Genomic DNA, 72,089 nt, shown 5'->3' with positions numbered 1-72,089 from the left:
AAAAATGAAACTTCATCTTCTATCTCTGTTTGTCGGGAGAGGACAAATAACAAGGTTGCGCGGACGGATCCGATGAATTATTGGAGAGCCATGCTTAGGAGTACTTAGTAGGAAATTGCAGGGTGGCATGCATGACCAACCAACGATCGATCCTTTTTGTTTTTCTATTATCCTCTCTCTCTCAATCTCTCTCGGCGACCAAAACAAATTAGCTGGTGCAATTATGGCCCTCCAAAAATAAGTCTAGGAATCAAAAATTAGCTGGTTGTTTTAGTGATAGCATGCCAAGCATTAGAACAAAGAGAAACTTACGATTTGCGAATAAGACAGAGATCAGAGAGGCTCGTCGGAGGTATCCGTAGAACCACCTCTTATGCTTAAGTCAATAAAATAAATAAAGAAGAAAATAATAGAGTACGGGTAAGAGTCACCTCTTCTCTTTTTATAGACGTACATTTTCGGTTGCCTCTTCTTGGTAAGAGTATTAGGGGCTCCTGCCACTTATTCGTTACGATCATTGGAGATTTTCCGAAGAATATCGGGTGGTTACATAGGGTTGTCTAAGCGGTTGCCTAACTTGGCCAGGAGAATGTGGGGGCGGTTATGTGTTGTCTTGGTTGGTTACATGATGGGAAGAGAGTGATTAAGTGCACCCCGTCTAATTGCCATGCATAATTTGGGTCAAGCCTGGCTCATAGAGTCATAGGATCCCCAATTAAATAAGGTCCTAAATAGTGATAGTATAATTAAATTTTCTTTTATAAAAAAATTAAAGCCCAAATTACGACAAAAAATTTAGACCTCAATTATGGTAAAAAAAAATTAATATGCTCTTTAGTTAAGGCCTCAAATACTGTAAAAAAAATAAACACAAAGAATTGAATTTCAAGATATTAAGGAAGAAAAGAAAGAAAAATGGAATGTTACATTAATTATACCCCTAAAACAGTTACTAAACTCGTAATTTTACATGAACTTAAAACTAAGACCAAATTGTCCGTTAAAATAATTTTTACAATGAAGTAAACTAAATTCTACATAGAAAGAATTATATATAGCTCAACACAAAATGAGGGATGTTAGAAAAACCCTAGGTGCAGGTGTGCAGTTGGTGTTTTTTTGGCATTTCCCACACAAAATATGTAATGTTGAAGTTAAATGTCGCCTAACAAAAATGAATTTGGTAAGTCATTCGGAAAAAATTAAATATTTCAATATGGAAAAGGCTCCACCTAAATTTGTCGCCTTAGACCTCAAAACTATTGAGTCGGTCTTGATTTGGGTGTTCCTAGCTCCATCTCGAGTCAAGACGAGTTACAGGTTTTGGTCGTGGGCCTTTCGTCAGCTTGTCACAGCCAGGCCGGCTCAAGTTCCCTTAGTGACATTTGAGCATCTCGGTGGACTTTGCTTGGTTGGAAGATGTTCGTGGGACACCATGGCCCATGTCCATCGTGGGCGCTCTTGGGGGACTTTTTTTTTTCTTTTTTTTTTTTTCTTTTTTTGTAGTTTGAAACAATGTTATAATATAATGTATAGGTAAATGTTTCGTGTTTTTTTTTTTTGAGTCTTTTGTTATTGTATTTTTGTGTTTTGTTTTCCCTTAAAGCACCGTCTTAGGCGTCCTAGACTATGGCCAGTCTGTAATGTCTAGAATGAACAAAAAGTTGAGAAGAAACAGAAAGTAGAGGCCATGATAGATTGATAGGTGTAAAAAGGAATTAAGGTGGGAGGTGATACAAAAGTGCCACTAAATAAATAAATAAAAGGCGAAATCCACGTATATATCTTCATATCCTAATTATTATCAAATCTTAGAATTGTTTGGGCTCCATGATAGGAAGAAGACAAGTTCACAAAACAGTAGAAAGCATGTGCTTTTCTATTAAAGGACAAATTAAGATTAGGTGTGCTGTGATTCGATCACCATCTTTTTGTATCCCTTTACCACTGCACAACAAGGAAAATCCGTACTATTTGAGTTAGATATAAGATATTTTGTTTATTAACTATCCATTTACTTGCTTAGAAAAAGAAAAAAAAAATCCATTTAATTTGAAGGTTTAAAAAAAATATCATTTTCAAAACACAGTTAATGCATAATTTTCAAAAATGCAATCGGATTTTTGGAAAAATCATCATTGGGACTCTAAAATTGTGCATTTTAAAAACGCATTTCCTTACCTGTTGTGTTAAAACGCGTATTTTTATGTTTTCAAATTACAATGGATTCACTTATTGTCTGCAATTTTGTTTGAAAACGTGTGTTCAAAATCGCCGATTCAAATACACTCTTAATTAGAGTGAGAAAAGAAATTTTGAAGGAGTGCTAGATAGGTGTTAGTCATGATAGATAGTGGAAATAAGTGTCATTATGGGCTTCTATAAGGGTGGATCAATAATTATGGAAAATGCAATTTTATCTCTTATTTTTTATGCTAGCTAGTATCCATAGTAAGGTGGTGTGGCTCAATTGTTGGGAGACATAATTAGTACCATTATAAGAAAAACATGATGATCAATAGGTCTAAGCCTAAATTTAAAAGGCGGGGTTTGTGGAATTATGTCCCCAACAAATAATTTGCACTCAAGACCACAAGGTTTGAAAATCAAGATAGAAAAAATAGTAGACCCGCGAGGTATTATCACGGACGAAACTAGGGGGTCAGGGGGATTAGGCTTGATTTCTATCAAAATTAGGCTTGACTCTTCATTCATAGTTTGATCATGACGATTAAATTTGAGTTTCATTCATGAATGCGTGCTCTTTCCTCCTCGTGCTGCCGCATATGATTAAGTGTGGAGAAAATTATTTGTTTTGAGAAAAGAAGAATAAATTCCCCCTCACCCCCCCCCCCCCCCCCCCCCCCCCCCCCCCCCCCCCCCCCCAAAAAAAAAAAAAAAGGGATAATGGGAAAGGAGGAAAGAAGTTGATCATGATCCATGGAAACGTAGGTAACTTCCTAATAAAGTTCCAAAGTAGAGATGATGGCAATGTGGGAGGGTACGTCCTATGAAAAGAGCCCACTCATAAGCAAATTTAGTGAGAAATATCTCCACTACTGTCTACTGCTAAGAGCCCACGGGATTTGATCTTCTGCTAGGGATAAAGCTAAAGCTACTTCTTTAATTTCTTTTGCCAATAATTGGGTGCAGATAATTACGACCCAATACCGTCAAAATTCCAACGTTTGAAATGAGAAAGTATGGTTTGGTAACACTTTTATGTCTGGTTAGAACATTTTTTCAAACAAAATAACAAAAAAAATATTATCTAAGGCTAACCACTATTAAATTATGGATATAAACCTGAAAATGGAGAGTAAGAAAGTTTTTTCAAAGCTTATCAATAACAAATAGGTGGACCACGAAGCTTTGATCTAGGCTAGGGGTTCATTATTTGTGACGATATTTTATTTATTTATTTATTTTGAAGGAAAACATGTTTTAGTCCTTGAACTATTGCCTTATTTTTATTTTTGCATTCAAACTTTAATAAGTGACATCAAAGTCTCCCCATACTACCATCGTGTATGAATTTAGATATTTTTACATTTTTCTTTTCAGAATATTATTGAAGTTATGAAAAAAATAAATAAATAAATAAGGGGGCTAATGTGAAAAAGGCCATCCCTTTTTGGTATTTTTAGTTTTTCTTCCTTTTTGTTTAATTTTTTAATTTTTTAGTTATTAATAACTTTAAGGGTATTTTGAAGAGAGAAAAAATGCAAAAAAAAATATTTAATTTGACACACTGTGACACTTGTAATATGGGGGGCTCTGATATAAATTTTTAAAAAATTTAGACTCATAAATAAAAATGTAATAATAGCTCAAGGCCTAAACTATATCTTTCCCAAAAAATTTCCTGCTTAATGTTGTGCAAAATAATACTCATCTTCTAAGATGTTTGTTGACTGGTAATAAGCAGGAAAAAGAAGACCCTCGAAACACATGGAAAATACAAGAATATTTGTGATAAATTTAGTATGTGGAATGATTAATTCATTAAAAAAATTGGATAACTACCTCAAGTGTAGCAGCAGGTACGTGGCCGACTCTCCCTAGGGGTTGGTCAACCACCCATTGAAATTAACATTTTCTAGTTTTTTTTTTTTAATTTTTTTTAATTTTTAAGCTTGAAAGAAAATAAAAACTGAGATAAGTAATTTTTTTTTTTTTTTTTTGAAAAGACTGTATTCCTCTAAGAATAACTATTCCTTTCAATTTTAAGATGGTTAATTGTTCATCTTCGTAAAAGAGTAGTAGTTATTCCCTTGAAATAGCTATTCTTAAGAATAAACCTCTATTAAATAAAAACATTCCTCTTCAAAGGACTATTCCACAAATCAAATGAGCCCTAAGAATATAAAACGGTAGAATAAAATAGCCTTAATACTATAGTATTATATATTCTCAACACTTTGAAAATTTCATTCCACCTTTTTTCATTTCTAATAAAAATTATTTATTTTTTTAATTAATAATAAAATAATTATAATTCCACCTACCAATTAAACATACCTTAGTGGCTTAGTTACCTTAGTTGCCGCCGGCCCTAACCATGTGCTCCCTTGTTAGAAAAAACATGTCTCAATTGGAAGTTTTGAGGTCGATATTGCCGGTGGCCAGAAGTGACAGAAAGAGACACATACAATAACTAATGTATTTTTAGCCAAATTATGAGACATTAGAGACCAGGGTGCATTTTTTTTTTTTGTCAATTTGAATAATTAGTTATATGGATTTTTGACCAAACAACTTCTATTTTATAGTCTCTGGAACTGCATGTTCGATCATTATCTTCTTGTTGAACAGGTGGATTCTTCTGATACAGGCATGGCTTTTATTAATGAGTTGTTTGTCTATTTCTTTACAGCCAGAGAAACCTAACTTCCATGTTGTAATGGTGCCAGATACAAACGTTGAAGCACAGCTATATTGTAGAGAAAAAAAAAAAGCACAACTTGGGTTAGGATCTTGGGTGTCAAATGCTCTCACGTGCGAGTTCAAACTATTTTTCAACAAGTAAAGCTGAACATATAAAATATTTAACTTAAAATGAGAGGTAAATTATGGAGTTATGGTTTGAACTCATTATCATTTCTCTAATACTATGTTAAATTGCAATTTATCCCAATTAATGGCTTAAGTTGATAAAAATAATGAATTTAATAATCCAATATATATATATATATATATAATTTAATGAGATGCAATGAATTAAAAATATTATAAAAATCTTGTTGAAATTTAAACTATTCAACTAAAAAATGTGGTCAAGGTTTTAGAAACTTCATTGTAGAATTATGTAGATAATCTATAGCACTATAAGGACTTTTTTCTCAAAATATTTAAAAGAAGATTTGAGCCAAAAAGGAGACAAAAACTATGTCATAATTCATGGAAAAATTCTCGTATATTTCTTTCTTATCTTTTACATAGAGTATACTAAATATATATACAATAGGAGGATTCTTTCTATACAATGATAGAAGGATTTTATGGCTACTATCGTGGGCATTCCTTAGATAGAAGGATTGATGTCCTTATATCATGGGATTTACAATGGAACCAATCCCATAATATCCTCTTATGACAACTCATGCTAACACTCCCCCTCAAGTTGGTGCGTACAAATCTCGAATGCCCAACTTGTCAAGTGAGTTGTAGAATTCTCTATTGCCAACTGCCTTTGTGAGTACATCTGCTAACTGATCCTCGAACTTAACAAAGGGAAACTGAATTATTTTGTTTTCAAGGTTTTGTTTTATGAAATGTCTGTCTATTTCCACATGTTTGGTTCAATCATGTTGAACAGGGTTGTGTGATATATCAATTGTAGCCATGTTATCGCAAAAAAGGTCCATCTCACAACTTGGAGCAAAGCCAATCTCTGTTAACAAACCTTTAAGCCATAGTAGCTCACACAAGCCTTTGGTTATCCCTATGAATTCAGCTTCTGCACTACATAAGGCCATCACATTCTGCTTCTTACTTCTCCACGTCACAAGATTTCCACAAACGAACATAAAGTACCCCTAGATTTCCTGTTTGAAATATTTCCCACCCAACCAGTGTCGGTATAGCCCTCAACTCTGAGATGATAATTCTTTGAGAAGATAAGTCATTTTCCCAGAGATGACTTCAAGTATCGGACGATTCTAGTTACAATGCCCATGTGTTCCTCACTCGAACAATGCATGAACTGGCTTACAATGCTCACAGCGTAGGCAATGTCAGGGCGAGTATGCAAGAGATAAATAAACTTTCCTACTAACCTTTGATACTTCTCCTTGTTTGCCGGTGTCTAGTTCGAGTATTCCTCGAGCTTGTGGTTTTGAACAATTGGTGTCTCAGCAGGCTTGCATTCCAGTAATCCCACTTCTGATAATAAATCTAGGATATATTTTTGTTGGGATAGAAATATACCTTGCTTTGATCTGGCAACTTCTATACCCAAAAAATATTTGAGTTCTCCGAGGTTCTTCATTTCTAATTCGGTCGCCAATTGCTTTTGGAGTTGTGATATTTCTTCCGTGTCATCGCCTATGATAATCATATCGTCGACATAGATTATTAAGGCAGTGACCTTGCCCAATTGATGTTTCAAGAATAGCATATGGTCTGAGTTGCTTGGTTTGTAGCCATATTTCTTCATTGCCACATTGAACCTTCCAAACCATGCTCTAGGAGACTAATTTAATCCATACAATGCTCGTTGTAATTTGCACACCACTGCCATGTCATCATTTGCTGTGTATCTTGGTGGGACATCCATGTATACTTCCTCCTCGAGCTCACTATGGAGGAAGGTATTCTTTACGTCAAACTAGTGCAACTGCCAGTCAAGGTTTGCTGCAAGAGATAACAAAACTCTTACTATGTTCAGCTTTGCCACTGGTGAGAAGGTTTCTTGATAGTCTACTCCGTACGTCTGTGTGTAGCCTTTAGCTACTAGCCTTGCCTTGTAACGATCGATTGAGCCATCTACTTTGTGCTTGATAGAGAATACCCATCTGCACCCTACTGTCTTCTTTCCTTTGGGTAAGGAAACAAGAGTCAATGTTTCATTTTTAAGCAGTGCCTCCATTTCTTATTTCACAGCCTAAGGTTTGCTACAAGATATAACAAAACTCTTACTATATTCAGCTTTGCCACTGGTGAGAAGGTTTCTTGATAGTCTACTCCGTACGTCTGTGTGTAGCCTTTAGCTACTAGCCTTGCCTTATAGCGATTGATTGAGCCATCTACTTTGTGCTTGATAGAGAATACCCATCTGGACCCTACTGTCTTCTTTCCTTTGGGTAAGGAAACAAGAGTCCATGTTTCATTTTTAAGCAGTGCCTCCATTTCTTCTTTCACAGCCTGAGGTTTGCTGCAAGAGATAACATAACTCTTACTATGTTTATCTTTGCCACTAGTGAGAAGGTTTCTTGATAGTCTACTCCGAACGTCTGTGTGTAGCCTTTAGCTACTAGTATTTAGCTACTAGCCTTGCCTTGTAGTGATCGATTGAGCCATCTACTTTGTGCTTGATAGAGAATACCCATCTGCACCCTACTTTCTTCTTTCCTTTGGGTAAGGAAACAAGAGCCCATGTTTCATTTTTAAGCAGTGCCTCCATTTCTTCTTTCACAGCCTGAGTCCATTTGGGGTCTATCAAGGCGTCATGAATATTGTAGGCACCTGGCATGAGGAGAGTTCATCCGCAAATGTCTGAAGTTGTTTGGACAGCCTTTCTGTGGACACATAATTCATAATTGGATACTTTGAGCTCCGCCCTCCAATCTCTGGGGAATATCTCCTTGGTGGCTTGCCACGGTTATGCTTGATAGGTGTATCCATATCATTAGAATTTAAGGGGATAGTTGGATTTACCTCAAGGATATTCTCAGGAGATGGGTCGTCAGGTATTGAGGAATGAGGGGTGTCCATGTCATCTTCCGGTGGTGTAGGTACTTCTCTGAGACTTGCCTCATCTTCGGAGGACAAATCTCATCCTGCATGTACTTGTTCTTCTTCACTATCCGGAATTTCATTTACTTGGATTTCTATTTCATTAGGTCTTGCCCAGTCAAGACCTACCAAATTTGCCTCTTCATCAGTAGGCTCCCCTTGAAGAGAAGAATTGGATATTGGAGAAGGGAAGAATGACTCAGACTCCAAAAAAGTGACATCTATAGACACGTAGGTGCAACGATGGACCGGATCGTAGCACTGATATCCCTTTTGATTGAAGGCATACCCCAAGAACAAGCAGCGGACTGCATAGGGGTCCAGTTTCGTGCACTGATTCTTATGTAGATGGACAAAAGCAACACACCAAAAAACCCGAGGTGGGAGCATTAACATGGTAGGAAAGGGAACATACTTCGAAAGAGTTTGGAGTGGAGTTTGAAACTCCAAGACCTTGGAAGGCATCCAATTGAAGAGATGGACAGCCATTGCGATTGCATCAGCCCAATGTCTATTACGTACATAAGTGCCGAACAAAATAGCCCGAGCAGTTTCCAAGTCATGACGGTTCTTTCTCTCGGCTAACCCATTTTGTTGAGGGGTTTGTGGGCATAAGGTTTCATGAATAAGGCCGTGGTTCTGGAAGTAGGCCCGAAAGTGCTGATTTACAGATTCCCCTCCATTATCTAATCTGAGAATTTTAACTTTAGCAGAAAATTGATGTTGGACCATAGTGTGAAAGGATTTAAACACACTCAGAACTTCATCTTTATGTTTCAGCAAATTGAGCCAAGTCATACGAGTACAATCATCAATAAATACCACAAACCAACGAACACTAAATATTGTAGAAACTGGGGAAGGGCCCCAGACATCAGAGTGAATTAAAGCAAAAGGATCAGTGCTTTTGTTCAAACTAATTGGAAAAGAAGTTCTGTGACTTTTAGCAAGAATGCAAGTCCCGCATTTGGACTCAATTATTGATCTACTAGAAAACAAATCAGGAAATAGATGCCTCATATAATTGAAGGACGGATGCCCTAACCGACTGTGCCAAAGCCAAAGCTGTCTCTCTTTATTGTCAACCGGATGACGCGTGTGATGTGCTAGGCCCATATTAAAATCATCCGCGTAGTAGAGCCCCCCCTCTTAGTACCACGCCCAATGATCTCCTTGGTAAGAATATCCTAAAGCAAACAGAAATCGGAGTACATTAGCACAACACAATTCAAGGCTGTTGTTACTTGACTCACAGACAGTAGTTTATGAGACAAAGAAGGAACAAGCAGTGTATGGGTTTAAAGATGATGTAGGTGATATGTTTACTGTGCCAGCCCTTGTGACCGAAGACAAAACCCCATTGGCATTGGCGATGCACGTCCGTCGGGCCCGGGATTTTTGGAAAAAATCTGTCGAGTCAAATGTCATATGATCGGATGCTCCAGAATCCACTACCCATGCATTGCTGTCATCATTATCACGTGAGGGGCTAAGTAATGCAGGGCTACATATACCTGGATCGGTGGAGACCTTTTCCTCAGGTGGTTCGGCAGACTCGGCAGGGGTGGACAAAGACAATCGGGTCTCGGCCATGGCTACAGCAGCTTGGCCCATTCCACCGTCAAAGCCGGTAACGTCCCGGCATTTGCGTGCCTAGAGGTCGGTCCACCATTCGAGGTACCCATGCCATTTAAAGCAAGTTTTCCGAGTGTGTTTCTGGTTGCCTCAATGGGAGCACTTCAATTGGTTTCCATCAGAAGGTGCTTGGGTCTTGAAGGTTCCAGCTTTTCCATTGCTCAAAGATAGAGACTTGGTGGGAGGCGGTTGTCCGGGTTTGAAGCTCCTAGAGGCCAGGACAGCTCTGGGAGTTTTGATGGAGTCCTCGGTGATCGTGACAGCTTTCCGGACAGCCTTTTGGCAGACATGAGCGTACGCTTGCTCAATGGTCGGGAATGGATGCATCTGGAGAATATCACCTAAAATCTTATCAAGCCTATCATCAAGCCCATCTAGGAAGACATAAACCTGGTCTTCTTGGATCATATCATTGTAGTGTTGGATGTCAACCACGCATTCCATAGGATTTGGCCTCCGAAAATCTATCTCCCGCCATAGTCCTTAGAGGTCTGTGAAGTGTTTTTCCAAGTGTCCACCGGCTTGCTTCAAACGAGTCACCCGTCGTCAAAGATCATATACCTGAGAGGTGTCGCTGCCATCAAAGAAGGTCATAGCAATGGAGTCTCATACCAGTTTCGTAGTCAGGAATCGAATGAAGTTTTCGATCAAGGCTGGGTCCATGGAATTAATCAGCCATCCCTTGACAATGGCATGTCCATGCGCCACTTGTGGAAGGATGGATCGCTTGGTGGTGGTTGATGAATGTCGCCATTGATATATCCCAACTTGTCTTTGCCAGAGATATACATCTTGACAACTTGGGACCAAAGGGCATAGTTGGTGTCGTCCAACTTGATGCCGATCGGTGCAGCAGTAGAGTCATTGATCTGGGTCTAAGCCGAAGTTTTGGTTAGAACTTCGTTCATCTTGCTGGTTATTTCGGTGAATATAGTGGATGGTTCTAGAGTGTCAGGTAGTAGGGGTGAGGTAGGTGGAGGCCAATCGATCATTGTTGGTTGGGTGAAGAATGTGTGGTGGCTAGGTTAGGGTGAAAGGGTAGGGCACAGGATCTTGCCATGCTTTGATACCATGTCATAATTCATGGAAAAATTATCGTCTATTTCTTTCTTATCTTTTACATCGAGTATACTAAATATATGTAAACATGAGGATCCTTTCTATACAAGGATAGAAGGATTCTATGGCTACTATCGTGGGCATTCCTTAGATAGAAGGATTGATATCCTTATATCATGGGATTTACAATGGAACCAATCACATAATATCCTCTTATGACAACTCATGCTAACAAACTATTCAACCAAGACAGGGACAGTAGATACAACTATACAAAGGTGTATTCAGCAATGTCCAGGAGCTCCTATTGAAGTTCCAAGACATGGAAAATGAGAAAAGGAAGCACAAACAACAAAGTTGATCGCCATGGATCGAGAATACCCTTAAATCTAAACTTATGGCAAAATGGTCATTTTGTTTAACCTTCAAATGTTTGGTTATTATAGGGATCATTCCATAACCCTATCGAACGTTCGAGAATCGGATAGAATCTCAATTTCTCTTAAAGTTCATCACTTTACCTAATCTAACACAACCTAAGGCTCTTTTATCACATTTAACATTGTCATAATCACAATAAAAACTTCGTGCACAACAAAGTACGTCCAACATCATTAACTGACTAATCATCAATAATCTTATCTTAAAAACTTAAGACAACCCTTGAATATTAAACCCAAAACCTAGATCTACAAGCTAGGGTTGTCTAAATCAAAAAAACAAAACTAACATAAGATAATTAGTGATATACTTTAACATACTAGCAACATCAAACAAAATGAGTTTAAGTTAAAGAGATTACATCTTCTTGAAAATAAAACCACAAGAGGGCTCTTTGTCTCTCCAAACCCCCCCTCTCTCTCTCACACACACGCACGCACCCTTATTCCAAATAGAGCATACTTAATCCAAATTAAATTTAGGGGTATTATAGTTTAAGTCGAAGATGTAAGTATAAACTTATCGACCCTTCACTATTTTACATAATCATAATGTAAATATGATTTCGTTGAGCTTTGTTATTTTGCATATGAATATGATTATAGTTTCAAATGTTTTTGCATATTTGTTATATGAAAAAGTATTTTCAACGGAAATGTTTTTTGAAAAAATTGAGGTTTGGAAGAAAAGCTAGTTTTGCGAAAATGCATGATGTTGCATTTGCAAAGTATAATGTGAAAAGTTGTGAAAAAAAAAATGCGAGTGTAAATCCTTAGATAGTTATGTGAGGGTAATTCACATGACAAACCCTTAGATAGTTATATGGGGGTAAATCGTATAACAAAACTTCGTATAGTCATGTCCGGGTAATTCGCCTGACAAACCCTTAGGTAGTTTTGTGGGGGTAATTTACATAACAAAACCTCTGTAATACCCCGATTATTAATTAAGGTTACAAAAGCCTAAATTAATGATAATAAGTTATTAAGGTTGGTTAAGGGAGTAATTTTTTTATTTTTTGTCCTAGTCGAATGTTCGACGTGTAATGCCACACGTTCAATAAAATAGTGAACCATATGTTTGAGGCTTACGTCATGAACGGTTGATCTTATGACACATGTTACTTTTCAGGCATCATGCATTGTGTCAAAAGGTATACCAAACGTTTGACCATAGGAAGTCGAACGTTCAACTAAACCTAAATCCGTTGAATAATACAGTACACCAAACGTTCGACAAACGTAGACCGAACGTTCAACGTTTGGTAGAATTGTGTAAGGACAGCTCATCCTGATCTTCAGATTTCCAAGCCTATAAATAACCCAAGCCCTACGCCTTTTCATCCTATTTCCGCCCTCTCTTACTCAGTGCATTCCTTATGAGTGTATGAGAGAGCTTTGAGAAGGAATGAGTTCTTTTCACACCAAAGAGGTAACTTTCTTAGATTAGTTTGTTTTAATAGAGTTGGTATGTTGTTTACTTACTGTTTTGATAATTTCTCTAGACATATTTGCTTGGTTTTGGCTTTAACACTAGCTTAACAATGGATTAGTGACTTGATGAGATTTAACGTACCAAGTTTTGTATGGAGTTGGTTTAGTGGCTTAGGACTATATTAGGGATCATATTAAGACTTTAGGGCTTAGGTAGATATGGTTTTATGACTTTCAGGTTCGAAAATGGGATTCTACCTAGTACCGAACGTTCGAACCTTCCCTAGATAAACCTTCGATGTCAAGGCAGAACATTCGAATTTTCTATCCGAACGCTCGACAATCGGGCAATGAACCGATTTTGAGCTTATTTAAGGTTTAAGGCTTATTTAGCTTGGGTTTAGAACTAATAATATATATTTTCTCAAATTTCGAGGTTGTGGAGCCTCATGTGGATTTTGTTGACAAGCCTTACAACACAAGTGAGTAAAAACTCACATTGATAGTTGTTATTATTTTTCCGTCATAACATAATTATTTTGTGTACCATATTTTTATATGACAGTTGTATAAAATTATATATATAGAGTAATGACATATGGAAGACTTCTATCCACCTCTTATCCCCCAAATGTGACGTAGTTTTTAAAATTACTATTAAATCAAAATCTAACAGTAATCAATCCCAAATTCAATGGCGATTTTAAAAACTACATCATCTTTGAAGGATAAGAGAGAAATAGAAGTCTTGCATATAAAAGAGAGAAATAGAAGTCTTGCATATAGCATTACTCATAATTAAATAGCATTCCTCATAGTAGAATCGAATATTTGTGATCTATTTTTGTTAACTTTCCTAGTTTAACGAGTGCTTTGTCAAATCGAGGATCACATAACGAGGCTTGGGTTCCCACTTTCAAGGAAAGCAACTGTTAGACAAAGGGCTTGTTTAGTTCGTGGAATAAGTCCTTAGAATGGAATAATTATTCTTTTGGAATAGTTATTCTTTTATTTAGGAGATACCTATTCCTAGGAATAGCTATTTGTGAGAGAATAGACAACATTTTCTAAAAAAATCTATATTTTTCTTTAATTTTTTCAAACTAAACTTTAAATAATTAAAAACAAAAAACAAAAGAACTTGTTGAATCTACGGGTGGTCGGCAACCCACAATAGACCTCAAGGGTGGTGCGGCCCCCCTACCCCCCCCCCCCCCCCCCACCCCAAATTCAACGAGTTATTTAGGGTGGTCGGCCACCCATAAATTCAACGAGTACTTTTGGGTTTTTTTTTTTTTTCTTAAAAAAAAATAAAAAAGAGTTGAGTTTTAGAAAAAGAAAAAATTATGGAGGTTTTTTTAAGTAATTTTGGTTCAATTCAAATTATTCAATTGTGGTATATATGTTTTCACCAAACTAAGGAATTATAATAACTATTTAATTTTATTATTCTTCATTCTCAGTAATAACTATTCATTTTCTTAATGGAATACTCATTTCATGTACTAAACAAGGCCTAAAAATGAGGCACGGGACCGGTAAAATTATTGTGAGAGAGGTCAAGAAGGCTTAGTCGGAGGGACGAAAAAATCTTCGGTACCTCACCAGAAAGTTGGTTGTAGGAGAGATTTAGATACTTAAGAGTCGGTAGAGATCCCAAAGAAGATGGGAGTTCGCTGGAAAGTGAATTGTTAGCCATGTTTATGTCTGTGAGGGAGTCACAAGAGCCTAATGCCTCTGGTATTGAACCAGAGAACTTGTTATTCTGCAAATGAAGATTGCCCAATTGCTTCAGTTCACCAATACTAGAAGGAATGTCTCCCCAAAACTGATTGTTGTTCAGTTCAATGGAGACCAGAGACGTAGCGCCTGAGATCTCGGTCGGTAATTCACCCGATAAACGATTGTTTCCGACAAACAACTGCCCGAGAGACTTGGCGTTCTTGATATCAGAGGTAATCAGGCCTTGGATATTATTCGACGTGATATCAATTATATTCACGTTTGGTAATCCCCAAATTCCAGCGGGAACGGTGCCAGAGAGAAGGTTCTGGGGGACTCTGAAACGAAGCAGAGTCAAACAGATGGCGTAGTTGGTTGGAATTTCGCCAGTGAATCTGTTGTTGAGCAACAAAAGCTTCTTCATAGTACCTTGCATGCACATATCTGGCGGGATTTGACCGGTCAAGAAATTATCGGATACGTCGATGAAATTGAATTTGGCCCAAGACCCAAGCTTCTGGGGCAGAGGACCAGTCAACTTGTTCTCATATAGAGAGAGGTTCACCAACTTCTTGAACTCGCCCAATTCGGCCGGTACTTGCCCTGTAAGGTTGTTTTTGTATAGTTGCAGACTCACTAGGTTGGTTGAGAACCTCAGCTCCGACAAATCTCCTTCGAGATAGTTCATAGAAGCATCAAACATCTCGAGCTTTGTGAGGTTTCTTAAACTCGCTGGAAGTTTTCCTGTGAACGAGTTGTTGTAGAGCTCGAGCTGCCATAGGTTCACTAGGTTCCCTATCTCTGCTGGAATCTCTCCAGTCATGTTATTGTCGGCAAGCTCCAAGTTGATGAGCCCTGTGAGAGTTCCAATCCCAATTGGGATTGTTCCTTGGATGTTGCAATTAGAGAGGTAAAGCCAATCCAGATTGGTGAGCTGAACGACATCGTTTGAAATTGGACTGGGACTCAAAGGGTTGTCTCCGAGGCTCAGTCGGATAAGACCCTTCATGTTTAGAAGCGAATTCCATGGAAAAGTGCCAGAGAATCCACTGTTGTTCAGGTGAAGATACTGCAATTCGCTGAGAGACGATATCTCTGGAACAGGGCCAGTGAAGAAATTGTTTGCCAAGTCCAAGTAGTGCAATTTCACGCATTTGTTCAAGTCCTGCATGATCGAACCATGCAAGAGGTTGAACCCAAAGGAGAGCTTTTCCAGCGATTGGAGCTGGCATATGTAATCCAGAGGAAGAGTCCCCGTCAAGTTTTGGTTCGAAAGCTCGATTTCTCTAACGAAACCGCCTGAGTTGCAGGTGATTCCGGTGAAATGGCAAATGGAATATTTGTTGGGTTCCCATGTGCCGAAGACACCAGTGTTTGATTGTTGGAGCGCGGATTTTAGTTTCGTGAGAATCTGAAGCTCGTTGGATCGGACACTGAAGAGAAGGGACAGGAAGGAAAGGAGACACAGTTGGGCCGACGACATGTCGTCTGATGGATGGGATGGTCTTGCTAAATCTTTTGTGGGTCCCTCTATTTAAATAGTGCTATTTTAATTTGCTAGATTTACAGGAAGCCACATGTTTTTAAATCCATACTATTTAAGAAAGTCAATTCTTACTAGAATGGCGGGAAGCCCTACATTTTATTTTAAGAAATGCTTGGTTGTACACTTTCATTTCACTCCTATTTCACAGTTATCTACGTAGATCAATAATGTTGTTAGAAAAATCAGGGTTCCACTACACTTTCTCTCCATCTCTCACATTATTGGTCCACGTAAATAATGGTGAGATAGGAGTGTGATAAAAATGTACAACCAAGCATTTCTCATTTATTTTAGTTTTTTCTTTTTTCGAGCATTTAGCTCCATGGTTGGAAAAAGACAAATCCACAAAACTGTTAAGGAAAATGCTACACTCACACCCAAAATCCTACACCCATTTTTTACACCCTGGTTTGGCATTTCCACGTTAGATTTTTTTTTTTTAATTTTTTGTTTTTGTTTTCTTCGTTCAAAACAAACGTTCTTCTCTCTCTCTCTGAATAAAAAAAATAAAAAAAGTTCTCTCTCTCTCTCTCTCTCTCTCTCTCTCTCTCTCTCTCTCTCTCTCTCTCTCTCTCTCTCTCTCTCTCTCTCTCTCTCTCTCTCTCTCTCTCTCTCTCGTTCTTCTTCTTCTCTCTCCGGCCGGCGATTGAAGCTCGGGACGATGGAATCTGGACAGCCGGCAACTGCGTCTCGGGATATGGACAATTGGGAGAGATGGAGAGAGTGCTGGACGACAGGATCTGGACGGTCATTCTGGCCGTCCTCGCCTTGGCCAGAAAGGCCGGATCACGGCCGGCTAGCGGGGATCTAGTCGTTCTCAACCAGAAAGGCGGAATCCCGACCAGCCAGCCAGGATCTGGTTCCCCGACCAAAACAATCGGATTCCGACCTATTGGTCGGGGAACGAGTCGTCGAGTGGTTCGGGATGGGCTGTTTCGGGGTGTTTATTTTTTTTTACCTTTATTATTATTATTATTTTTTTTTTTTATTTATTTTTTTTTTTTTTAACTCAGCCATTCAGGGGTGTCTTTCTTTGAAAAGAAGAAAAGGAAATAAAAACTAAAAAGAAAAAAACTGACGTGGAAATGCCAGATTAGGGTGTAAAAAATGGGTGTGGGATTTTGAGTATGAGTGTAGCAACTCCCAACTATTAAACAATGCATCACTTAATTAAAGCATTTGGATGTTGAAATGAACTGCAAAGGAGTTGGTTAATTTAAGTGAAAATGTAAAATTGTCTTAAAAAGATATATATAAAAAAAAAAAAAAAATTAAAAAAAAAAAAAAACATTTTATCTTTATTTTAATATTAAGAGGCTTCTATGGGATCCTTGTCTTTAATTAAAGGACAAAGAATCGCCCTCCTGATTGAGGGTATAAAAAGTATTTTTTAATTTTTGTTTGAAAAAATATTTTGATATAATATGAAGGCCAGAATTTTTTATTTTTTGTTTTTAGAATCTACATTTAAAAGTTTTTGTTGTTTTTAATCATTTTTTAGGTATGATTTTGAGAAAAATATGTGTTTTTAATTTAAAAAATGATTAAGTGTTTTCAAAATCATTACCAAACAAGACTTTTTCTTCTTTTTTTTAAAATTTTTTTTTTTATTATTATTATTGTGTTTGCCCTTATGAATCCTTGAACCATACCCTTGCTTCTTCTTTTTTCTTCTTCTTTATTTTTTATTTTTTTATTTTTTTATTTATTTTTGCCCAAGAAAGTAATGCTACTCATTTATCATACCGATTAACAAATTGTGTTTATAAAGTGGTTTATTTTTTAAGAGATTGACGTCAATCAAAATATAAAATAAATGTGAAAAATAACATTGCTCATGCCCAAAAAGAATATAGGCTAACTACATATTATTGGCCAGGGGTCATAGCCCCTCTTGGTTTCTAAATATTTTTCTTAACATTTCTTTTATTAAGGCTCCGTTTATTTTGGCATAAAAAATTTTCTGTCGTAAAATATTTTAAGGAAAATCATTTTTCAAGAAAAATGTATTCTGCATAAAACATTTTCTGGTGTTTGACGCGTACAGAAAATCAAAGATATTTTTAATATTTTCATTCAATCATATTAACTTATAAAAATAAATTTTTATTCGTAACATAAAAATATTAATATAAAATAATGTTTGGGGGTGGTCCAAGGGTGTCTTGGTGGTGGCTTGGAGGTGGCTCAACGGTAGTTTGGGGGTTTCTCGATGATGGTCTAGCGTGGCTCGTTGGTGGTTTGGGGGTTGCTCGGTGGTGGTCCGAGGTGGCTCAGTGATAGTCCGGGGTGGCTCAATGGTGGTCCAGGGTAGCTTAGTGGTGGTCCAGCGTGGCATAGTGGTGGTCCAGGGGTGACTCGGTTGTGGTCTAAGGGTGGCTCGATGATGGTCTGGAGTGGCTTAAAAGTGGTTCGGAGGTTGCTCAATAGTGGTCCGAGGGTAGCTCGATGATAGTTCAAGGGTAGCTCCACGGTGGCTTGGTGATGGTCTGGGGTGGTTCGAGGTTGCCTGAGTGATGGTCCGGGGGTGACTCAGCAGTGGTCCGAGTGTGGCTTGGTGATGGTTCAAAGTAGCTCGGTGGTGGTCTGGCGGTGGTCCAGCAGTAATTGAGGGGTAGCTTAGTGATGGTTCGAGGTGGTTTGGTGGTGACCCAACGGTGGCTCGAGTCTATCTTGGTGGTGGTCCAGCTGTTTGAGTAAGAGAAACTCAAATTCAAAAAATTATTTACGAAATTTAAAAATGTAAATAATTTTTTGAAACTAAATAAGCTTTTTTAGTCAAACCGAAATATTTTCGGTCGCACCAAACACTGAAAAATACAAAAAACATTTTCCAGAAAATATTTTACGCCAGAACAAACAGAGCATTAGGTGGATTTTTTTTTTTAAAAAAAAAAAACTAATGTTTAATTAAATTATTTAAATTTTATTATTTCATCGCATCATTCAATAAGATACAATAAAATAAAAATATATTAAAATCCTGTAAATATTGAAATAATACAATTTGAATTTTTAATTAAAAATTTAAAAGCTCTACCATAAAAGTGATAAAACTATCGAAAAAACTTGACGACCGAGAGTACTTTGTACTCAAAACATTGCGGAAAGATAAATGTTTTATGAGTAATGCTACACATCATCCCCTTGTCCTCCTTTTGTCACCCCAAAATTGATGTGGCTCTTAAAATCACCATTGAATTTTTGATATATCACTCTTGGATTTTGATCCAATGGTGATTTTAAGAGCCACATCAATTTTGGGGTGACAAAAGGAGGACAAGGGGATGATGTGTAGCATTACTCATATTTTATTCTTCACACTACAATCACACTACGGTAGCGTGTTATGAGCTAATAGCCTTCAAATAAATCCTTAAAAAAAAAAAAAAAAAAAAAAAAAAAGAAAAAAAGAAAAAGAAAAAGGAAATACAATGAGAAAACATCTTATCCAGAATGGAGAAAAATTAGGCAGAGAATTGCCAACAAAGGCATGAACAATTGTCGGGGGTGTACAACTGATTGTGGTTGAAGTTATTTCCTCATAATCATAACTGCAACCAGAGTATCCAATTATTTGTTTTTAAATAACTGCAACCGCAACCAGGATTATTAGCAATCGAAGGTTATCCAGTTATTAAAAATCAGTTATTAACCAGTAACCGGATTTCATAAATTATTGATTTTTTTTTTTTTTTTGAAATTCAACCATTCAATATTCAATGCTCAATACTGCTGAACATGTATAATTTCATTCATCATTCATTCATGATCAATACTTTGAATGTGCACAACCGCCAATTGTAGACAAACAACAATTGTATCTTAAACTTAAAATCAAGACTAAATGTAGACGATGAACAATTGAACATAGCCTTATTTTTCAATTAACTCACAATCAAATTCATAAATAAAATAAAATAATTACAAACAAAATCAAACAAACAATCAACATTTTGTACATTCTCGCCTTTCTCAATGCATACGGTAATTAATTAAGCTCAAAAAATTTTGTACCAAACTATAATTAATTGTAATGACAAGCTTTTTTGTTATTTGTACGGCGTGAAAGAAGAAAATAAAAAGGAAAACAGAGAATTGGGTTTTAATTATTTACATTTAACATTTTTAATATATATATATATATAAAGGGGTACCAGTAACCACAATTCATTTAGGCAATTATCTGATTGCGATTATTTTTGATTATCTGGTTAGCTGTTATTGGCGACTATTAATGATTATTAGTTATTAACAGTTAATAACCGCATCACTTATACAATCCTAAATACAGCTATCTAAGGATACTCTTATTTATTTATTTTTTTACTTGGTGAGCTACACAAAAATGTGCTCCGTAGGATTGCAATTAGGTACAATTAACTGCTACATACAATGTAAGTAAATAATGTGAGAGGATAGACGGGTTTCACATTTGCTCGGACACCTATTCAAGTTGTGCAAGCACCCGGTCATGCAAACCGAGCATGTGTGGGACAATTAATTACACCCAATCAAATTGATATTAGGATCTTCTCTAGTTCAAATGAATCGGAAAATATCAAATTCTTTATAGTATAGAGGTATTTTTGTTTAAAAAAAGGGAAAATAGAAAAATATTCGTATACTATAAGAAACTGAATACAACTAAAGAGGATCCGTATCCATCATATTGCCAACATAAAAACAAAAGAAATTGTGTCCAATTTAAATCCCTTTTTTTTCTAAGAGCTAGCTCAAATACTTTAGAAAATGAGAAAGGCAAGCACAAACAACAAAGATGATGGTCCTGAGATTAAACAAATTAATATAAGTTGTAGTCTTAAAGAACAGTAAGAACACCCGTGATCCACATGCTGACATGCTGCACACTCAAAAGTATCTTCTGGCCATTTTGTTTGTTTTGCTCAAAAAAAAAAAAAAAAAAAAAGAGATAAAAAAGAACAAAAAAAAAAGAAAAAGGAACACACATAAAATTAAATTAAAAAAATTTCAAAATTCACCTTTAAACAAATATCTCTCTAGAATTTAAAAAGTGTCAAACAATCCCTATGATATGCTTATGTAACAAATAAATTGCTCTATACAAATTATGGCCATTTTTCCATTGGAAATTATTTTAAAATTACATATTTATCTTCAAAAATTATATAAAAATAAATAAAGGCATTGGGGGTGGTCAACACTCTCAACTTGGGTAGAGACAAGGGGAGGCCAACCATCCTCACCTCAAGAAGTGATTTCTAAAGACCTATTTATCAATTAAAAAAAGAAAAAGGGTCCTAGTCATTAATTGTCCCTGTGTCATCATCTCTCTCCCTCCCTTCTAGAAAAACAAAACAAAAACACGTGCGCTGGGTTTTTATTAATTGGTACACTGACTTTAGGGCACAATGTTTGTGAAAGATCAAAAGTCTTTGTAGTGCAGGTTGTGTCACAATCCAGTATTGACTAGTCTTCTCCAATCAATTTTGCAATCACAAAGAACAAAAATTAAAAGGTACTTTCAACACCTCTTATCCCTAACCTAATCTTTCCAACACACACTTTCCTTTGGTCTCTCCTCCCCTTTCCCCTTTTTTTTTTCATCTAAAAGGGAGCTTTAGTAAAAGAAATATAAAGCAGTGAAGGCAATTCATTTCTTTTCCTAGCCTTTAAGGGAGAAAAAGGGGTGATGTTCAACAAAAGTTGTATATCAACTCTCTTATTGCCTATGGTACTTGAGCATTACATCATTGTTTGAGACATGTAATGCATCAAAATTGTTGGGGGTCTTTATCCGGATCTTTATCCGTGTAATGGTGATTGAGGTTCTTTGCAACTTCAAGGAATTATATGGGCCTATAATTCATGAGAGCTGCTACAGGTACAAAGAGAAGCTTACAAAAATTTTTACAAACTGACGTGGAATGTGACATAGTGTATTTTTAATTGAAAAACTTAAAAAACATCTTTTATAAACTTGAAGTCAGAGTTTTCTGGCGAGAGAAAGAGAAAACCGGCAGGTTCACCGGGAAAGACTCCAACCAGACCCGACCACCGGCGAGGGAAAGAGAGATCCGGCCGACGGTTCATTCCTGAAGGCCATGGACGGCCGGCGACTGGAGCTCGGGAGAGATCCTCCCGGAAACAGAGATCCGGCCATCCCCGACAACCTCGCCAAATCCAGCCATATCTGAGATCCGCCTAGCGTGGGTGAGATCCAGCCGGATCTCTCAAACCCACGCCGTCTGAGCGTGGGTTTCCGGCCGAGCACAGAGATCCGGCCACCCCCGACGACCTCGCCAAATTCGGCCTACCGTGGGTGAGATCCGGCCGGATCTCTCAAACCCACGCCGGCTGAGCGTGGGTATTCGGCAGGAGATCCGGTCGGATCTCAGATTGGCCGAGACCCACGTCGGCCGAGCGTGGGTTTCCAGTCGGATACGGTCAAAGATTCGGCCGGCCGGTGAGAGAGAGTGCCGGAGAGAGGGGGGAGAGAGAGAGAGTGCCGGAGAGGGGGAAAGGGGGAGAAACTGACGTGGTTTTTAAACAAAAAAAAAAATTTGTGTAAATGAGTTTTTTAATTAATAAAAAGCCACCTCACATGCCAAGTCAGTTTGTAAAGTTGTCTTTGTAAAAGTTTGTAAGTACCTCTAGCATTTTCCATAATTCATTTCTTCCATTTATACCGTTTATTTTAAATGAACGGTCTGAATTGAATTATATAAGCATTAAAAAAAAAATTAAAAAATTAATGGAGGACCAGACTACTCTTTATGGCGGTTAGCTTGACGATCCTATTACCGTTGAAGAAGTGGTTAGCCGTTTTAAAGAGATGCTTGGAGTTAAGAGGGTAGTTGGCCACCCTATAGTTAGATTGGCTTAGGGGTGATGGACCACCCTCTAAAACCTTATTTTTTGGATGACCAACCACTTCTTACCTATTGAGGGGGTGGTCGGCTACCCGTATAAGTAGCTTGGAGATGATAAACCACCCCTTAAAACCTTTTTCTTTGATTGACTAGCCACCCCAAGCCAAATATGAGGGTGATGGTCAACTAGGGTTGGCAATTTTGACACGACCCGACACGAACACAACACGAAATTAGCGGGTTTGAGTCTACCTTAAACGGGTTTGGGTCATAAACAAGTCTACCCATTTATCTTGGTTTGGCGGGTCAGGTCGCGAGTGACCCGCCAGACACGATTAACTTCTTTTCTTTTCTTTTTTCTTATTTCTTTTTTGGGTTAAAAAAAAAAAAGGGAGAATGGCCTAATGGGAAATTGTCCAATTGGGGGGAATGATTTGAAAAGTGAAAAGTTGAAAACAAAAGATTCAAAACTCAAAAGAATCAAAACAGTGAAAACACAAACAAATATTTATATATATATTCTTAGATTCTTAAATTCTTAAATAATATCACAAGTTTTTTAAACTCTTAACTTGTTAGTAAGTAGTAACTTAATATATATATATATATATATTCATAATCACTTACTAATTTTATGTTTATTTTATCTCTTTTTATGTAGAATTTTTTAGCATTTGATGGAGTCAATTGTGATGCACAAAAGACTCAATTGAAACTTTATTTGGATGAACCCAAGTATTTGGAGAAGAACACGACATTTGACATCCTTTTATTTTGGAAAGGAAATGAATTTCGTTATCCTGAAGTAGCTACCATGGCTCGTGATGTTTTGAGTATTCTTATTTCTACTATTGCTTCAGAATCCACTTTTAGTATTGGTGGACGTGTGATTGATCAGTATAGGAGTTCACTCAAGCCTGATATTGTTGAGGCATTGGTTTGCACTAGAAATTAGTTATATGGAGAGCAAGGTAATATAAGTTATTTGCATATTTAATTTTTTCATTTACTTGTATTTTTTCATCTTATTTTAATGAAATTAATTTCTTTTATCTTTTGATATAGAACAAACTTCAATGAAGGTAGATAACGAAGAAGATGATGTTTTGACATTGGATAGTAGCAGTTCCTGTGAGATCCCCTATTCTTTCTTTTGTTCTTATGTTATTGTTTGTATTTTAGCATGTGAGGCAGAATGGTACAATCTGTTAGATCGATATTAAATTGTAGAAAGTAAATGATGTTAGTTGACATCTTAAACTTTTTCACCTCCCAATGTAATTATTCTGTTTTTTTCCTTTAGGTATTGGAGTTGAATGACAAAGATGGGCATGTCAAACTAACCTGCGTTGGACCCAATCTGATGGACAATGAGCATATGTAGGTCATTCAAGAAATCAAGACTCAAGAGTGGACAATTCTGATGCAGTTTTTTATATTTGTAAATTTGTAATGATGATGTAGTGTTTTTTTTTTTTTTTTTTTTTTATTATTATTATTATTATTTGATTTGACAATTAAACATAGTAAGTGATTTGGTGCTAGCCTACTAGGAGACTAGGAGTAGGAGTTTAGAGATGAATTGCTAAAATTATTATTATTTCATTTAAATACCAACAAAAAACCCCCCAAAATAATAATAATAATAATAATAATAATAATATATATATATATATATAAACTTTTAAGCTAAACGGGTCGTGTCGGGTCGTGTCGACCCATTATGGTAAACGGGTCTCGCGGGTTATGTCGGGTGACCCGTGAAATTATCGTGTCGTATCGTGTCTGGAGCCCCGACCCGTTAACATAAACGGGTCGTGTCTGGGTCTAGGCTAAACGGGTCGCGGGTCTTAACGGGTCGTGTCGGGTGACCCGTTTTGCCAGCCCTATCAACTACCTTAAATGGTGGCCGGCCTGATTATCCCTTAAATTCTATTATTTTTTTATCCTCATTTTAAGTGCTTACATGGCTTAATTTTGGCCGTTCAACAAACATGCGTCATGAGCCATTCTTCAATTTTATTGGATAATTGTATTAAAGATATATGCGAATTTTTAATTCTTACTCTAATTATATGTTCTTTCGAATACACTTGGCACGATTTTATTGGTCTTGCATGAAGAAAATACCAACGGACACTTGAACAGTTAAAAACTTGATAGAATGATATAATATTTAGGAAAAAAAAATGTACTTTAGCCCATTGAACTATCACTACATTTTCATTTACGCCTCAAAACTTTAAAAAGTGCCATTAGTGCCTCCATTTTACTACCACATGTCAAAAATTAAACAGTTTTTGATTTTTCTCCCCACAATACCCTTAAACTTTTTTCTTTTTTTATTTTTTTAAAAAAATGCCATTTGAAACTTACAAAAATTATTAAAAAATTAAACAATAAAAGGATAAAACCTAAAATACTGAAAAGGGGTAGCCCTTTTCATATTAGCCCCCTTAAATTTTTTTTTTTCTTTTCAAATAGTTATTTTTTATTTTTTAATAACGCCAAGGGTGTTTTGGGAATAAAAAAGCAAAAGTGTCTAATTTGACACGCGGTGCTAGTTCAGGAGACCCCGATGTCACTTTTTAAAGTTTAAAAGTGTAAATAAAAATGTAGTGATAATTAAGGGGCTAAAATACATTTTTCTCTCATATTTATCACATGATCAAAACTTAAATTCTTAACTGTCCGAATTACAAATTAAATCCTTATATGTTATGATGCCAAAAATTAGAGGGTACGTATGGGATCTGGGGCAAAACTAGCTAATAGCTTGGAGAGCCAAAAAAAAAAAAAAAAAAAAAAAAAAATCCTAAAAATATATATATATATATATATATATATATTTTTTTAATGAGGTCGAACCTCAAAAATTAATTTCTTTTCACTGCACTGTATATATTTTTTTAAAAAAAAATAAAAATACCCCGCACAAATTATTTATGAAATTTAATCCGCCCCTGTATGGGACAATTTTCCTCTTTCAACACCAGCGACTGTACCCAACCAGGTGAGCCCTTCGCCTGGGTGCTACTGGATTTGATTATCCGTACATTTGTCGAAGCCCAATCAAATGGGCCCAAAGTTTAATATATGTTAATGTTTGGAGCCCAGCAAGGGTCGATCAGGATTCAGGAATAGAGATGGATACGCCATTCATAAACTTGGGCTTCCATTGATGAATTCATCTACTCACTCTGATGGCCTTTGGATATTATTCCAACATTTGTACAAGCTAATACCCCAATTTTTATTTTTATTTTTAAAAAAATCTATTTGGTAAGTCGGCCCAAAAAGATTTATAATATAATACTGTGTTATTTTGGCTGGATTAAAGATAAAGTTAATTACTTGTTCAATTTTTTTTTTTTTTTTTTGGGCAAAACAAAACTAAAGAATTGTTACTTTTTCAGATGTTTGCCAAAAAAATAACTTTCTGAAATGCATTTAAGTAAGTTTGTATTTTTTTTTTCGTTTAATTTGTGCACAGACTTCTACCAACATACAGGAAAATAATTTATTTTAGCTACATAAGATAAAATAATTTATTAAAAAAATAATTATGCCCTAAAAAATCTGAATTCCATGCCTAATTAATCCCTATCCATAGGGTGAGTTGGGGTCTACGGATGCCCCCTCGCAGGTTTAAAAGATGGGCAAAATAATGAAACCAAACATTTCTCCAAAAAAATTTAGCATGTATGCACTCACTTGGCCCCTTTTTTTCTTTTTCTTTTTTTCTTTTTTTAATTTTTGTTTCATTAGTAGGAAAAAAAAAAAAAAAACCTTAAATTTCAAACTCAATGAATATTGCGTAGGGTTGGCAAAATATCCGATTACCACTTACTGACTTTAACCAAACTGTCATTGACCGCTTACCACCTCTACCTACTTAATTCCAATGGTCGGTTAGTTGAAATAAAAAATTTATACCGATGTCAATTTGGTTTGATTAATCGATATAGGTTTTGTTTCGCTGGTTAATCGAACTGAATCGAAGCATGGGAGACAACGTCTTTACATAGTAGATGTGTTGATTTTTGGTTAAAGTTGATGATACGATGAGGACCTAAAAAAAAAAAATTAGTTAAATGGGCCTTATTAGTTTATTGATTTTCGGCTTTACTTGTTTACCCAAAAAATAAAAAAAAAAAACTATGTGGGCCCCCAAAAAAGCCCATTTTGGCTTATAATAATAGGCTTGGTGCAACATAAAACGTATACAGAGTTAATGAAAAGCACAATGGAGTGGTGGCTTTAATATATATATTTGCGTAGAGCTTTTCCTAATATGTCTTGATTTTCCACCAAGTAAAGGATAAGGTGTGGTGAGTGGTGAGGGATCAGTGTCTTTTTTCTGATACGCAGGCCAGCCGGCCTGCATGTTTGGTGTTTGGTTCCTGAGAATCTGTTACCATGTTGTCAGCAGACACGTCAACATCCAACCGCTTTGTGAGATGCAATAAAAACAACGTTGCCAATGGGCTCATGTTGGATCAGACATATATATAATATATCATCTCTTGGGTCCATTATATCATATCATATCATCTCTTGCAGCCGTATATATAGTTCGGACGGTTACGACGGTGCACATGCAATATATATCATGCATGGATATTATAGGGTTTTACATGCATGATGATGCATCGAATCATCTGACTACTTCAAAGGTCACTATCCTTAAAACCCCCAAGTTGGTTGAAAGAATTGACCTTTAAACCCAAGGTGGACCATCCACGTTGGCATCTCATTTGGAAGTAGTGATGGCATATATATACCTTCGTGCTGTCATGCATCATGCATGGAGATTAAACTGATCAGCTCATCTGTATTTAAAGAATTTCTTACTGCATTCACAGCAGATATTTAACTAAAAATACTTTTTTTTTTTTACATTCTACTCATCATTTTAACTATCTAATTTACTAGTTTTTCATTTAAAATATTCTCTATTTATCTACTTTAACTATTCCCAATGAAGAAATAGAATCAAATTGATTTTCTTTTTTATTAATATAAATAATTATACATTATTGAGCTACAGTGCACAATAAATTTGCTGAACACCGTAGCAGCTTAACAAATCATCAGCTATTTTATTAGCTGGATGTTGAACTTTTTTTTGAAAACTTTTTGTTACATTTAGCCCAATGTGATGGTCATATTTATGGCCTTTCTATATGTGCTAATCCAACATGTATGAAGCAAGTATGTACATATAATACATTTGCTTACTAAATATATCTCTAGAGGGAAATGAACATTTCCATTTTAAAAGAAATTAAGGGGGTCCATTTTATGATTCAAATTTTGGAGGGTCCGTGCACATCATTTAAACCGGCCGGTATCAAATCATTTGAAATTTTTAATAGCGTTGAATATATATGCCATTAAGTCCGTAAAATCTAATCTAAATTATGAAATGAATCAATTCTATTTTCATGGCTTCCACATAAATGAAACTATATATAAATGGGGATGAATTTGCATTTATTTTGTTGAGAATGTCCAATTAATTTAGATTGAAGCACGTGATTAACATGGGAAATGAAAGATTAATTGCGACAATGTTACTTAGATATTACCCTTTGTTTTGATTTGATAGGGAATCTAATAATTAATCCCAAAGCTTGAATTAGAAAAAAAAAAAAAGAAAAAGGGCTAGCTATTATAGCATGGCCATGAATTAATCATGATCCTGCCCAAACCAGCACATGAACAAGAAAGCGCTCTCGCAATTTGCTTTTTGTATGATTATGAGCAGTGCAAATCACGACACACCGACCGATAACACACGTAATCCCATTAACAGTACTGACAGATGCCACCATGAACGACAATGAAAGCAACCTTCGTACACTTGTCCAATAAGCATTCGCACTTTACAACCTTTCATTTTCCTAACACCGCCCACCCCGAGGAAAAAAGAAAACCTTTCATTTTCCTACACCACACCCCCAACCGAGGAAATAAAAGAAAAGGAATGGAAAAACTCCGGTTAAGAGTTAAAAGAGCATTCGCAATAGTTTGTTCTTCATAATTGTTTTTTTAAAAAAGTATACATATTTTAATTAAACTATCAATTAATTATTAATATCTCTTTTAAATTTTTAATTGTGTTAATGCCTCTCCTTTAAATTATCAAAACATGTTAATGTTATTCATAAGACCAACAAAAGAAGAAAAATGACCTTATAAATTGAAAAAAAAAAACCTAAATAACTAAAAAAAAAAAAAAAATTAAAGAAAAAACGATTGTTTTTTTTTTAAAATGAAAAAGAACGTAAAATTAGAAAAAGAAAAAGGGAAAAAAATGAAAATTATATAAAGATAATAATTAAAAAAGAATGAAAAAGAACGTTAAATTTTTTTTAAAAAGGAAAAAAAAATAAATGAAAATTATATAAAAAAAAGAAAAAAAAACATTTTGTTTTTTTTTCTTTTGTTTTTTGTATAGATTTTTGTTATTGTAGATTTTTTAATAGTTTTTTTAGTTTTTTTTTTTAAATATTAATATTTTTGTCATTAGGGGCATTAACATTTTTAAGTAGTTTAGGGAGGGGGATTGACACAATTGGTTGTTTTGGAGGATATTGACAATGAGGTGGTAATTTGAAAGGGTCATGTGTGCTTTTCCCTAATTATGTTAATTCTCAAAATCTATTTTAAGAGTTTTAACTAGTCATTTTTTTAAACCATCAAACAACAAATTCTCTAAATGTTTATCTACTTTAAATAAATATTATTTTTTAATCATTTATAACAACATTATCACATGGAGCAGTTTTTATTTATTTAAAAAAAAAAAAGGGAGAACATTGGCAATGTTTACAAAAAGTATTATTAAAAAAATGATAACATTGTTTTTTTGGCTCTTTAAATCTAAAGAGAAATTTTGACAAAGGTTAAACTTAACATTTACTAAAGAATATTATTTGGGCATTTTTGTTGTTTTTGTTAAAAATGTAGAAAAAAATCTAAATATAAAGAGTCTATTGTGAATGCTTTAATACTTGGTATCATAATTAAGATCCTATACAATTATTTGTCCAAATTTGATATAATTCGAACAGGTGATTGTGAGAGACCACTTATGAGACCCATTGACTCAATAAAAATTGAGTAATGCTACATATCATCCCCTTGTCCTCCTTTTGTCCTCCCAAATTTGATGTGGCTATTAAAATCACCATTGAATTTATGATAGATCATTATTGAATTTTGATCCAATGGTAATTTTAAGAGCCACATCAATTTTGAGAGGATGAAAGGTGGACAAGAGGATGATGTGTAGCATTACTCATAAAAATTAGGTTGTTCAACCACTTATCTAGTCAGGTTTATCCTATAAATAGTCTTTCACGATCACCTACTCTAATTTACTACTTGATTAATCACATACTCAATAATAATTTAAAAATAATTTAAAAAGTCACTTTATTATTTAATAAACACTTAATAAATATTTATATTGTATGTAAAATTATATAAGTTAGACATACATTGGAAAATATGCACTAACAGAAAAACTCCCGCAATCTTAGTAGGAGATTGGAAGAAATCCCGACCCCATTTCCAAACAGCATGTAACACGCCAACTACTTGTCCATTTGATAATAATAATAAATAAATAAAATAAAATAAAAAGCTTGTAGCCATGTAGGACTAAAATATTTATAATTAAAGGGATATTGAGTGAAAATATCAACCCATATATTTCCATTCATAATTTGGCAGCAAATGGGTTTTATCCGCAAATTCTAGTTTAGATAAGGGCAGTTTCTCGTTTATAACAAACAAGCTTCAAACACTTGTTTGCAGGTGTGCCAGAGCGCAGTTCGGCGGAAGCCGCCAATTTCTGAGTCTCCCGCTCTTCTTTTCGATTCTCAACACAATTTATGAAACGGTTGGAGTAAAAGAATCGAAACAAAAGTAGGAAAAAAATAAATAAATAAAATTGGAGGGAGGAAAATGGCGATCCCTGAAGCGGAGCGCCACCGTGTCAGGTTTCGGCCGGGGATCGAACCTAAGGTTCCGTTGAGGCGGCTACTGCGGGTGGCTTCGGTGGCGTGCGGGATTCAGTTCGGGTGGGCGCTGCAGCTCTCGCTGCTGACGCCGTACGTGCAGGAGCTGGGGATCCCGCACGCCTGGGCCAGCGTGATATGGCTGTGCGGGCCGCTCTCGGGGCTCGTGGTGCAACCTCTGGTCGGTCACATGAGCGACCGCTGCACCAGCCGCTTCGGCCGCCGGAGGCCGTTCATACTCGCCGGGGCGGTGTCGATCGCCGTCTCCGTCCTTATTATCGGATACTCGGCGGACATCGGTTGGCTTCTCGGCGACCGTGGCTCGTTCAGGCCCAGGGCCGTGGCTGCGTTCGTGTTTGGCTTTTGGATTCTCGACGTCGCCAATAACATGACTCAGGGTCCTTGTAGAGCTCTGCTCGCCGATCTCACTGGTAATCCTCCATTGCCTTTTCTGCTATTATATGTTTTTCTATTTAATTTAAGCGTTGCGAGAATGCAATAGATTCTTCAATGGCAAATCAAACTTGATTGACGTTAATTTATTAGTGTCCTTCGAACCAGTTTATTCCGATAAAAAAGGAAACTGTTGAATGGAGGATTATGTTTCTTTGAAATGTTAATTTTGGTCGTTATTTATTTATTTGTTGGTTCCGTGCAGTTGCAGCGGAGATGAGATGATGGGGATTGTTAATTATTGATATATTTTGCCGTCTTAGCATTTAAATGGATTAGGATTCATCAGTTAATGATCTCTTTTGTGGAACTAGAAGTACTAAAAATTTCCTTGAATAGACTTTGTCGACCATTAATTAGTACGGGGGAAGAATCTCTGAATGTTTCACATGTTGATGGTGGGCATGAAAAGCAAATGGATTAGTACTCAATTCAATCAAAATTGTAGCAAATTGGATTGGAGCTCATTAAATGATGTAAGGGCCGTGGAGGGTTATAGTTATACCCAGGTTTCACTGTTGAATTCCGCATAAAATCGATATCCTAAGTTTCTTGCCACAGATTATTCTTGCAATCTACACAGCAGACTGTAGAGCACCGCATATTTCGTCAAAATGAAATATGCCTATTGAGAAAGGAGAGAGACATGAAGATAAGTATTGCTGAAAGTTTTGTATGAGAGCCATAGTGAGATATATATAATAGAACCTGTCCTTCTTAAATGTTTTTTGTGTAAAAAATATTCCCAAATTAAAAAGGTAATGGTGTGTGGAACATCGTTCATTCTTTTGAGAAACACCAGTTACTACTTAGTACCTACACTTGCATGTGCAACATATGTAAAAGATTAAATTTTGTCAAAAGATAAAAACTTATGTAAACAAACTACAAGTTGACATATGTCTTGTTTTAAATATCTGTCATGCTAGGAAAGGATCATCGAAGGACTCGAGTGGCAAATGCGTATTTCTCTTTGTTTATGGCTGTTGGCAATGTTCTTGGCTTCGCCACTGGATCATATAGTGGCTGGTTCAAAATTTTTCCATTTACTCATACCACTGCATGCAATGTAAACTGTGCAAATCTCAAGTCTGCTTTCCTTATCGACATTGTGTTCATTGCAATTACTACATATGTAAGCATATCAGCAGCTCAGGAATTGCCTCTTGGTTCGAGTGTGAGATCCACACCCTTTGTCGAAGATGGGCCAGGAACGTCAAGTCATGCTCAAGAAGCCTTCCTTTGGGAACTGTTTGGGACTTTTAGTTATTTTTCAGGGTCTATATGGGTAATCCTGTTTGTTACTGCTTTGACCTGGATTGGATGGTTTCCATTTCTTCTTTTTGATACTGATTGGATGGGTCGAGAGATTTATGGTGGCAAGCCTAATGAAGGGCAGAATTATAGTACTGGAGTTAGAATGGGCGCGCTTGGTCTGATGTTGAATTCAGTTGTTCTTGGAATAACTTCGGTGCTCATGGAGAAGCTCTGCAGTAAGTTGGGGGCCGGTTTTGTGTGGGGGATTTCAAATATCCTCATGGCTCTCTGCTTTCTTGCAATGCTAGTAATTACCTATGTGGCGAAAAGTTATAGCTATGCAGGCCATGCTCTACCTCCCGATGGCATTGTAATTGCTGCATTGCTGATTTTTGCAATTCTTGGCATTCCTTTGGCGGTAAGTCATGCAGTTCTCTCCTCTAAAAGGAATACTGGCTTTCTATTTTTTTTTCTCCTACTCATTCATACTCAAATGAAGGGCGAATAGGAGTCTAACTTCTATTTTGTGTGCATTGTGAATTTATGCCGTCATTGCCTACGTATGCAGAGGGCCTTAATCACATGTTGCTGTATTCTTCAGCTAAAATATGACCGATATGATCCCTCCAGTATAGCCTTATCATTGGGGCATCAAAGAACTATGCAAAATTTTCTGGAGCAGGGCCTTCAGACTGAATATTGCGTTTTTGGATAACATTCTTTGCCTTTTGCCTATGTGATCATAAGTTAGAACTGTCACATATATAGTTAACATGAGGATGACACTTGTATGCACCATGCGAGAGCTCAGTTTATGCATTGATTGTTAATTTTTTTTTTTTTCTCTTGCAGATCACTTATAGTGTTCCATATGCCTTGATATCCACACGTATTGAGTCTTTGGGACTTGGCCAAGGTGAGCAATTTTTTTTTTTATGGCTACACTTACAAAAATTTTCTGGGAGATGTTTGCTGCTGGGCTGCTTATCTAAATAAATGGTTGGGTTCTTGCAGGATTATCAATGGGTGTCCTGAATCTGGCAATAGTGATCCCACAGGTATGGCTGCCCTTTCATTCCTTTATTATATGTGCATATCTGGCACTACTATACTAAATGGTAATCAATTCATATTCATGATAGATGTTTTTTTATACCAAGTTTTGGGATGAACGATAACTAACATGTTGTCCGACCTTTGATTGTCTGTTGAGATTCAATTTGAATCCTTGAAACCTTCATTCCATTCAAACCTTGAATCTCAAAAAGAGAAGGAAAATATTTTCCGTGAGTGACTTGGTGGTTGGTATTTTATTTCTCACACTAAGGTTCAAGGTTTGAATTGAATGGGGTTGTTAGGCGTGTTGTGAGTTTGATACACATAGTTAGCCCACATTTGAGAGGTTTTTATTGCATGGGTGCTTGATATACATTGATTGCTTACTTTATGGTAAGTTAAGCTTTTGGGATTGATGGTTCGGTCATGGTATCCTATCCTTATTTGGCTAAAAGTTACCCGGTTAATTTCATGGAGACCTCATTTTGTTTAGTTTCTTTTACTTATGCACATGTAAGACTCAGAATTGATGAGTTTGATTAGAAATTAAGTGTTACGGTGGGTTACAAGAGGGGGAGAATGTTAGTGTTGGTATGTTTTGTGAGGTTGATATACATTGTTGGCCTACTTCCTAATATCTTAAGCTTTAGTGTCCGTTTGATTTAGTGGTTTGAAAAAATAGCGATTTCAAAACACAGTTAATGAAAACGCGATTTTTAAATACACAATTAAACATTTGGTAAATTCGTGGTTCAGCCTTTAAAATCGTGTATTTTTAAAAAGCACTCCCTTACCTATGTTTTGAAAATGTGAATTTTTCCACGTTTTCAAATTGCCATTTTTTTCAAACGGGACACTTTCCACGATTTTGTTTAGAAATATTCTTTTGTCTTGCGAAATCGCGGGGCCAAAAGCATTCTTAATATAAGCTTTCAAGGTAGATAGTAGAGCTAATGTATTATTGGAGTCTTGTTTCTGAAGTTCAGTTATCCTAGAACACTCGTTTGATTTTTTTTTTTTCTTCTGCATGTGCAAGGCCTTGGTCTTCAATTAATGAGCAGGCTTGCACGTTAGGGGGAGAGAGGGGGGGTAAATGAGTAGGTGCTTGATATATATTGTTGACCCAATTTTTGAGTGTAAGCTTTTGAGATCGATGCTTTAACATGTTTTTAGAGCCTGATTTATTTGCTTGTTCTTGGACTCCCCGAAACAGGCCTATCATATTTTTTTTCGGGGGGGGGGGGGGGGGGGGGGGGGGGGGGGGGGGTTGTATGCCCCCTGGCTTTTGGAACCCTCCCTTCGTAGTGATGTATAACTTATAGTATTGCCCCATTGTTTACACTGTCCCTTGTAAATTTTTGAATCTCTTCATAGTGAATTTAGTTTTTTTACTAGTCCCATTATTTACGCATGAGCTCTTATGGGGGCTTTGTCCATAGCCTCTCCTTTTTGTGCATGTGTTTGTGTTTGTTTGTTTGTTTGTTGACTCCTCGTAATATAAATATAATCCCTCCCCATATTACAACCCATCTTTTAAGTTAGTTATGTTTGCTCGTGATAATTCAATTCAAACAAGTGAAGTCTTACTAGCCCAAAAATAAGTCAAAAGACTCAGATTCCTAATGACATGATGTGTTCAAAACTTTAAGCAAGCCAATGAAATGCAAACCACAGCTATGGTTTAACTCAAACTTGACTACAAATTTTTTTTTTTTTTTTTGAAATATAAAATAAACAAAACAACATAAAAACAACGACAAGCATTAAGCATCAAGCTCCTCCCCCCAACCTAAAACTTACATTGTCTCTAATGTAACAAAATAAAGTAAAGAAGTAGAGATTAGGAAAAGTACCTTGAAGTGATGAAAACAAACCAAACTTATTGCCTGCAAAAATTAGAAAAACAAAACAAAAACACTAAACTACAACACAAACATTTCGATTATAATGACAAATTGAGTTCATGTGTTTGGCATATCCCGATAAATAGGATCCTCCAAATTACTAGACTCATCTATCGGCTCAAAATCTTCATAAAATGGTTTCAAATATTCTTCTTTAGAAACATTACCATTTCTTAAGTTTTCAATTTTGGGTGCTTTGACACTTGATGAATGAGTTTTAATGTGTACATGCAAGTCCTCAAAACATGAGTTACATCCATTAGTGTCCATCACTGTATCAACATCTAGAACAACATGAGCTTTTTCCAATTCTATATCATCACTCATGGGATTTAGTAAACATGCCTCTATAGGATCAGAAAACATAGAGTGAGAAAACTTATCTTCCACCAAGGTTTGGATCATGTCCACCTCAAGAATCTCCGCATCATCATCAATGCCAGGTTGTTTACAATTGTTGAAGATGTTCAACTCAACGGTCATATTTCCAAATGTAAGTTTCATGATTCTATTCCTGCAATAAATCAAAGTGTTAGAAGTAGCCAAAAATGGTCGTCCCAAAATGACAGGAATGTCAATGCTAGAGTGTGAAACAGGCTTTGTATCTAAAACAATGAAATCCACAGGAAAGTAAAATTTATCCACTTGCACCAAAGCATCCTCTACTACCCCTCTTGGTATAACAACAGATCGGTCGGCAAGTTGAAGAACAACTTTGGTGGGTTTTAACTCTCCAAGGCCCAACTGCTCATAAACTGTGTAGGGTAGTAGATTTACACCATCTCCTAAATCCATTAATGCTTTATCAATCTTAGAATTGCCAATGATGCATGGGATAGTTGGTGATCTAGGATCTTTTTGCTTCAAAGGGATTTTCTGCTGAATTATAACACTTACTTGCTCTGTCAAAAATGTGTTGTGAACAAAAAGCTTTCGCTTTACCGTGCAAAGATCTTTCAAAAATTTTGCATATGAAGGAATTTGTTTGATGGCATCTAGCAAAGGAATGTTTATTTTCACTTGCTTGAACACTTCCAAAATATCTTGATTTTCTGTTCCATTTTTAGGTGCAAGCAACCTTTGGGGAAATGGGGCAACAGGCTTATACACTTTCTCCACAACATCTTCAACCTCATTAGGCTTGTCATCTTCATTGGTTTCTAAATTTCCCTTAGGTGGTGAAATTTTTGTTGTGACCTCTTTATTAATCACATTTCCACTCCTAAGGATAGTGACAGACTTGGCATGTTCTACTTGAGTATTGCTGACTTCATTTACCCCAGCTCGAGTACTTGGGTTAGGTTCAGGTTGGGCTGGAAACTTTCCTTTCTCTCACACATTCAACTGAGACTCAATTCTACCAACTGCGTTTTTCAACTCTTGAATATCTTGCTTGGTATCTTAGTTGATCTGAGATTGGCTTTGTATGAAGGCTTGCAATGTTTCCTCCAAGGTCTGCTTATGTGGTGGCACATAAGGAGCATGAGAAGAAGATCCTTGAAGTTCATTTGTAGATTGACCATTTCTCCAACTAAAATTCGGGTGATTCGGCCAATTAGGATTATACGTTTCAGAATAGGGTGAACTGAATGGTCTTTGGTATGCATTGGCCGCATTGGCCTGTTCATGCAACACCTCTTTGAAAGCAAGGATTGTGGGACAATCCTTGGTCAAATGCACATTAGCCTCACAAATCTCGCAACTAATCTCAATTGGTTTGGGACTCTTAGTTACACCCACTTTGCTCAACTCTATGGCCTCCACCTTTATTGTCAATGTAGCAATACGAGCACTCATATCCTCATCTGCTTTAATGTGATATAAACCGCCCCTAGAATTGGGTTCAGGTTTTGCCTTATCAGTCCTTCTGTGGTGTCCCAGACTTGAGCATGTTCGGCCAAGAGATCAAAATAGTCCCAAGCTTCATCGGGTGCTTTGTTCATAAACTCACTATTACACATCATCTCCACAAATTGCCTCATGTTGGAAGTCAAACCATCATAAAAAAAAACTTATCACCCGCCATGTTTTATTCCCATGATGTGGGCATGAGAGTAAAAGTTCTTTAAATCGTTTGTAGCATTGAAAAAATGTTTCATTTTCTTTTATGGCAAAATTCATGATGTTCCTTCTCAATGTATTAGTCTTATGAGTCGGAAAAAACTTTTTCAAAAATTCCTTGGTCATCTCTTGCCATGTCCCTATTGTTCTAGGCCTTAGGGTGTGTAGCCAATATTTGGCTTTCTCAGTCAAAGAAAATGGGAACAATGTCAGCTTAACAACATCATCAAGATTACTAAGATGCATAGCACAAACCATATCAAATTCCTTGAGATGCATGTATGGGTTCTTAGAATCAAGCCCACGAAACTTAGGCAGTGATTGGACTACCCCAGGTTTAATGTCAAAATTTCCTGTATTGGCGGGGACTGCCATGCAAGAAGGGGTACTTGACTTAGTGGGTTGCAAATAGTCTCTAAGGCTTTTGACAGGTTGGTCAGCTTGGTTTTCAAATTCATCCTCATGGTTACTCCCTTCATCATCAGCCATATCTATAGAGTTGTTAAGAAACTCTAGCTCAGGATTATGCAACTCTATAGGGAAAATATCAAATTCTACCTTACTAAGCTTTTTTGTGTAATCGCGTTGCCAAACGCTCATACACAAAATTAAATCAATATGCTACGAAGTAGAACTATATCACCTGGAGACTTTATGATGCCTTCGCACTTTTCCAGAAATAAATCTCCCTTGAATTTCTCAGTTGTAATGATTAGAAAGTTGGTACCTGTTAAAAAAAATAAAACACAATTATTATTTTTATTATTATTTTTTTTAAAAAATAAAACAAAATAAAATTAAAAATAATAATAATTAAACTTAGTGTCTTAAATGCATTCCCCGGCAACGGCGCCAAAAACTTGTTGGACCATTAAGGGTGCAAACCCAAGTGCAGGTTTTCGCAAGTAATAAATTACGGTAAGTCCGAGGTCGATCCACAAGGAATGATTAGACACAAGAGAATAATTTTTATTATTATGCAGAAAAGAAAAAAAAAAAAAAAATAGGAATTTTGCTTTTGAAAGTGGAGCAAAGGAATATAATTTAAATTAAAAAGTAAATTATGAAACTAAAATAAATAAATTTGATTTGGAAGATAATATTGGAAAAGACTAGGGTTTCAAGGATCCACCTAGTATTTTATTATGTATTCATGAGACATAAAAAAAATATAAAATAGATCAAACATGGGTTGATTGAGAATTTGATTTCAAAAACATGAAACAATAAATTAAGCATTCCATATATTTTCGAATCATATCAAATCAAACAAAGTAAGCATTTGATATAAACAAAAATCATAAGGAATCAAAATAAACTTGTCTCATTAAATTACTCTCAAATAAAAATCATCCCCCAAATTTAATCATTCATCTATGAAAAACGAATAACATGATCTCAAGAACACATAATAAAAATACTAGGCTTCACCTCTAGCCCTAGCTAGAGGTTTAGCCACTCATGTTTATAAAAATAAATTCCATAATCAAAGTACTAAACATAAATTAAAAACAAATAAAATAAAAATTCAAACTCTACGCTTCTATGCTCTTCTGTGCTCCTTTGCTCTTCTCTTCCTCTCCACACACTTTTTACAAGAGAAACAACAAATATATATAGTGCAGGAACTAGGGTATTCGGTGCTTCTCTCTTTGGAAAGAATCTGGTGCTGCCTCTTCTATCATGAAAATTATGAATTTTAATTTGCGCTTCTACCCGTCCGAGTGCTGCCTTGTTATGGAAAAGAATTGTGTCTCTTTATTTGCTGCCAGATATTGCATGGATTCGGCTGCCAGATATAGAGAAAAGAATCATATCTTCACGTACACGGGTTTGGCGGCTTCTTAAGGAAAGAACTCGTTCCTCTAAATTTCTTGCACGGCTACAGCTCTGTCATGGAAATAAATCAGTGCTGCCTTTTCTCTTTTGGAGAATCGTGTAAGAAGAAACGTTTAAAACAACTTAATTAGGAAAGGGATCAACTCGACTTGGCCAGATTTGCATGGATGAAGACGTGTCCTGCTTCCTTTGATTCTCTTGGATTTGTGTTGACTCGTGCTGTTGCTAAACATGTAAAGAAACGTATCTTCAATATTTGGTGCTGCAGACTTCAACAAAACGTGCATGTCTTGGTGGTCCATGTTTAGGTTAAGACAAAAAAAAATAATTATTCCTTGCATCTCTATGTCAAGACAAAATCTTTCCTTAATGGCAATTATTTTCTCTTCATTTATATTTTATTCTCCCCAATATTCCTTTCCTTTGTCAATCCACAAAAAAATACCGCTATTTTCTCTCAGTAACCTGCAAAACACCAAGACACTAAAACTAACTAAAAATATCAGAAAATAACAAAACTAAATGTATAGTAAATGTAAATTAAGGGGTCTAAATACACAATATTTGGCGTCCATCAATGTTTGTTAGTTCTTAAATTCTCTTTCAAAATTAATAGATATGTGATTAGCATGTCGAGTAATTTATAAACTTGGAAATACTATAGTTATTTAATAATTTATGTGAACATATATTGTACTCATTAATTTTATACTTATGCGACATTGACATGAAACTTGGGATATATTGCTTTGCCTCTTGATCATTATTCATCTTAGGATTTCTCACATTAATATATTGTCTTGCCTTTCATTGAAAAAATTTCTGGCTCACTAAATGTGAGAAAGGATGTTTGTGAGTCCCAAATTGGTTAGTTGTGGTTTTATGTAATAATTGGCCCGACTAGGTGGCAGAGCACCTTTTTTTAAAAAATAAAATAAAATGAAATAAAATTCTTTTTTTAAAAATTATTAGGTTTCAAGCTGATGTGGCATTATTGTACACGTGGCAACATTTTATTAGTCTTGTATGACTTTTTTTATACACGTGGCAAAAATTCAGTCAAGTTTTTAAATGGTAGATGGACAGAGGTATCAAATAGATAAACTTGGAAAGTACATGTATCAGTTTTGTTACTTTTTAAAACCTAGATGCCTTTTTGATAAAGAGCGAAACCACAAGTATCAATCATGCATTTAACCCAAAAACAAAACACAAAACAGTTTACAATAGCACAATTTTTATAAAACTTCACACACCTTTTTTTTTTTTGATAAGTAAGAAGACTTTATTAATGAAAGTGTAAGGCGCCCCTACGCACACATGAAGTATATACAAGAACAACCAAAGCTAACCCGCAAAAACCCAATAGAACCAACAAAACCTAAACCCCCGAAATCGAAGGAAAACCCCAAAACAAACTACAATAGAACCCAAGTAAGATACTAAACAACCCACCACCCACCAAAGTATACAAACCTACATCATGTGTGCCTTGCCTTTCTTACTCCTAGAGGGATCTTTCGCAACACCATAATTGATGGAACTATGCAAATTAAGTAGCTCCCTTTTTCCCTTAAGACTTTTGGCGTGCAATCATCTTCTCCCGCTGAAAATATTCTTCACACACCTTCTTATAGGAAAATTTTGAAAAAACACTTGTTCATTTTTTCAGGTGTGAAGATTGACTTATTGCTTAAAAAGGAAAAAGAAATTAGAAAACATAGAGAGCTGGCCACATGACCACACCACCAAAAGGAGAAGACAAGGTGGCCGTGTGGCAACCCAACATCACAAAGGTGGTTGCGCGAGTACCCCAACATAATAAGTTTGCTGTGTTTTCAAATCACTTACCAAAGATAGCCCGACTTTTTGTGCAGCTAGTTCAGTTTGACGCGCTTTTTTGATTAGGGTTGTAAACGAACCGAGCTGAGCTGGGTATTGGAATTGCGGGCATGGCTTAGGAGCTTGAAAAACTCGAGTCGAGCTTTGAAAATGTGTTCAAGCTCGGCTCTTGAAGCCTCTAATCGAGCCCTAGTTTGTTAAAATATCACTTATTCTAAAAGCTTAAGTTGATAGGAAGAGGTAAATTTAATAACTTAATCAATACTTTAACACTTCCCCTCACGTGTGGGCTTAGATTTCCTTTTGATAGGTGATGCCTAACATGTGGAATATTTAATTGAAACGGGAGGTAAATGACGGAGTCAAGGTTCGAACTCAGGACCTTTTGCTTTGATACCATGTTAAAATGCCACTTATTTTAAAAGTTTAAGCTGATAGGAAGATGTAAATTTAATCATTTAATCAATATTTTAACATAGTCGAGTACTTGACCGGCTTGGCTCAGGTATTTTTCTTTTTACTTCCATCCGTGCTGGAGCTCAATTATTTTTTAAAACTTAAATCTGATTCTCAACCAACCAAAGACTTAGCTGGTTAAGAAAAATAGACCAAATTTTACTTTTGGCTCATTTAAACTCCACGACTAATGGCACGTAGGGTGCACCTCATCATGAGCTTTAAGAGAATGTGGCACCCTTTTCATAGATGTAGTGTGAGGGAATTGGGCTTGTTATTTTCAGTGTGAGACAAAACGAGATGGCTGGTTTGCATCTTCTCGTGCCTCATTGTTTGCTGGTTTCTCTACATGTCGTGTAGGAAGTAATGCATCTGTCGATGTTTCTTCCAATCAGGTCATTAGGCTCAGCACGTATTCACTTAGTAGTTTCAAATTTTAAAGTTATTAAATGTACGTAAGATTTGTTTATTTTACATTTACAAAATTCATTTGAAGACTAGCGAATAAAAAATGGAGCATCAATCCTCTCGATCGAGTAATAGGTAAAAATGTAATTCCGCCACTTGGTTTTGTTTTCTAGTCTTATGTATATTCTGTCCAATGGGCAAATCAATCATTTGGGCATCTTTTATAACTTTAACACCCAATTTTTGGTCCATCCTTAATTTGGTGCCTTGTATTTGCTAACAGAGGTCTTAATTTAGTGCCTTGCATTTTGCTTGTTCTTTTTCATACATATTTACTTGGTATATATTATATATTAACGAACTAGTTAGTATGTTAAATTGTTAATACGAATATATATATATATATATATATATATATATATATATATATATATATATATAGCATTCTTATTACTTAATAATTAATATACATATGGTTATGTTCAATAAAGCCTTGATGGGTAAATGGTTATGGAGAGGGATGCTCTTTGGAGGATGGTGGTGGACTTCAAATATGGAAGTATGAGGGGTGATTGGTGCTCTAAGGAGGTTGGGGGTTCTTATGGGTTTGGTGTTTGGAAGAGTATTAGGAGGGGATGGGATGCTTTTGCAGCTCATGTAAGATATGGGATAGGGAATGGTTCGAAAGTTCGGTTTTGGCATGATTTGTGGTGTGGGAAGATTCCTTTGAAGACTCTTTGTCCAGAATTGTTTCTCATTGCTAGAGGCAAGGATGCTTGGGTGGAGGAGAATATGCAAAGACAAAATGGCACAATTCTATGGAATATTCTGTTTTCTCGCCCAGTTCATGATTGGGAGGTCGAAGCGGTTAGTAGATTTTTTGAGATGTTGTACACTCTTAAAATTAAAAATGAGGGAGAGGATAAGATGTGTTGGAATCCTGCGCGAAAGAAATCTTTTGAGGTAAAGTTTTACTATAAGGTCTTATCTAGTCCTATTCAGTCTTCCTTTCCATGGAAAAGTATTTGGAAAGTTAAGGTCTCCCCGAGAGTGGTTTTCTTTGTTTAGATGGCAACGTTAGGGAAAATATTAACCTTGGATAATTTACGAAAGAGAAACATTATTGTGATGGAGTGGTGCTTTATGTGTAAGAGTTCTGGAGAGTCCATTGACCATTTGTTTTTGCATTGTATGGTGGCTACAGAATTGTGGAGGACGATTCTGCAAATGTTTGGGGCGGAGTGGGTAATGCCGCGGTCGGTGAAAGATATGTTGGGGAGTTGGAGGGGGCAAAAGGGTAATCAGACTCTGATACCAATTTGGCGCATGGCTCCATTGTGTTTGATGTGGTGTGTTTGGAGGGAATGAAACGCACGCTGTTTTGAAGATTGTGAGATTGATTTGATGAACTTGAAGAGACTGATGCTACAAACGATGTTTATGTGAAGAGAAAAATTTCAGCTTATGCATGAGTGTTCTTTTTTTGAATTTATAGATAGGTGCTCTCTTTTTTCTTTGAATTAGGGGCTTCTTGTATACGTCCTGTGTACTATGGGTTGCGCCCCTTTGCGCCTTTTGAATATACTTTACTTATCAAAAAAAAAAAATTAATATACATATTTATATAACCTATTTTTATTAATATATGTTTGTGTGTGTACAAAGATATAAGAACGAGCTAATGAGTCGAGCCGAGCTTATACGAGCTATGTTTACGAACATTAGTTGACTCGAGCCAAGTTTATACGGGTCGTTTAATAATCGTATGTAATTTTGTGTTCATGAACGGTTCATATATTAAAGGAACCAAGCTCAAACTGAGCTTATACGAGCCGATCTCGAGCGGATTCACAAATGGACTAGTTCATTTACAGCCCTATTTATGATGGTGGTGTTTACCTGGATTGTTGGAGCCTTGTGGTGGCTGTGTGGAGACTGTGTGTGGATAATGACTACAGAAGTAAGAATGAGATGAGGGATTAGCTATTTGTTTTGGACATTTTTTGAAGGAGAAGGATAGTGTAGTGGTAGAGGGGGGGATAGTGGTGTGCAGGCTATGGTTGAGAAGGATAGTCTCTCTCTCTCTCTCTGCTTTTAATTTATTTATTTTATGGTGCTGAGTTGGGTGGATGTGTCATTTCAGCTTTATTCCTTTAATGGCATTATAAATTTAGGCCCCATAAGTCAATGCACTTATTTCTCCAGGTTTGTAGGTAGGGTGGCTATATGTTTTTTTCTGAAATTTATCGAGGGGGAGAACTGTAATTTTACCCCTTTATATGTTAGTGGAGAAAGAAAAAAGAAAGGGAAAGGTTAATTTCCTTTTAGATTTGAACATTCATTTTCGTAACTTATTGCATCTTTTTCATAAGTGGACACGTGAATTTTTTGCTATAGGACTGATTCTTTTTCTGAGACTCCAGTTGAAAATATAAGGGTCACCAAAGATATATTGTCTACAGAAAACAGCTTTCATTCATTAGAGAGTTGAAATGTTAATGCCAAAGTAGTTAACCATGTGGAGTTTTGGGAGACTTCCCCAGACGAGTGAGTATTGTTAAAATGTAATATAACATTTGTTGCGTGAATTGTAGGAAACTAGGGCACTCACAATTTTGTTCTAGTTTATTTTCATGAAATCGGACACCCCTTTTCATGCAAGTCAATGTGGTTGTTTCTGAACCCTGATCTGTTCCATATCCAATAAAGAACCTCATTATATTCAGAACCACAAATTATCAAGGGCATGCTCACCAATAAAAGTTATTGAAATCAGAGGCCAACATATATTTTAACAATCAACCTTCTGGTAAGAAGTCTAAATAAGTTGCAAACATATGATGTTTGTGTTCTGATTTAAATAGAATATTTTAAACCCAGACTTATCTTTCCTCCAGAAGAATAGGGGTGCTGGAGTTCTGTTGAAGCTTGGCCTTTTAATCACACACAAACACACACACACACACACACACACACACACACACACACACATATATATATATATATATATATATATATATAAGTAAAGAAGTGATCTTGAGTATAGAGATCTAGAACCATAACTATAACATAGAAGAAAAGCTCACTTTTAAACTTATCAAAAAAAGAAAAGCTCACTTTTATGTTGAATACATGCCTGAAATATCACTAAGAATAACTGCACCCTATAATACTTGCTACCTCGCTGAATTGTTATCTAGAAGCATGTTTACAGCAATTTGCTAGCTTGACCAACGCCAATATACAAAACACTTCCGGCTGGAATCATCTAAGATAAAAAGAGTCAGTACTTTAGGCATTTTGAAGAAGCAGGCTTAATTAGGCAGACATCAAAGTGTGAGCTCACTTAAGCATCATGCGGGGGGAGAAAAAGAATAGATTTTCATGTTTATGTTAGGCTGTTAGCTATCGAAAAACGATGTTAGAATAGATTTTCCCAATTGTGAGATATTACCAGTTTACCACCTATAATTATGAGAACATTCATGTAGTTTATTACCCTATCCGAGAATATTGATGCAGTTAGGTCTCTTATTGTTAACTGTTGTTTATCTCTGCTGCTTATTCTTAATCTAATATCCTGGTCTCCTAGTGACTCGTGTAGTTCTGGGAATAAAAATTCTGTGGAAAAATGCCTTTGTTATAATTCTTAGTCAATCTTTTGTGTTTGAGAGTAGGTCGTGGTGTCCGTGGGAAGTGGACCATGGGATCAGCTATTTGGTGGGGGAAATGCTCCAGCCTTCGCTGTGGCAGCAGTTGCAGCCTTTGCTAGTGGACTTGTAGCCATCTTAGCGATTCCACGATCTGGTCCTCAGAAGCCCAGAGGCCTCACATGAGGTATCGTGTTGTATCTACTTTTTTCATGAGTTCTCTATCAAGTTAACCACTAGCCAGAATTTGTCAATAGATATTGTGACTTCTATCTATTAAATTCAATTAATAATCTGAAATTCATTTGTCCAGGAATCTCTATCTCTCTCTTCCCCCCCCTCTCAATATTTCATTTCATCTTTTTAAGATATTCAAATAAGTGAAAGGCCTAAAGTTTCTTCTCATTGGTTGTTGACATAGCAACTTAGAGTGGACAATAAGTCTACTTTTTTTTCTTTTCTTTTTTTCTTTTTCTTTTTTCAAAATATTGGAATCTTTGAGAACTGTTTCTCATTTATAACTCAATGAAACCCTATGACAGTATGACTGAATGATAAATCCTGTTTAGAGTAGTGAGGAAGCTCCGGACTGAAGGCGTGAGGTCTCCATTTACAATGGGCACTGGTGGACATTCTACATATATAATTAACGGTGGAAAACAAGCCATTTTTGAAGCAATAACATCTCAGACATGCTTGAAAGCTGTCATCAAATGCTGCGTGAAGACAGGTTAGTTCCAATCAGTGGAGAATTTCTTCACCAAAAATCAGTCCCACTTAATGGAAAACGGTTGCTTTGTGGCCAATTGCCAGAGAAAAGTAGGTGATCGAAGCCTCTAACTCTGGATTCCAAAGTTACTCTCAAGACTAGTTCCTTACCAACCAAGATAAGTTGCCCTTAATTGGGAATTATTCCTCATGAAAATAAATTTTCTTTCAGGGCTTATTGTGCGATGATGGTTCGTTCAGCAACAATCTATTGGAATCTCATGCATTTTGTACACGATTTTTGTTGTATGAATATGAAGTGTGCTTGGTGGCCAACAATGAATATGAATTATGCTGATTGAAACCTTGATGTACACATCTTTTATGCTCTGGCTTTTTCTTGCGGAAAGCTGGCCGGAATGATTTCTATGGCAGGTTTTATTTATCATTTCTCTCTTTTTCTTTAATTTCTTTTTTGTCTGCACTGCATCTAAACCTTGGAATAAATTCTCGTGTTCATTGCACGTATCAGTATCAATAGGAGTCTGTATTTTTGCTTTGAATGCTCCCATCAAATCTTGCTACTAAGGCCTGTGATGCATTTGAAAAATATACTAGCCTGGGTACCAACATTTTGAATGAACACACGACACGACAATCCGACGTGCCTTGCCAGTTGTCAACTTAATTAATTACTAATTGACTTGTCAACTATATACTCGCAAATATTTGCCGTGCAAATATTTAACACCTGACACGTGTGGAGTTTGGAGAGAGAGAGAGAGAGAGAGAAAGAGAGAGAGGGAGAGAGATTTGTGGGTATCTCAGCTATAAGCCTTGGAGATTAAGCATCTTTACCTTTTTCTGGAAAGGGGAGAGGGGAGGGATGGAATCTGCGAATTTGTTCGTGTTTCAAGGGGATCGATCAAGTATAATCTTCATTAACAGAAAAATTCTGACAGGTCTTGTCATTGTTGCAAATACTTTCCCCCCAAACATGCATTTTCCCGAGCTCCACTACAAATCTACAACTTGCAGGGGGGGGGGGGGGGGGGGGGTAATATGATTTTGTGATTGACATGGGTAAAAGTGAATGGCATCACCACATGATAAAAAGGGTTTGTCCATTTCTGTTCCTACAACAATCTGGTGGGGTCTCCCCCCAACTTGGATGCTAAATTCGAAAAGGCATTCAATTTCTTTGTCCATTGGAAATTTGTTAGGGTTCGTTTGGGTGTGTGAGTTTTTTGTATGAGAAAAAATTAGATAAAATCTGAGTAGAATTTGAATTATGAAAAACAAACAATTGCTACCCAAACATGTTGTTAGGTTATGTTGCTTGAGACATAGCTTTCATGGCAGCAACTTATTGATCTAAACACACATGGACTCTGACATTGTGGGGAGGGAGGAATGGGTTTCATGGAAGTAACTGATTCTTCGAATTAACTGCTCTTTGTATTTAGAGACTGGCGATGGTAGGGCAAGGGTTTTTGTTGTCTTACATGGGCTCTGTTGTGCCAAAGGGGATACATATATTTCATGGTTCTAACTGGTGCACGTAATTTTCTCTTTCCCTCAGTGTTTGTTCCCTTTCTGCCGTCTGCCTCTTCTTCATACACCCATCTACTGTCATTTCTCCATTACCATCCATCGATCACTTAGTGGTCCCTTTCATCGACAGCACCTACCTCCATATACCCCATAAAGATAAACCTTTTTATTTATTGTAAATAAATCAATTCGAAAAGGTGCAATTAATAAAGATCCACTAGATTTTTTTATTTATTTTTTTATTTACTAGCCCTCCCCCAAAACCCACCTGGTTTAACTAAACCAGCTGCCATGATTTCGTCCCACTTCCCAGCTCTCATGTTTTGTAATGCACGCAAACTGTTCGTTTGTTTGAATGATTTTTATATGAGAGTTGGGGATCTTGGAAGATCTCTTAATGGATCGGAAAATCTCTCTGCCTTCTCAGTGCTACTTAATTCGATCCTTTTAACAAATTCTCCACCAAATAGGTCATAAAAACAAAAGAGAGTGAAAACAGATGGGGCCTGGAAAGAAGGTAATTGTCACCTCAAACTGGGCAGCAGTTTAAGCGATCGATTCATGCAGTTTGGGTGTTTCAAAAGTGTGGGGTTTTTTTCTCACATGGGTTGTGGAAGAATGGAACATGCATGCTTGCCTTAGAACACGCAGACATTCAAACTTAGCTGCTGGCCTGTAGGCATTTTGTCAACACATGTACACACACACACACACAAAAGAAAAAAAAAAATATGCCAATATATATGCCCTTGTCACTTCACACAAGTAGGCGAATTTTGCTCATCGAACCCTTCCATCCACTTGACATCTAAAGATAAACTTCTTTTTGGCTTTCTTCGTACAGAAACCAGAAAACCCAAAGATGGGTGTGTTCAGAAAGATTATCCACTACTTGAGCTCAAAAGTCGTTTAAATTTAAACCTGATAGAGGGTAAACGCACCCTCAAGTGACTGCAACCAAAAAAAAAAAAAAAAAAAAGCACCCCATTATCATTTAAACAAACCAAACCACCTGATTTGGCGGTAACAAAAAACATTATCCTCACCAGTCACCCCTCTTAGCCAGAGCTTTGTAAATTCTCTTGCTCTTTCTTTTATAAACTCCACCCATATTGAGAAATGAATATACAGTAGCCTGATAGTTTTAGAGAGAGAGAGAGAGAGAGAGAGAGAGAGAGAGGTCGGGCCCCCATGGAAAAGCTTTGGGTTATCAGATTTTTTTTTTTTTGGATGAACGATTTTATATTAGAATTCTCTTTGATAAATTGACACGTTTCTGAGAACAAAAGGTAGGGCCTAATCCCGGCCATGTATATATATGCGCTATCCTCTATACACCGGGTGCCATATTCAAAGCCTTCCAGCCTCCCAACAAAACAAAAAATAACAGCACAAGCAGCGTAAAGCCACACGCAAAGCTATATTTTTCATCTCTCTTTACCCACAAAACAAACTATGTGTAATCCAAATCCATCTTCTCCCTCTCTATCACTCTCTTCCAAGAAAACCCATAACGTAAATCTCATCAAGTCTACGGATCTTCAACCAGATAGTACTGAAGAGCTTCATAGGTGGCCAACACCTTCTGAGGTAGAAAAAGAAAGAAGAAAAAAGATTCATGCACACACACACACACACACACACACACACATATATATATATATCATTTACATCATGAGCATTTAAGAATACACTTAAAAGAAGAGCAATGATAAGTACATGCATATCAATTACAAGGTCGGTCAATATTTACATGCATTTTTCTCAAGCACTTACTTTTGTTTGAATTCAGGCCTTGGAAGAAATCAAAGCCATAGGGAAAATCTCAGGCCCAACAGCCATCACAGGTCTACTTCTATACTCAAGAGCCATGATCTCCATGCTTTTTCTCGGCTATCTTGGAGAGCTTGAGCTCGCCGGAGGATCTCTCTCCATCGGCTTCGCCAACATCACCGGCTACTCCGTGATCTCCGGCTTGGCCATGGGAATGGAACCCATTTGCGGACAAGCTTACGGCGCAGAACAATGGAAGCTTCTCGGCTTAACTCTGCAAAGAACAGTGCTTCTCCTCCTCTCCACCTCCATTCCCATCTCTTTCATGTGGCTAAACATGAAGAGAATCCTCTTGTGGTGCGGTCAAGACCAACAAATATCATCAGTCGCCCATACTTTCATTCTCTTCTCCATTCCAGACCTCTTCTTCCTTTCACTTCTTCACCCTCTTCGAATCTATCTCAGGACCCAAAGCGTCACATTACCGTTAACTTACTGTTCAGCCATCTCTGTTCTCCTCCATGTCCCAATCAATTTCCTTCTTGTCATCCATTTCAAGATGGGTATTTCAGGGGTTGCAATAGCAATGGTTTGGACTAATCTCAATCTCTTCCTCTTGCTTTCTTCCTTCATATACTTCTCCGGCGTGTATAAAAAGTCGTGGGTATCTCCGAGCATGGATTGCCTCCGGGGATGGTCGTCTTTGCTCGCCCTGGCGATTCCGACCTGCATCTCCGTCTGCCTTGAATGGTGGTGGTATGAGTTCATGATATTGCTGTGTGGACTTCTTGTCAACCCGAAAGCAACTATTGCTTCCATGGGAATTCTCATCCAGACCACCTCTCTTGTCTACGTTTTCCCCTCAGCTCTCAGTCTTGGAGTTTCCACAAGAATTGGGAATGAATTAGGCGCAAACCGGCCGGAAAAAGCCAGAATTTCCATGATCGTCTCCCTAGTCTGCGCCGTCGGATTAGGCCTCGCAGCCATGCTGTTCACAACGCTAATGAGGCATCAATGGGGGAAGTTCTTCACAACCGATGCAGAAATTCTAGACCTTACTGCAATTGCATTGCCCGTCGCCGGGCTCTGCGAGCTCGGAAACTGCCCGCAAACCACCGGCTGCGGAGTTTTGAGGGGCAGCGCGAGGCCGACCATCGGAGCAAACATCAATTTGGGCTCATTCTATCTAGTGGGCATGCCTGTGGCAATCTTCTTGGGGTTTGTGGTAAAAATAGGGTTCTCGGGGCTCTGGCTAGGCTTGCTTGCGGCGCAGGCTTCTTGTGCTCTGCTCATGCTTTATGTTCTCAGCAACACGGATTGGACGGTTCAGGTAGAGAGAGCAAGGCAACTCACACAGACTTATACTACGTCTCCACCTCCGTTGCCAATATCATCATCATCATCATCACCGGCGACATCTAACAGTGAGGAATCCGACAAGAAGGCTAATCTTGAAGAGATACTGTGCATTAATGGTGATGATCAGCTTCTGAAGTTAGCCTCTCTTGAAACAGACCCTCTTATATCTACTCGACATCATACAGTGGATTGATGGGATTTTCACTTCCGCCATTTTTCCCCCAGCTCATGTGAAAATTATTTAGATTAAACTCCTTTTATTTCAAAAGTTATTGTATTAACAATAAATTAATTAATTAATTTAAAAAAAAAAAAAAAAAAACCATTGTAGAATAGAATCGAAACACTTTTGTATTACTTCTCCAAACTGGCATTGTGCGTTTGTGTGTTTATGTTGTCTGATAGAGAGAGAGAGAGGTTAAGCTGTCGGTTGTTTTCGAGGCGTGGGGGAGTAAGAATCTCTGCCTACCTTTCTTGTTGTTTCTTTCCAAATTGGGCAAGCATCTTGACTACCTTAAAAGGAAAAATTAGCGTAATTCACTGTAAACTTCGGCTAACACCACCCCAGATCTTAAGATTGCTGCTATATATATCCCCCTCCAAAAAAAAAAAAAAAAAAAAAATTATTACCATATATATAATATAAACTATTAGATAATGATTTGAACATTCTAATAGCTCCCCTTAAGATTCGCATTGTTAACATTAATTATCAAATAGCTCGATCTTTTTATATCTCTTCTTATATATCTCTTCTTATGACCTCTTAAACTAAGGCGACGAGTAATATGCGACCATCAGACCACGTCATGTCGATGATGGATATGTCTTTGATATAAGCTAGCCGACTGAATGGTTCGGACGCGGGTTTACTTTATCGAAATGCATGTCAATGAAGTGACAGGATTATAGTTGACAAAACGCATGTACAAATGTATTAATTCCCTAATAAAACGTTCACTTGCGTACGTGCGTGCGTGCGTACACAGGGGAGGAACAGTTCCATTACATACGCAGAGAAAAGAGTGAAGAAGGATAATAATTGGTACTAGAGAAATGTACCTGCTGAAGAAGGCCTTGAGTTGGGGCAGAGGGGCCCCTGCTTCGAACTGAAGAAACAAAATCAAGCTATTATTGCGCATGTCTACTTCTCAGATGACAAAACAAACAGTAGCAGTGCCTCTCTGTTACCAGTTCCCCCCGCCCCACTCCCCCACACCCTCATCCCATTTCTACCGCTAATATTTTTTTAAAAAAATAAATTGTATATCACTGTAATACAATTAAAATGATATAACAGTAAAAATTAATTCTTATATTTTTTTTAAAAAAACTTCATTTAACTCTTATGAATTGTCGTTGCTTTTACAATTACCCGTCTATTAAAATTCACAAACAAAAAAAAAACCCTGTTTATATATATATATAATTTCAAAAATTTAGACGTTTGTATTTTTGTAAATTCTGTTAAATTTTGACCAACTTTTAAATTCTTGCAATTTCTTTTTTTCCCAAAAAAAAGGACGGGTACTAGGAGAATTTTGACACCCTCTCCCTTGGGATTTTCTATAAGGGTGAAATTAAAATATAAATACACTAAATTTGAGAGTTTTTTTAAGTTTAAGATGGCGATTGCAAACGTGATAGAAGATCTCGGACAGGGACAGAGGGGGGGGGGGGATGGCAGGGGCTATGCAAAAACTGATTTTTGCATTCGAGACTCCATAAGAACTTCTGGCTCCGTCCCTGATCTCGAAAGTTAATTAAGTGAAGTGTTGATCCATGCAAAAACTGATTTTTATTGCCACTTTATTAAGTAAACTGATTTTTATTGCCACTTTATTAAGTTATATGATAATCATATAACAATATGATAAATAACATTTTTCTCTTAATATACAATAAGCACCCCATAGAGTATAATATTGAGGTGGCCATCTCATTTGACTGCTGAATAGTGGTACACGTATTTCTCTCCCCTATAGTGCGCGCTCTTAGCCATTTCTACTTTCTCAATCTCATCACCTTTTCTTATCTTCTTTTTCTGAATTTGCTTGGATAGTATCAACTTCTCTCTTTCTACCTAGCCATCCTAGTATTGTTCCATTACAAAAACATGCATTTGGGGCAAAGAAATGTCTCTGTAATGGGTTGCATAGCATTGCAAACATGAATAATTCCTAGGATTTTGTCGTGGGAATTGGCACCCATTCATTTGATTAATATTTAAAGTCACACCTTTTTTTTTCTGTATATTTACATTTTTCTTATATATATGTACTTAGATGCCCATCTCAATATGCTATACTATTGGAATAATGTACGGGCTCGTTTGAGTTTATAATTTTTTTTTTATATTGTATTCTATTATTCTTTATTATATTCAAAAATGCAGATACTGAGAAAATTCGGTTTTTGAAATTATGTTTGGATAGTTTAAAAAACCTGAGACAAAATTGAAAAAAATTTGATAAAACTTGAGTATAATTTGAATTTAAAAAATTCACCCAAACATGTTTTTCAAAAATAATAAATAAAGAAACATGGGTTATCCAAACATGCCCACTAGTTATTTTATATAATAAAAAAGCATTTTTTATGCAAGAGTCAATGCTTATGTTGAGTTGATGGCAGCCACTATCATACATTGATAGAGAGGATCAAAACAAGAATTGACATGATTAGACGTAATTGTGACTATATCGTATAGTATGTAGTAAAACGGGCATTATTTTTACTCCAAGTATTAGAATCGCGTATAAGACCTCAATTCAAAAAGCTTATCTCAGCGGGGTCATTACGGCCCCCTATCTTTGTTTAGTGAGTGCCATTTTGGGCCTCAAATTTCGTTGTTTTCCCCTCCGAAACAGCATTTTAAGAAAAACAAGTTTTACTATTTTAGGAAATATTTCAATTTGCATATAGTGTTACATCAATCTAGTGAGACGTGAGTTGAATATTTAAAATTACTCTTTTTAAAAACTATATGTCTAAAAACCGTTAAACCAAATGGACACTTATTTTATTTTTTTTTCAAAAAAAAGAAAAAACTATAGAAATTATAATTCATCCTCTTTTTGATATATAACTAGGTAGTACTGAATTGTGACAATAAGGTATATATAACTTATATGCTCATAAAGATTAGTTTCTTCCTGTACAAGAAAAATGTTGATTGCTTCTCATTCTATACTCTTCTTGAACAAAAAAAAAAAATTAAAAAAAAAAAAATCTGCATAATAGGGATATATAATATCTTGTCATGAATATCTGAAAAGAAAGCTGAAATGACGCCCACAAAGACCCCGTAACTTGGAGCCAAACATAGATGCATGGCAGGCGGGATAGGGTTCCAGAGATTTTCCCAAACCACAATAGACGTAAGCTCAATCACTCAATGCCATGAACAATTTGCCTTTGTCTCTCAATCACTCTTATCATTTTGATTGTACACACACGATGGAACTTCACTTTCTCTTTTTCTTTTTCTTTTTCTTTTTTTCTTTTTTTCTTTTCTTTTTTTCCTGGTCGGATGATAGCATTCACATCAAAATAAAGCTTTATTTCTAAGTAAAATATCAATTACACTTTCTATCTATCTTTTTTTTTTTTTTTTTTTTTTTTTTACTTTTTTAATCAACATCTGAAAAAGGGTTACATGAGATCGGGTGAGCTCCCTAACAATATATCCAAAAAAACAAAAGTAATATCGAAAGAAGATCGATAACCAGAAAATGGGTTCATTGATGATCTCACAATAATTATGTACAACCTAATCCTATGCAAGAGCCGCTAAAAAGAAGGGCATTGGAAGAGGCCGAAACCCCTCCCCCCCCTCAACAAACAAATTGTAGCTATGCTTTTCTATCTCTCTCAAATCTACTTAAAGAAATGCTATACGAACTCTTTTATATATATATATAAAAATAAATGCTTACTCTATAATGTAACAATTATAACATCAACTTTTCACTATTTAATTTTTTAATGTAAACTCTTTTTCTGTAACTACCAGTGTAGATAATAAACATTTGAGTGTAAAAGTTGGTATAGCATTTATCCGCTCTATAATTTGATAAAAAAAAATAAATAAATAAAAAAGTCTGCCTAATTAATGGGACAGCATGGAAAAACTGGAACCACACGTGTCATCTATTTCTGAAATGACCCCCACACGATCCAGCTTTGTTGATAATAACTTTGGGTCGAAAGATACGTATGTCTGTCCCTTACAATTCCTTCAAACCCTAGTTGTTTATTCAAAATAAACGACATGAATTGAATCACATAATAAATGCTTTAATATATTATAATTTAATATAGTATCAGTAAAAGTCATCTTAAGTTTAAACTTTATTTTCGTTATTAATCTCTTATTTTAATTAAATATTCTATTTATTAGACCTTACTTATTAAATAAGGGTTAAACCCATACGAGGGGAGCAATTAAATACATCACTTCCTGTCATCTTAAGTTTTTAAGATAATTCTGTTAAGAAAAAAAAGTTTTTGAGATAATTAGTAATGAATTAATATTTTTTTATTTAACAAAAAAAAAAAACATATAAGAGATGGGTGAAATATATTCAAGGAAATTATTTGGGCAGTTGAGGGTGGTTCTCGACCATCTTAAGGAGTGGTTGGATCATCTCTTAATTTCGAGTTGGATCGAGAAAATTAAATACTCTTACAAGTTACAATACTAAAGAATTACACGGACCTCAATCCCAAAAAATGCATGCATGCCATGTGTAACGACCCAGAAAAAAGCCGCTAGCCACATATGCGTTATCATTCCAAAAGAATTAGTCAATTTGAATTTTTTTTAAAATTCATTATCAAGCTCGGTTTCACCTAATAATTAAATAATGTAGGACTTAGCACTCACGACTATTTTTATAAACCACCTACTCTACGTGAGCTACTCATCTTCTCAATATAGGACCGGGATATTACAAAATTCTCATCTTAAACTCCTGACGTCCTCGTCAAGGCCACTACATGACCTGGTGTTACTAGGTAGCTTTGATACCGTTTGTAATGACCTAAGAAAAAAGCGCTAGTCATATCTACATTATCATCTCAAAAAGACTAGTCAATTTGGAGTTTCTTTAGAATTCCTTAGAAATTCCAGTTTCACCTAATAACTATGCAACTATCATATAAAAAAGACTAGTCAATTTGGAGTTTCTTTAGAATTCTTTAGAAATTTCAGTTTTACCTAATAACTATGCAATGTGAAACTTAATACTCATAATTATCTTTATAAACCACCAACTTTATGTGAACCACTATCTTCTCAATATTGAATCAAGGTATTACCCAAGTGAATAAGATTCCAAATCACAATACATGTAGGTCAATGCCATGAAAAAACATAAAAAAAAAATAAATGTCACCAAAGACACCCACCCCCCGTGATTTTGCTGGTATACATGATGGATATTCACTTTTTTTTCCTTTCTTTTAGCCAACTAAGTCTATGGTGGTCAGTGTTCGTGCACATTGGTACCTCCTCGATCAGTCTGGTGAAGATAGGTGCCCCTCGAGCGCCAGGGGAAGAGGACACCTTCCCTGCTTCCAAATTTATCTCCGTACTTGATGTTTGGAATAATTGAGGACCCCCATTATTGCTGCCTCTACAGTACCTCGAGCTTTTATTAATACTTCATTTGAGATCAACTAGATTAAATTTTACGGTATATATCTACCAATGTACACAGTGCATGTCATGTCATTTAAAAATTTTAAATACTGTCACAAGGTCAGAATATGCACCATGCATGCATTAGATGTTGTGAAATTTGATTTGGACCATAACTATATAGTGGTTAATATCTAATATCTCCTTCCTAAATATAGCATTAATCAGATCAAGATCATCTAGACTAGGAATTATACTTTATAAAGTTCCTTGAAAGCTAACCATAATATGCAAATTAATTAAAGGGTTTAGATCTTTTTGCTTCAATATCAACCCTTTTTAGAATGGTTTTTTTTTTTTTTTTTTGAAGAGTTTTTAGAATGGTCTTAATTTGCAGTAACTAGTGAGTTGGTAAACGTGGCAAATAATTAGCTGGCAAAATTTGGATAATTTAACCTAAAAATAACTGTTGAGATTATAAAAATTTTACAAGGTAGAATTCTCTAAGAACTCTAAAGAATCATAATCCATATTAATGTATTGTTATAGCACTTTTACATTCTACATCATAAAAGAAATATTATCATCTGCATTAAAATCCTTTGAATTTTTTATGCTAAGCTGCATTTTGGAGTTTCTAAATTTTAGTAATTCAGATTTTACCAACTTAGCATTTACTACCTCGATCTAGTGGATTCTCACTTTTCTTTTCTGTTTTTTTCTTCTTATTTTGTTATATATATCTTATTCAGATGCATATTGTGTTACACATGGGATAAATAAATTGGTCAAGGCAAAATAAAAAAAGATGGGTTATTAGGGTTGTATGGAGTAAAGGAAGGGATTAGTGGAAGAAAAATTTTGGGTTTGAAGTAGTTTTTAGGTAGGAATACTCAGAACTTGAACATTCCCGTTCAAACAAGTTTGGTCTCATTCGAACGAGGCAGAACTAGGGAGCTCCAATGAGCCAATTCCATGGAGCCCCATTTGCAATAGCATTCGCAGTTGATCATTCGAATGAGACTGCCAAGAAATGAAAAATTAGGGCTTTCTCAAATTAAGGTCAGGCTTGTTCAGGATCCGAGAGAAAATTTAGGGTATCCAAACAAGGGTAAAACCTAACCGTAAGCTTAATGTACTATATATAGACATACTCATGAATGGATTGGAAGCATTAACTAACAAATTAAGCTTTAGGCGAACGTGTAAGTAAATCCTCTTACCAACAATATTATTAAGTATATCTTACATAAAAATGGTTTACCATGTATATTCAAGTAGATAGACATTCATGCACAGTTTTATTCGTGCTATGAGCCCCGCATTTTGTGTATTTTGTATACGTCAAGGTTGTTGAAATATGTTTTACAAAGACCATTCAGAAAATGATATTTAAAGAAAAAGAGGTATCAGAGAATGGTTTCAAATAAGAGAAAGACTAACTAGTTTTGAAATGAGAATTGATGTCAAAGTTCAAATTAAGGGAATTTAAGTAATAGGGGTGGGCACGGATTGGGGCGGGTCTGGTATTGACCATTTTAGCACCTAGACCCGCACCTTGTGGGTTGTAAAAACCCTAACCGTGGGCCGTGGCCCGGCTAAAATGTGATGTATCCGCCGTGTCTCTAGTTCGGCGGGGTGGGGCAGGGCGAGTTGGGTTGATGTTGTGCTAGTTGTTGGAAATGATCTTATTGATGTGGAGGGCTGGGGAGTGGTGGGCGAATCGGCACCGTTCTAGACGAGCGCTTGTGGGTGAGGCCATGGTTGGCCACAAAGATGGGTGGGCGGAGCCGATGCAGAGGGTGACTATGGGGCCATGGTTGGAGTGGAGGTTGTTGATGACTAGCTCCAGCTCGGAGAAGGACTAGTGGAGCTATTGGAATTTGCCGAGGATGGGAACGATGGAGGGTCCAAGAGGGAGTTATTGGGTTTTGGAGCTTTTCTTGGCGAGGATCAGATGGTTGAGCAAGACTGAGATGCAGAGGGAGATGAGGATGAGGAACCAGGTCTCCATGTTTCTAGTCTTATCTCTTATCTCCATGTTACTGGAGTTGAGCGGCACAAGGGTGACGGACTCTTGAGGCTGAGCGGCGCAGAACCAAGGAGGGAGGGAATGAGGGATTCGGGAGTTTAGGGTTTTTTTAGGAGGGGATAGTTTAGGGTTTTTTTAGGTATGTTGTTTTAGACAAGGCGGGGCAGGTATCCGGGATTTTAAAAAAGTTATACTCGCGACCTGCCCCGCCCTGCATGGGTAGTCCAATTTGAAACTCGGATCCACAATTTTACACATGAAATCCGATCTTCACGGGATAGGACGAGCGGGTCGGTTTTTGTTGGTTTGGGTGGATTTTGCCCACTCCTATTTAGTAGTCTAAGAACATAATATATATATATATATATATATATATATATAGGAAAATTTAAGGATGTAGAGTCAAAAGTTAGGAGAGAACCGATACCCCCATGATGACGGTCTGGTGAGCAGTTGTGTATATATGAATCGTTTGTGGCAATGGCCTAGTGAGCAGTCATAGTATATAATTATAGCAACTCACACATGGCTTCGGTCTAGTACCCGATCATGTTATAGTCTATTTTTCCAATGGTGACGGTCTAGTGAGTGATTGTGTGGAAATCACTTGTAACATCGGTATGGTGTTTGGTCACGAGTTGTGGCCGGGTTCATACATGGTCAAGGTATGACCGATTGCTCCCGTAATTAATGGTGGTCCGATGCTCAGCTCTAGCCAAGAAAAATCACCCTAATTCAGGGATATATATGTATATATATTTGTCATAAGTGGATGATATATAGTCACCCTCGACGGCCTAAATCTTTGAAATGGCAAGCGACCTCTCTTTCAGTCTTTCCGTCTATGAAGAAGCATTGGTGAATCCCCCGTGAAGTCCACAATAAACAAACATTTGCTTTCTGATGACATAAATTAAACCCGAAAAGCAAAGAAAAAAAATGGTTATATATATATATATATATATATCTTTCTCAGAAGGGGAATCTCTTCCCAGTGGTTCCTATCGTGGGATATATAAGTCGGGAACCCATCAGTGTCCCCCCAGCACATCATTTTTTTTTTTAAAACTCCGAATCGAATAAATGCTTGCCACGTGTCACATCGATTGGAACACATATTAATTTCTAAACCTCTCTTATTCAGCAAGTGGCCGTCGGCAAGGTGACACGTGTCCTGGCATCTAAATCCACTTCCCTTAATTTAGTAGTCCTCCGGCCCACAGACGGCATAATTTCCATGGATTAGAAAAAACCAAACAAACACAACAATCAAACCGCCCCATTGGTGGATAGAGTGGGTAGGGTTAATTTGTATATGCACCAAAGAAATATTCAACAGCAAAAAGAAACCATAAATTAATAAAGAAAGATAATTAAACAAAGGGTTTATAATTAAAAGTTAAAACAAAATTCCTTTAACATGAACATGTTGTCTTTCTGTTGAATAGGATAGGGATTTTTCTTTAAAGAAATTTGCTTAAAACTCCAGCCAGATAGAAAGCAGGCCTAAATCTGGCAATTGCATATATGCTCTTTTCCCCCCCGCAACTGTCACTTCATAAACCACCCCCCCCCCCCCCCCCCCCCCCCCCCCTTTGTGTGTGCGCGCCATTGAGTGGCCCTTATCTCCTTCCTAGTGAGTGATGGAGGCTGTGGAGAGTGGCCACTAGCATGCTTTTACCATAACAAGTACTGTTGAGGACCATGACCTTCTTCTCTAGGCAAACAGAAACCTGTGTCTGTGTCAACAACCCCAACAGATATTTTTATTCCCACCACTTCGCCGAAAGCCACACTTATTAATTAATTCCAAGGCTTTAATTGCCTAGCTAGCTTGATAAAATAATAGTGAATAGGGGTGGTAATTCGCTTTTGGATCGTCTCAAAACATGAGATGGAGTATAAGACTATATATCTAGATCAATACTAACCTAACATGTATATTTAATTAAACTTGTCAAACTCTTCAAATCTAACCCTAGCTTAAATTTTGTATTGGGTTCATGTCGGATTCGTAAGTCATGTCAAAAACTGTCTACCATTATGGGTTCAGGCCGTATCAAAACATGAGTACAAGACTATATAAGTCAACCTTAACTCGACCCATATATTTAATTAAACGAAGTCAAACACTTCTTAATCCTAACCCTTTAATTTTATGTCCAGTTTGCAAGTTATGTCAAAAATTAACCATCCTAATAGTGGGGTCTTATATATATATATATATATATATATATATATATATATATGGCTCCTTTGTCGATCACTCTCCAAGGGGATCGATTACCGACCCTATATACTGATTCTTTCGTCTGCCAAACTCGGCTGTAGAACTTTATTTTTAGTATTGGAATAGGATCACAATCAAAGGGATAGAGCTAGATGGTAGGGTCCTATAGTTGAAAAGTAAAAAGAGTTTTTGATGCGTGTGTGACAGTGGCTTAGCTAGCATGCCGTGCTGACTGAAAGAAGTAGTCTTAATTCAAAAATGGATCGATCACGTACACCATTCAAAGATGCCAATCTTGTGGGCATTAGATGGTCGTCTCCCACACATGAAAGACAGTAGTGCCGTAATGGCATTCTAAAGGGTCCCCTTAGTTGCTGCATGGAAGCAATGTTGGACCATTTTTTTCCCCTGGTACATCCACTCAGGCCCCCCCTCCCCAACACGTTCTAGGGCTTCATTACAGTTTGTCCTCAGTGGGAGTATAATTGGTACCAATTATGGGGAACCAACAAATTGTCATTTCTAGGGCAGGGGGTGTGTACTCTCTCTCTCTCTCTCTCTCTCTCTAACGTTAACCCTAATAAAATAGCTTAAAAGGGAGTAAGTAGTAAATGAGCTGTGAGCTAGACAGCAAAGAATGGGGCAGCTAGGGGCACATTTTTTTGCCACTAGTATTGGCCGAAAAGCAGAGATAAATTGAAGAACACGTGGAGAGATGATGATCAAAACTATAAGTTATATATAATCATGCTTGAATAATTTTGCTTGCTTTGAAGTGATGATAAAAAAGAAGGCCTCAATGCTTTTGTGGGGTTTGACAATATTTTGTTTTGTTTTGTTTTGTGTTGCGTGCATATATGATATGATATATATACTAGTGTTTGACCATTTTCCATTTGACTTTCTGGCTTAGTCGGTCTTCTTTTCTATTCCTGAATACTTAATTCAACAACCAACTAATTATATCTCGGAGAGAGAGAGAGAGAGAGAGAGAGATTGGAAAAGGAAGTCCAAGAAGCCATGAAGAGACGATGGAGTTTTGGAAGGTAGCAAAAGATAGGGAATAGAAGATGAGCAGATAGATAACATATCTTTTTCTGGGTGGGGTTTCGCATCAGCGCGCCATTCAGCAGCTTGATAATGATGACACCTGAGGAAGCCGGTCAGATGTTCAAAAACGCTAACAAAAAGCACAAAACGACACGGATTAATTTGGGCCTTGATGATCAGCAAGACCAGTCGTCGTCCTAGCAATTTGATACACGGAAGCATGCCCATTGGCAGTACTGGTTCCGTTTCAACGACAATATGAGTACAGTACTCCATTATCATTTATCACTCTCTCAAACATGCTTCAAAATCACCTTTTTGTTTCTTTCAAGTAATGTCTTAACCAACGTTTGGTCCAATTAAGAGCATTCCTCTAACAAGCTAGTCCAAGTTCGTGCCTTAGAAGCCAATTAAGATGATATTTTGTGCAATAAAATTATTATTAATTCTTTTCATGTATAGAGCTAGCTACTATTTACTATACATATTAATTGCATATATTAATTAATGTACCTATATGTTTAAATTTAGGAGTAGATTTTTATCTCACCATTGTTTCACTAGGTTAACGTGACGGCGTTTATCAATTTTTATTGAAAATAAAAATAAAAAATTTAAAAGCTGGTACGTACTCGAGAAGTATATATAATATGGATAAAGATATAATACGTTTAAATTTAAAAAACCACTTTGCTTGAATACTATATAACAAATTATCATTTATATATCCTAGCTAAAAACTTAGCTTATCAAGTGGGTCAATAATCAAACTCCTATCCAATTCATGATCTAAGATTCATATATACTTTCTTATACTAAAGAATTTTTTGAGGAACGTACCAAATCAAAAAACTTCCTTAAACTTACTAATTTTAAGAATATAATTAAAAATTAAACTTTTTTGGAACAAAATTCAGCATGCTTCATTCATCGAGGATTAATTAAGTGAGAAAAAATTGATCCAAAAGGATCTAGGGACACACTTGTTCCCTAAGTACAACATCAAGGATACTAGCTAGCTAGGTACATGAACAACCTTAATTAACAGAACAAAAATAAACCATCTCATGCTTAATACTGTCAATAAAAGAAGATCAATAGATTTAATTATAATTTTTCCCTTATCTAGATCGAAATTAACCTAGACGAATGTGAATTTTCTTTCAAGAGTCTATATATATATATATATATATATATTCCACCACAACATTTAGTTCTACTGATCGATCACATGATTATATAATAATCTCCCTTACGTTTTCTCATTTAATAATACTATTAATTAAACCCTATTTAATTTCCCCTTACTTTTATTTTATCTAACACCCACGTACCTCTCAATGTGTTGTACTTATTTTAACGTGGCACATAAATATTGTACGTATACGTAACCGTTAAATAATTTTTTTTTCATTTGCGGAAGCTAGTCGATCTTTGAGAAAGCTTAATCACTTTAATTAACAGTACTACTTGTGTTAATCAGTAATTTTTCTGTTCACTATGATTATCAATTAGTCAAAGTTCAACTGTTCGATCAAGTGCATGTCCTTTCTTTAATTTCTTCACGTCTCATCTACCGTGGACTAAAACTAAAAGCGTCATACATGCATGTTCTTGGCTCAAAGGTTATTGGGCTTCGGCAATGCAAGCATGATTCCGCCATGTTTTGGAGCAAAATTGGCCCGTACGTACCTGAGTTGTCGTAACTGGCCGGACCCTTTTTTGGTGGAAACTTCGGTGGATTTCCATCAATTCCAACGGTGGAATATCTGAATCCATGATCGATCGACGCCATAACGCCTTTGTCAAAATAAATACTAAAAGAAAAAAGATGGATATATGATTAGATTTTTTTTTTTTTTTTTTTTTTGAAGAGTTCTTTTCCTGGCCTATTAATCTTGGATGATTAGATCTTAATTAACGTCAAATACATATGTTAAAGTTAGATGTGTTATTTATCTACATGTCAAATACGGACGTAATATTTTAAATTAACAAAAATCAAAGTGTATATTTAGGGCATGTTTGGGTAACATATTTATTTTTATTATATTTTTATTAATTTTGAAATACATGTTTGGGCTGTTTTTCTAAATTTGAATTCTATTCAAGTATTATCCAATTTTTTTCAATTTTAATTTGTCTCAGGTTTTTTAAACCATTGAAATATAATTTAAAAAATAATAATAATTTTTCTCGGTATTCGCAATTTTGAATATAGTAAAGAATAGTAAAATATAATACAAAAAAATCGCACACCCAAACATGCCCTTAATTCACATCCCAAATTAATTGGTTTTTTTTGGCAATATCTTAAAAAATAAACCTAAGAAAGCATAAACATGCCACTAAATGGATTATAGTAAACAAAAATACTCTAAGGGTACGTTTGAGATTGCAATTTCGTAGACAATAAGTGCGATTTTAAACCAAATCACAGAACATATATCGTTTGGGAAATACGTTTTTAAAAATTGAGATTTTAAAACGCAGAAAATTTACTTTTTCAGATTGCAGGTAAAATTGTGCTTTTTTTAAAACGCAGAATTTTAAATGCTAATTTGCAATTTTAAATGTTAAACTGCGATTTTGCCAAATGCTTAACTGCGTTTTTAAAAATCATTTTTTTAAAAATCGCACATTTTAAAATCGTGATTTTAAATCACACTTTTTGAAATCGTAAATCTAAACGGACTCTAAATATTGATATGGTAAAATCTTGATTATGTAATGTAAAAGTAATAATTGAGATTTAAATAAATGCAAAGAAATAAACATTATAAATATGAGAATACGATAGATTAAATACAATAGAAAGCATAAGATTAAATATTTAATTTGGATGCAAAGTGACTAAGCTTGAGCACGTTTAGACAAACAACTATTTAATAAACTTAACAGATATTAGTGCACATTCAAAATAATATTCCTAATAAGGATTAAGCAACCGAAAAGGAACGTAGTTAGTGTGATGTTATGTTGTTGGTATTGTCTGAATTATGAGTAATGCTACACATCATCCATTTGTCCTCCTTTTGTCCCCTCAAAATTAATGTGGCTCTTAAAATCACCATTGAATTTTTGATATATGACTATTGGGTTTTGATCCAATGGTGATTTTAAGAGTCACATCAATTTTGGGAGGATAAAAGGAAGACAAGGGGATGATGTGTAGCATTACTCTTGAATTATAAATCCTATCAAGAATGTTAGAAAGATTATGATAACCCAAAAATTGTCACATTTAATGAGTAAATTAAGTAATGTTGCAGACTGTCGATGCGGATTGGGCTTGGAACAAAGTTGGGCTGCAGTTCTCAAGTTTCAAAGCCCATATTCATCTTCAGCCATGTATTCGGCGGGAACTTTTTAACTTCAATATTCTTTAGGCCTTATATCTACTCTAAGAACGGCGCCGTTTGCTTAAGGTTCTCTTTATGCGCGACTGTCGTCGACACCAACGGCTATTGGTTGTAAAGAAAAGTTAGGTCACAGGCACGGATGGCTGCTATGGCTGCGAGAGTGGTGGTTGCAGCAGGAAACCATGGCCGTCTAACGACGCCGTATTTCTTTCTCCTCAGACCATTCTCCGTCACAAGCACAAGCACAAGCAGAGCTCTTCGTCTGAATCCTAATCTCAAGGGATGGCCCAGGAGGCGCTTCACTTGCCGAGCTGTCTACAATCCGGAGGAGGTTCTGATCAAAGAGGAAGGCCAGCCCGAAACCCTGGATTACCGCGTCTTTCTTGTCAATCACTCCGGCAAAAAGGTCTGTTTCTTTTTCTTTTTGGTATTTATAATATTCCCATTTCATTTCCGTGGTTGTCTTGGATCAAATGATTTTGATTTCAAATGCTTTGTTCCTGGAAAAATCCATATTTTATTGGGTATTCGTTAATTTTTTGTGGGTGTGTTTTAAATTAATTTTTTTTTTTTTTTTTTTTTTTTTTTGTGAATAATTTCGAGTTTGGAATTCAAATTAGTTTGGATTAAGATATGCGTAGTTCTTGCTAAGACAATCATTAGTGTTTTTAGACATTTGAGATTTTTGATAGAGTAGTGTTCATTCATTGTACAGTTATCTCCTTGGCACGATATACCGTTGCGCTTGGGCAATGGGATTTTTAATTTTATCGTTGAGATACCTAAAGATACATGCGCAAAAATGGAGGTTGCTACTGATGAGCCATACACTCCTATAAAGCAGGACACGAAGAAGGGAAAACTTCGTTACCATCCGTAAGTTTTAATCAATGGCTTCTGTACTTACTTCCATTTATGTCCATATCTGAGCAACCTAAATAGCCCGAATTGTCTCAGTTTCATCATTCTTGCTTCAGCTACAACATAAATTGGAACTACGGACTGCTTCCTCAGACTTGGGAAGACCCGTCATTTGCAAACTCTGAAGTTGATGGAGCATTAGGAGATAATGATCCAGGTATTTTGCAATTGCTTTGGTTTTTATATGACTTAAAAACCTATCAAACTGATTGTAACTCTTTCAATGCGTATTTTCAGTTGATGTTGTCGAGATTGGAGAGAGGCAGGCACAAATTGGTCAAATCCTTAAGGTCAAGCCACTAGCTGCTTTAGCTATGATTGATGAGGGGGAGCTTGATTGGAAAATAGTTGCGATTTCATTGGATGACCCAAGAGCTTCCCTTGTGAATGATGTTGATGATGTCGAGAAACATTTTCCGGTAAATCTTGTTATCTTAATTTTGCATCTGACCATCGCATTGACATATGCGTAATTCTTGATACTAAATTCTCCTGGGAAATTTGTTAACCAACAAAAGCCACAACTATGTTACATTTTTTTCTTAAGCATTTTATGTGAATAGTTTAGAAAAAAGAATTGCCGATTGCTCTACAACTCAATTTATACCATGATTGCAACAGCATTGCACTGGCGAAGTACTCAATTGTGTATGGAACAGGTTTTTTCCATTTTTATTTATTTTTTCCCCTGTGTACAGTTGTTTTGCATTCAAGATAACAAGTACAGCTTGTTTCATTTGATAAATAGATGAGCTTTTAGGTTAGCTACACTTATATTACAAGCTTTTATGTTTTTCATTACTTCAATTTGGTGTCTAATAAACAGTGAGCCTACCTTGTCTTTTTGCAGTCCACAGTTGACACTTGGGCCTGAATTGGCAATTTTTTCAGGGTACTCTCATTGCAATCAGGGATTGGTTTAGAGATTACAAAATCCCAGATGGAAAACCTGCTAGCAGATTTGGTCTTGGCAACAAGGCAGCAAACAAGGTAGATTGTGCCTCTTTTTCAACTGCAAAAATACTTGCTATAAAAAAATGGTCTTTTTCGTACCTTTATTAATTTACTTTTCCTCTTGATGGGGGAAGTTATACTTTGTGAGTAACAGGGCCCAAAAAAAGAAAAGAAAAATCTCACATGTTGTTTTATCTTACCTAAGTGCACAATGGATTTTCTCTGCTTAGTAGTTAAACATGGATGAACGATTCCTCCCCTTCGAGAGGCTGCCAATCTCGTAATTGGCCGGTTGGATTTGATCATAACGGGGAGGTTGTGGTTTGGGAGGACGACAATGATTTTTGGGATGGTTTGCCCTTGGATTGGGATATGGATGGTGATTTTGATGAGGAGGCTTTGGCTATTCGGGATGCCATGGAAGAGGAATTTTTGCGTGAGAAGATGATAGTGCGCCAGAAATCGAAGGGAAAGAGGGAGTTGCTGAATTTGCAAAGTTCCGTTAACTATGGTGGTACTTCAGACTCCTCTAGGCGCAGGAAAGGAAAGGGCCTCAGGTTGTAGGGTAGTGTTCTTTAGAGGGCTTTTGGGTTGTCTCTAGGTTTCTTTTGTGGGTTGTTTTGGGTTTTTTTTCGGGTTCTAGGGTTTTCCTTTTGGGGTTTTTGGTGGGTTTCGGGCTTGGTCCTCTTGGGGTTTTTTTTCTTTTTTTGTGCTGGCTTTGGCTTCTCGTGTATACCCCCGGTGTACTTAGGGGCGCCTTACGCTTTTTAATAAACTTACTTACTTATCAAAAAAAAAAAAAAAAAAACATGGATAAGCGATATCAATAAGCATAAGATCACTGGGATAGAAAGAGATGAATTTAATTATTTAATTTATATTCTAATATTTCCCCTCACGTATGGTTTCAAACTCTCCTTTAATAGGTGAGACTCAATACATGAAATATTTAATTGAAATGGAAGGTGAATGACGGAGATAAGGTTCGAATTCATGATTTTTACTCTGATACCAAGTTAAATATCCACTTATCCCAAAAGCTTAAGCTACTAAGAAGAGATGAATTTAATCATTTAATTTATATTCTAACAATTTAATGGCCTTGTCTTTGGTCTCTTCTCATATGCTCTCTTCTGTTCCAGTAATTCTCTTGCCTTTTTTTTTTAATTTATTTATTTAATTTTTGCTGTTATAATGCTTGCCTTGCCCCCCAAGTTTAGCAAGGTTATCTCTTAGCATTTTTTTTTTAATTAGGATTGGACTTGGCCACAGATGGTAAATTTTAACCAAACCCACATGAACCCAGACTTATGACCAAAGGTGAGGGTATAATCATTTTGTTAGCTGAGCGATTTCTTGCTTAAATGCCACTACTGAAAAGATAGCATTCAGGGATTTCAAACCAAATAATTGCATTTATCGTAACTGGTATCTGGCATATCTGCATGCCTTTTTAACATAATACTTTTCGTTTAGTTTTAGCTAATCACAAACTGAAGTCTCATAGCCTTAATTTGGTTTCTGATATTGTTGTGTAACATAAAGAAGTTGCTTCTTTCCAGTGTTTGAGTCTTACAGTTAATATATTCTATGACAATCAGGATTATGCTTTAAAGGTCATCAATGAGACAAATGAGTCTTGGGCTAAGCTAATCAAGAGATCTACCCCTGCTGACAATCTTTCACTTGTGTAAATTTAATCAACACAGTTGGCTGATTATGCTGCTGCTGCTAATTGACACATCACAAGATTTTTCTTGTTTCTTCTAGTGAGCAAAGAGTTCCCACTTGATTTTTACGTTGAATAATCACTTTTATGTTTTACTCATTACCTGCTCTCTCTCTCTCTCTCTCTCTCTCTCTCTGAGCAGCTTGTATCTGACATGTTCTGGAACATTGGATATTGAATGGCATTTGAAATTATTGGAATTGTTTTGTGGTACAAACTATGATGTCTTGGTGATTAGACTTTTTATAGTTGCCATCTCAAATTCCTTTGGGCCTTCCAGAACAGTTGCCCCTGAATTTCAGCAGCAGTCTCTGGAATTCTACACAAGTTCTATCCTTGCACCGTTAGAGACGGTTTAAGAAATTCCTGAGGGTGGTCAATCTATGCGAAGACTTTTACTAGGTCTATTTTCTGGGGGTCATGTACGGCTCCCTGCACCTATTTGAAAGAAGACTGCTTCATAGACCGAACTCCTTCCTCCTTAGGCAGCTGGCTCAAGTTTCTCTTCTCTTCTCTGGAGTGAGCAACCTGCATGTTTATCAAAACAGGGTGGTAATTCGTGTTCGTTTGTTGAGGTATGAACATAAGACTATATAAGTCAACTCTGACCTGATCTATTTAATTAAACAAGTTAAACTCCTAAACTCTAATTCGCTAATTTCGTGTTAGGTTCGTGCTGGGTTTGTGGGTTATGTCAAAAAATATCAGCCTGAAATGTCGCGTGTCGAATTCGAATAGTGTCGAAGCATGTTTATAAGACTATATAGGTTAACTCTGACTTGACTCATTTAATTAAACAGATCAAACTTTTTAACTCTAACTCACTAATTTTGTGTTAGATTCGTGTTGAGTTTAATGGATTGTGTTAAAAATTGCCGGCCATAGCTGTACATGCTAGCAAATCCATGTTAGAAAAGCTCCCTTCCTTCTTGTATTGAGAAACTCAAAAGGATTGATCACATCTGTTACCTTAGATAAGGTTTTCAATGTATTCCCCTCTACTTGATGAGCATGTACAACTCCACAATACATAAAGATTTATTCTAATTCTTCACGTTGTCCACATGCTTTTCTTTCTTCTTCTTTTTTAATTTTTAATCAATGCTGGGATTTTTTTCCTGTGTAAAGAGCTCGGTAAAATTGAAAATATTCAAACCGTTGGGCTGATTTTTCAGAGCATAATTAGGTAAAATGGTTTTTGAAACACAGAATGTACCAAATGGGGGAATTTTATTTATTTTTTTAATTTTATTATTTTTTAATTCATCAGAAACACAAAACTGATACGTGGTTGTCCTTGCCTTTGGCATCAAATGAAACAATAATTATGTTTTTTTTTTTTTTTTTTTGTTACTGTTCTATTGAATTATGAAATGCTTTACATCAAAAGAAATTGGCCATGTATTATATATCATATGCAGATACAGATAATTGAGCTTGAAATCAAACAAATTTCAGCTCCTTTCCATCTTGGAGAAAGTGAAGTGAGCAGAGCAAAGGGTGTGCCATGTCTTTCTTTGAATATAGTTGCATCTCATTTTCCTTGTCATATAACTAAATTGTTACCCAATGTATTGACAACGAAGGAACGAGAAGAACTACACCCGGATAAAGTTTTATTCTAAACTGCCTTTTTAGAATTGGATTCGAAGAAACTCTTTTAATTCAGTCTATTAAATTAGCATGTATTCTTTGAATACAATTGCATCTCAATCTCATTGTCATAGTCATATAACTAAATTGTTACCCAATGAATTAACAACAAAGGAACGAGAAGAACTAAATACGGACAACGTTTTATTCTAAACTGTGTTGGAGGTAAAAGCTTTACTCTAAATTGGATTCAAATAAACTTTTTTAATTTAATCCATTAAACTGACATGTCTTTAGAGCATGCATTTTTGTAAAATGTACGTGAGTGTACATGTTCTATTGAAAATGTATGTGAGAATTATATGTTTTAAAGACAGATATCAGCTTGATAAAGTGAGACAGAGGAGCCCAACTTATGCTCCGTTTGTTTGGGCGTAAAATATTTTTCAAAATATATTTTCTATATTTTCCGGTGTTTCGTGCAACCGAAAATGATGGTCAAATGAAATAATTTTAGTTTGACTGTAAAAATCTTTTTAATTTTTAGAAAATAAATTACGATTATAAAAGTCGTAAATCATTTTCTGAATTTATACTCTTCATTCTTGCAGGCACGCTTGTGGGAATCCGCCACCGTTCGACACTGTCATCAAATTCCAGTGAAACTGGCCAGATTTTGGCCTTCATCGCCGGAATCTGGTAAAAATTGCCGGAATCTTACCAGCCAATGACAGAATCTCATCACCAGTGATTTTTCGTCGTTAGTAATTTTTTCGTATAAGCTAAACGCCGAAAAATATATTTCAGATTTTACAATGAAAAATATTTTACATCGAAACAAACGGAGCATTAAAAAAAAAAAAAAAAAACAGTTTGTCACCGACAGTTATATTTCGAAGGTAGGGAATTGATGTCAAGAAGATCACGGCGGCAGGTCCACTTTCTCAACTTCCATTTTCAGATTAATGGCCCAACTTCCATTTTCAGATTAATGGCCCATGGTGTAGTGTTATTGGGACACATTGATTTTAAAAACCTATTGAGACCAACACCTATAATTATATAGTCCCACCAAATTATTATTATTACTATTTTAAATGGTCCATCAAATTATTTAATCCTTTCATAGCAGTGCAACTGTATTTAAGCTTTAAAAGGAGGCATTCATGGGCAAATTCTGACATTTGCAAAAATTATTTTCTCTATTTAATAAACTTTCCATATTAAACACAATTGTCAAAGGTCAACATTGAAAGTTTTAGAATTATTCTAATCCTTTTTGGCAATTGACAACCATTTTGGGCACGTCTTAAATCACTTTTCAATTAAGGAGTTAGTTGGGCAACATTTTGAATACTTTAAATTTGACGTTATGCACTCTTTCAGTCAACTCAATTAACTCCAACATTCCCAATGCTAGCATTATGAGCAAAATTACAAAATCCAAACTTCTTATTCAATTATCAAGGGTTTATCCCTAAGTTAAGGACAATATAATTTTACGGTTAGTTGTGTATACAGATAGCAATGGAAATAAGAATTTAGTTTGAGAGGCCGGACCATACTAAAAACCCTTTT

At 36.2% G+C, this 72,089-nt stretch overlaps 4 protein-coding genes across 13 annotated transcripts; 3 read left to right on the top strand and 1 right to left on the bottom strand.

The window, feature by feature from the left end:
• Positions 1-7,995: 7,995 nt before the first annotated feature.
• Positions 7,996-15,729, bottom strand: LOC133866292 (receptor-like protein kinase 7). The gene is made up of 3 exons (XM_062302819.1): positions 14,048-15,729; positions 8,372-8,435; positions 7,996-8,289 (listed from the first exon to the last, which is right to left on the bottom strand). The coding sequence occupies exons 1-3, from the start codon at positions 15,727-15,729 to the stop codon at positions 7,996-7,998; spliced, it is 2,040 nt and encodes a 679-aa protein (XP_062158803.1).
• A 14,645-nt stretch (positions 15,730-30,374) lies between these two features.
• LOC133866960 (sucrose transport protein SUC4) lies at positions 30,375-46,758 on the top strand. 5 transcript variants are annotated; one of them, XR_009899956.1, is made up of 7 exons: positions 30,375-31,107; positions 32,059-32,804; positions 33,239-33,302; positions 33,401-33,444; positions 45,630-45,789; positions 46,177-46,332; positions 46,543-46,758. XR_009899956.1 is itself a non-coding variant. In XM_062303625.1 (6 exons), exons 1-5 carry the CDS (start codon positions 30,624-30,626, stop codon positions 45,786-45,788), a joined length of 1,497 nt encoding a protein of 498 aa, XP_062159609.1. In that variant the 5' UTR covers positions 30,375-30,623; the 3' UTR covers position 45,789; positions 46,177-46,758. The 5 variants fall into 5 exon arrangements, 3 of the variants coding, with proteins under 3 accessions (XP_062159609.1, XP_062159610.1, XP_062159611.1); XR_009899957.1 differs by having other exon boundaries at positions 46,177-46,421; XM_062303625.1 differs by having other exon boundaries at positions 46,177-46,758.
• Positions 46,759-49,218: 2,460 nt separating this feature from the next.
• On the top strand, positions 49,219-51,325 carry LOC133866959 (protein DETOXIFICATION 48). The gene is made up of 2 exons (XM_062303624.1): positions 49,219-49,454; positions 49,657-51,325. The coding sequence occupies exons 1-2, from the start codon at positions 49,320-49,322 to the stop codon at positions 51,187-51,189; spliced, it is 1,668 nt and encodes a 555-aa protein (XP_062159608.1). The 5' UTR covers positions 49,219-49,319; the 3' UTR covers positions 51,190-51,325.
• Positions 51,326-65,386: 14,061 nt separating this feature from the next.
• Positions 65,387-69,498, top strand: LOC133865447 (soluble inorganic pyrophosphatase 6, chloroplastic-like). 6 transcript variants are annotated; one of them, XR_009899735.1, is made up of 7 exons: positions 65,389-65,720; positions 66,030-66,190; positions 66,292-66,392; positions 66,473-66,654; positions 67,127-67,225; positions 68,791-68,958; positions 69,061-69,498. XR_009899735.1 is itself a non-coding variant. In XM_062301856.1 (6 exons), the coding sequence occupies exons 1-6, from the start codon at positions 65,454-65,456 to the stop codon at positions 67,417-67,419; spliced, it is 906 nt and encodes a 301-aa protein (XP_062157840.1). In that variant the 5' UTR covers positions 65,387-65,453; the 3' UTR covers positions 67,420-67,454. The 6 variants fall into 6 exon arrangements, 5 of the variants coding, with proteins under 5 accessions (XP_062157840.1, XP_062157842.1, XP_062157843.1 ...); XM_062301856.1 differs by lacking the exons at positions 68,791-68,958; positions 69,061-69,498 and adding an exon at positions 67,324-67,454 and having other exon boundaries at positions 65,387-65,720; XM_062301858.1 differs by lacking the exons at positions 68,791-68,958; positions 69,061-69,498 and adding an exon at positions 68,444-68,518 and having other exon boundaries at positions 65,388-65,720.
• Positions 69,499-72,089: the final 2,591 nt, after the last annotated feature.

The sequence above is a fragment of the Alnus glutinosa genome, chromosome 4 (genome assembly GCF_958979055.1).
Source record: "Alnus glutinosa chromosome 4, dhAlnGlut1.1, whole genome shotgun sequence".
Lineage (NCBI taxonomy): Eukaryota > Viridiplantae > Streptophyta > Magnoliopsida > Fagales > Betulaceae > Alnus > Alnus glutinosa.
Note: the sequence above shows the minus strand (reverse complement) of the source record. Positions and strands in the feature narration are given on the sequence as shown.

Coding starts and splice junctions, on each gene's coding strand:
- LOC133866292 (XM_062302819.1), bottom strand. CDS start 15,729: ATGTCGTCGGCCCAACTGTGTCTCCTTTCCTTCCTGTCCCTTCTCTTC. Junction 8,436..14,047: donor TTTACCGGTCCCGTGCCTCA/TTTTTAGGCCTT, acceptor CAATGGCTGTCC/ATCTCTTCAATTGGATGCCT. Junction 8,290..8,371: donor CCACTCCAAACTCTTTCGAA/GTATGTTCCCTT, acceptor CATAAGAATCAG/TGCACGAAACTGGACCCCTA.
- LOC133866960 (XM_062303625.1), top strand. CDS start 30,624: ATGGCGATCCCTGAAGCGGAGCGCCACCGTGTCAGGTTTCGGCCGGGG. Junction 33,303..33,400: donor GTCTTTGGGACTTGGCCAAG/GTGAGCAATTTT, acceptor GGGTTCTTGCAG/GATTATCAATGGGTGTCCTG. Junction 33,445..45,629: donor TGGCAATAGTGATCCCACAG/GTATGGCTGCCC, acceptor GTTTGAGAGTAG/GTCGTGGTGTCCGTGGGAAG.
- LOC133866959 (XM_062303624.1), top strand. CDS start 49,320: ATGTGTAATCCAAATCCATCTTCTCCCTCTCTATCACTCTCTTCCAAG. Junction 49,455..49,656: donor GGTGGCCAACACCTTCTGAG/GTAGAAAAAGAA, acceptor GTTTGAATTCAG/GCCTTGGAAGAAATCAAAGC.
- LOC133865447 (XM_062301856.1), top strand. CDS start 65,454: ATGGCTGCTATGGCTGCGAGAGTGGTGGTTGCAGCAGGAAACCATGGC. Junction 65,721..66,029: donor TCAATCACTCCGGCAAAAAG/GTCTGTTTCTTT, acceptor TTCATTGTACAG/TTATCTCCTTGGCACGATAT. Junction 67,226..67,323: donor GCAACAAGGCAGCAAACAAG/GTAGATTGTGCC, acceptor TGATGGGGGAAG/TTATACTTTGTGAGTAACAG.